Source organism: Polypterus senegalus, chromosome 9 (assembly GCF_016835505.1).
Source record: "Polypterus senegalus isolate Bchr_013 chromosome 9, ASM1683550v1, whole genome shotgun sequence".
Lineage (NCBI taxonomy): Eukaryota > Metazoa > Chordata > Cladistia > Polypteriformes > Polypteridae > Polypterus > Polypterus senegalus.
In genome coordinates this window covers 182961385-183033473 of record NC_053162.1, presented here as the reverse complement: position 1 = coordinate 183033473, position 72089 = coordinate 182961385, and the positions used below count along the sequence as shown (strand labels likewise).

The 72089-nt window shown below is 42.0% G+C and overlaps 1 protein-coding gene across 4 annotated transcripts; it reads right to left on the bottom strand.

The window, feature by feature from the left end:
* Positions 1-23465: 23465 nt before the first annotated feature.
* LOC120536100 lies at positions 23466-59124 on the bottom strand. Of its 4 annotated transcripts, XM_039764474.1 has the most exons (3): positions 41212-41223; positions 27851-27857; positions 23466-25280 (listed from the first exon to the last, which is right to left on the bottom strand). In XM_039764474.1, exon 3 carries the CDS (start codon positions 25266-25268, stop codon positions 23970-23972), a length of 1299 nt encoding a protein of 432 aa, XP_039620408.1. In that variant the 5' UTR covers positions 25269-25280; positions 27851-27857; positions 41212-41223; the 3' UTR covers positions 23466-23969. The 4 variants fall into 4 exon arrangements, with proteins under 4 accessions (XP_039620408.1, XP_039620406.1, XP_039620409.1 ...); XM_039764472.1 differs by lacking the exons at positions 27851-27857; positions 41212-41223 and adding an exon at positions 58593-59124 and having other exon boundaries at positions 23466-25278; XM_039764475.1 differs by lacking the exons at positions 27851-27857; positions 41212-41223 and adding an exon at positions 58674-59124 and having other exon boundaries at positions 23466-25278.
* Between the last annotated feature and the right edge of the window lie 12965 nt (positions 59125-72089).

Here is a 72089-nt window from a genome sequence, read left to right as displayed (position 1 = left end):
AGGATTGCAGCGGCGTTTGATGACGGCCTCATGCCTCGGCAAAATGGCCGCTGCTTTTTTCCTCTCTTCTCTATTGTCACCATTATCTGACATTACTGGTAAATCTGTTCACTATATATGTATGACAGTGATTGGCATGTTCTATATATGGTGACTCAGGGTGGAAACCAGGCAGGGATTGAAGTGCATTCAAAAGGCGATTGGGATTTAGGAAGGATAAGTTACATGAGTATGCCAGGTTTTATATACTGAATTTTTCCATGGCATGACAATTCTGCTTTTTACACATACTTTCACTCTCAAATCCAAAGGAAGTTTTATAAAGTATAAAGTTTTCTGTTCTTGAAAGCAGGATTAGTTGGAAATCCAGGGATAAAATAAATTGGGATTTATGGAAATCATGCTAATTCCATTTTAGAAAAACCTGGATTTAGCTAAAACTGCTTTTCTGGAACAGATTAAACCAGAATTATGTGATCCGTGAGGCCAAAGAAGCAAGTAATGTCTGGCCCCTTCCTAAATGAACAATCAACAGTGAAGCACAATCACAATCAGACAAGAAAGTGTTTGTGTGAATGATATTGTTAAACAACAGACACTTGAGGTTCTTATTTTTTTATTTTATATATATATATATATATATATATATATATATATATATATATATATTTATATACAGTGGTGTGAAAAACTATTTGCCCCCTTCCTGATTTCTTTTTCTTTTGCATGTTTGTCACACAAAATGTTTCTGATCATCAAACACATTTAACCATTAGTCAAATATAACACAAGTAAACACAAAATGCAGTTTTTAAATGATGGTTTTATTATTTAGGAGAAAAAATCCAAACCTACATGGCCCTGTGTGAAAAAGTAATTGCCCCCTTGTTCAACAATAACCTAACTGTGGTGTATCACACCTGAGTTCAATTTCCTGATTACTGCCACACCTGTTTCAATCAAGAAATCACTTCAATAGGAGCTGCCTGACACAGAGAAGTAGACCAAAAGCACCTCAAAAGCTAGACATCATCTCAAGATCCAAAGAAATTCAGGAACAAATGAGAACAGAAGTAATTGAGATCTATCAGTCTGGTAAAGGTTATAAAGCCATTTCTAAAGCTTTGGGACTCCAGCGAACCACAGTGAGAGCCATTATTCACAAATGGCAAAAACATGGAACAGTGGTGAACCTTCCCAGGAGTGGCCCCCGACCAAAATTACCCCAAGAGCGAGGAGACGACTCATCCCAGAGGTCACAAAAGACCCCAGGACAACGTCTAAAGAACTGCAGGCCTCACTTGCCTCAATTCAGGTCAGTGTTCACGACTCCACCATAAGAAAGAGACTGGGCAAAAACGGCCTGCATGGCAGATTTCAAGGCAAACCACCGTTAAGCAAAAGAACATTAGGGCTCGTCTCAATTTTGCTAAGAAACATCTCAATGATTGCCAGGACTTTTGGGAAAATACCTTGTGGACTGATGAGACAAAAGTTGAACTTTTGGAAGGCAAATGTCCCGTTACATCTGGCGTAAAAGGAACACAGCATTTCAGAAAAAGAACATCATACCAACAGTAAAATATGGTGGTGGTAGTGTGATGGTCTGGGGTTGTTTTGCTGCTTCAGGACCTGGAAGGCTTGCTGTGATAGATGGAACCATGAATTCTACTGTCTACCAAAAAATCCTGAAGGAGAATGTCCGGCCATCTGTTCGTCAACTCAAGCTGAAGTGATCTTGGGTGCTGCAACAGGACAATGACCCAAAACACACCAGCAAATCCACCTCTGAATGGCTGAAAAAACAAAATGAAGACTTTGGAGTGGCCTAGTTAAAGTCCTGACCTGAATCCAATTGAGATGCTATGGCATGACCTTAAAAAGGCGCTTCATGCTAGAAAACCCTCAAATAAAGCTGAATTACAACAATTCCGCAAAGATGAGTGGGCCAAAATTCCTCCAGAGCTGTAAAGACTCATTGCAAGTTATCGCAAACGCTTGATTGCAGTTATTGCTGCTAAGGGTGGCCCAACCAGTTATTAGGTTCAGGGGCAATTACTTTTCACACAGGGCCATGTAGGTTTGGATTTTTTTTCTCCCTAAATAACAAAAACCATCATTTAAAAACTGCATTTTGTGTTTACTTGTGTTATATTTGACTAATGGTTAAATGTGTTTGATGATCAGAAACATTGTGTGACAAACATGCAAAAGAATAAGAAATCAGGAAGGGGGCAAATAGTTTTTCACACCACTGTATATATATATATATATATATATAAATATATATATATATATATACAGTATATATATATATACATATATATATATATATATATACAGTATATATATATATATATATATATATATATATATATATATATATATATATATATATATATACCACGGTGGGCAGGCGCCCTGCCCAGGGTTTGTTTCCTGCCTTGTGCCCTGTGTTGGCTGGGATTGGCTCCAGCAGACCCCCGTGAACCTGTAGTTAGGATATAGTGGGTTAGATAATGGATGGATGGATACATATACCAATTTTTACAAAGAAAATCGCGAAAATCGTTTTGCCCCGTGTACGACGCGTGTTGTGATCGTGTAAGTGTTTAGAGAGAAAGGGAGTGAGAGAGAGAGCACGAGCATGCGAGCCCAAGCAGAAGTAGTAAACATTACAGAATTACATTTCCTTGTGTATGACTCAAACCTGATTTTCTAATGCTTATTTTCCGGAAAAAATGTGCCCGTGGTACACACATAAATACGGTATATATTTTCCTGCTAACAGCAGCATTCGCCACAACATTAGAGATGACTTTGGCAAAGGTCAGGTCAGGTTGAGGAACACGCACTGGTACAGCACGTTGCCGCACCCACCACGATGAAACACTGCTCATTACCCCAGTTGGCAACTCCCAGGCAAACACATTATCCTATCTCACACCCTTGCGCCCTGTGTTAGCTGGGATTGGCTCCGGCAGACCCCCGTGACCCTGTGGTTAGGATATTGCGGGTTGGATAATGGATGGATGGATGCTCATAATGACTTCTTTCCAAAGGTTGCACAAGCACAATAATTTCTCTTCTCCCTTTTTCTCCTCCACTCCTCCCAAGTAAGTTTTGTTCTCTTCCACCTGATTGGATGATGCAATGTGGTCTTACCATGAAAGTGCTTCCGGTAACAGGACAATGCCCGCAGATAGCACTTCTGGGTCAGGCAGAAGCAGCACCAAATAGTGATCCTGAATCCCTGCAGCACTCCTTTACAGCACCCATATAACCCAATATGGTTTCCATGCGGAACTACAATTCCCAGTGTGCCCCTGCCCTGTGTGTATGGGTACCATAGACCAGGGATGCTGCCAGCTAGCATTTCGGTGGGAGCAAATAGTCCAAACAAGTTATCTCTCCCTTGTCCCTCCATTATACTGACTTCCTGGCCGGTTAAGGATCTTCAGTCACTGGGACGCCAGCATATTCTCGCCTATGTTGGCATCTCCTGCTAATCTTGTGGCTGAGGCAGAGAGACATCTGCCTTTCCTCTTGCCTATGCATTAGTAAGACATCTTGAACTATCCTGGAAGGAATACCAGCCCATGCTTGTCATCCATTACAGTGGTTACTCAGCTAGATTTCACCTCTTGTAAGATAATTTGAATAAAATTAGAGTTTGATAGATAGATAGATAGATAGATAGATAGATAGATAGATAGATAGATAGATAGATAGATAGATAGATAGATAGATAGATAGATACTATTAATCCCAAGGGAAATTCACATAATCCAGCAGCAGTATACTGATACAAAGAAACAATATTAAATTAAATAGCAATAAAAATGAAAAAAATGAAAAAAATTAAAATAAAATTAATGTTAGCATTTACTCCCCCTGGTGGAATTGAAGAGTTGTATAGTGTGGGGGGGAACGATCTCCTCAGTCTGTCTCCTCAGTCTGTCATATATATATATATATATATATATATATATATATATATATATATATATATATATATATATATATATATATATATATAAATATATATATATTATCACGACTAATTGCACAATTAAAATTTTGATTCAAAATTAACTGCATATTACTCACAATATATTGTATTTCCTTCAAGTGTGTTAAGAATTTTCTATAAAGCAGGAATAACTGAGTGATTCATTTCTAATACAAAAGAGTTTTAAAAATGGCTTGCCTGTGCATTTTAACCTCCTTAATGTTAGACCCGAATTTCACTCAGACTGTAAAAAAAAGTGTTAAAAGCGTTAGTCCTGAGTTTCACTCGGCAACGGTACAGACCGGTGGTTCTCAACCTGTGGGACGCGCCCCCCAAGTAACAAAAAGGGGGCGCAAAGATGTCAAAAAAAGAAAAGAATCGAAAATATGAACTTAAACTACATTCTGATACTAGAAAAATAAGTATAGAGATAGATACATGTTGATAAAGTTAAGTAGGTATAATAAAACTTGTAGCGGTGTATCGGCAGCAAAAAATATAGGAATAAATTTTATTAGGGTTTCAAAAAAACGTTAGTGGGGGTCGAGATTAAAACTGTTATTTAAACTCGGGTCGCAAATACTTAATGGTTGAGAAACGCTGGTATAGACGTATCTCGTCTAAGACCCAAGGTTTAAGGTTGAAATGACATCAGCAGGTCCTTTTTTGGAAGGCCTGACATGCAGTGGAAATGTTTTTTTTTTTTTTCGGATTACGTCCATTTTCATGGCAAAGAGGGACTTTGCAATGAATTGCAATTCATCTGATCACTCGTCAGAACATTCTGGATGAGATGCAAATTGCTGTCATAAAAACTGAGGGTGTGGCACGGTGGCGCAGTGGGTAGCGCTGCTCCCTCACAGTTAGGAGACCCGTCTGTGGAGTTTGCATGTTCTCCCTGTGTCTGTGTGGGTTTCCTCCCACAGTCCAAAGACATGCAGGTTAGGTGCATTGGCGATCCTAAATTGTCCCTAGTGTGTGCTTGGTGTGTGTGTGTGCCCTGCAATGGGCTGGCACCCTGCCCGGGGTTTGTTTCCTGCCTTGAGCCCTATACTGGCTGGGATTGGCTCCAGCAGACCCCTGTGACCCTGTAGTTAGGATATAGTGGGTTGGATAATGGATGGATGGAAAAACTGGGGCAGCAAACTTTGTGAAAATTAATATGTGTGTCATTCTCAAAACATTTGGCCATGACTGTATAGCCGGAGGCACGGTCTGCAGAAGCCATTACTGATTAGAGCAGTGGGTCAGGTGGTTATTGCTCATATCTGGAAAGGTTCATAAAATCAACTTGAGTACATGAAATGAGGAAAAACTATTGAGAAGCAAGAAGCTGTCCACACCCTGCCGGACTGGACTTAAATTCATCAGCTTTCCCCACTGAGGAACTGGATGGTGACTGTACTGTTCCAATGGCTTCTTTTCGGCCTGGATATGTACAGTATGTACAAATAATTTTAGTACATTGTATGTTGGGAGTGGAAGCTACATTTAAAGGAAGTTAAATATACAGTATATCTCTTTTTGTTCCATATTTCTCTCATCTGATTATTTCTGCCATGGTTACAAAAGGGATGTATATTAAGCTCAAGTCTGTTCTGCTTTCAATGAAGAACACAATCCCAGGGAGCCAGCACCCCCTGCTGGAGACGATTAAACAAAGAATTTAAATTAAAGGGCAGAAACCTTCAATCCAAGTTCAGCTTTTGAACACGATCAAAAGTGTTAGAGCTCAGGTTGTGTTTGACTGTGTCAAGCCGATGCGTCATCTCCGCCATAACCTGGACAGGAGGAGCCATTCGGTGCATTGGCGTCTTTTAAATTTCAGTTTGATTAATAGGACTAGGTGTTATAATCCCTCACGCTCCAGCATAGCACTTGCCTTGAGTGGGACTGGAGATGACTTCTTTGTTGGGATGACAGTGATGATAACCCTTTAGTGTTGCTTCCCCCAGTACAACGTATCATCCTTTCTGTACCCCAGCCTCAAAAAGCTGATCAGACTTTGGTGTGTGTCACATGGTTACTAAGTGGTCATTTGGCATCCCATACTGTCTCATTTTCCTTCAGGCACAGTCAGTGGCAAGTTCCTTAATTGCCTTCCACTGGGCCTGCCCTGTGATGCCCACTTCCTTCAGCAACCTTGTAATGCAGTCCACCTCCACTGGACTCACCTTCACCATCATGCCATGTTCCTATGTCTCAGCTGAGAGATTGGCATACAAAAAATAACAGACTGAAAAATCTTCTAAATAGGTATCTGATAGGGTTATTGATTACAATGTTTTAAGTTGCACGTTGGCATAGAATGTACCATTTGTGAATGATAAAAAAGGCAAATTATCTTAAATTTTGTCCAAATGGATAGAAATATTAGCTTATTCAATTTGGACAGATCATTTCCCAGCTTTATTAGTTACTGCATAATATAGGCTAATGTAGGCTGAAGTGTTGCCTATAGTAGGTAACGTGAAATTAATTAACCAACACCAAACTACAATATAGCATGTCTGCTTTGGGAGAAGTCTGAGATAGATAGATAGATAGATAGATAGATAGATAGATAGATAGATAGATAGATAGATAGATAGATAGATTAACTTTATTAATCCCAATGGGAAATTCACATACTCCAGCAGCAGCATACTGATAAAGAACAATATTAAATTAAAGAGTGATAACAATGCAGGTATAACAGACAATAACTTTGTGTAATGTTAACGTTTACCCCCCGGGTGGAACTGAAGAGTCGCATAGTGTGGGGTCTCCTCAGTCTGTGAGTGGAGCAGGACGGTGACAGCAGTCTGTGGCTGAAGCTGATCCTCTGTCTGGAGATGATCCTGTTCAGTGGATTCTCCATGATTGACAGGAGTCTGCTCAGTGCCCGTCGCTCTGCCATGGATGTCAAACTGTCCAGCTCCGTGCCTACAATAGAGCCTGCCTTCCTCAACAGTTTGTCCAGGTGTGAGACGTCCCTCTTTTTTATGCTGCACACCACCGCGTAGAAGTGGGCCCTCACCACAACCATCTGATAGAACATCTGCAGCATCTCACTGCAGATGTTGAAGGACGCCAGCCTTCTAATGAAGTATAGTCGGCTCTGTCCTCTCTTGCACAGAGCATCAGTATTGGCAGTCCAGTCCAGTTTATCAAACAGCTGCACTCCCAGGTATTTATAGGTCTGTACCCTCTGCACAATCACCTCTGATGATCATGAGGTCCATGAGGGGCCTGGGCCTCCTAAAATCCACCACTAGCTCCTTGGTTTTGCTGGTGTTCAAGTGTAGGTGGTTTGAGTCGCACCATTTAACAAAGTCCTTGATTAGGTTCCTATACTCCTCCTCCTGCCCACTCCTGACACAGCCCACCATAGATAGCAGTGTCGTCAGTGAACTTTTGCACGTGGCAGGACTCCGAGTTGTATTGGAAGTCCAATGTATGTTGGCTGAACAGGACCAGAGAAAGTCCAGTCCCCTACGGCGCTCCTGTCCTGCTAACCACAATGTCAGACCTGCAGTTCCCGAGACGCACATACTGAGGTCGGTCTGTAAGATAGTCCATGATCCATGACACCAGGTGTGAATCTACTCCCATCTCTGTCAGCTTGTTCCTGAGGAGCAGAGGTTGGATGGTGTTGAAGGCGCTAGAGAAGTCCAGAAACATAATTCTTACAGCACCACTGCCTCTGGCCAGGTGGGAGAGGGATCGGTGTAGCATGTAGATGATGGCATCCTCCGCTCCCACCTTTTCTTGGTATGCGAACTGCAGAGGGTCGAGGGTGTGGCGGACCTGTGGCATCATGGTGAAGCAGCAGCCACTCCATTGTCTTCATCACATGTGACATCAGAGCAACAGGCTGGAAGTCATTCAGCTCACTAGGACGTGATACCTTTGGGACTGGTGTGATACAAGATGTTTTCCAAAGCCTTGGGACACTCCCCTGTTCCAGGCTCAGGTTGAAGATGCGCTGTAGTGGACTCCTCAGCTCCAACGCACAGGCCTTCAGCAGTCGTGGCGATACTCCACTCACGTGCTTTGTATTGGTTTGGAACTCCTCTGGGGACTCCAATACCATCTATATATACATTAGAATCAAACATTTCAAGGGTAGAACGACGTTTCGGGATTTACCTGGCTGACCTGACTCAGAAGGTGCAGAGGTAAGAGGTAGAAAGGCATAAGTAATTGGATTAGGGCAACGCCACTCCAGTCAGGGGAAGGATTGAGAGTAACATGTTCTTTTACACATCCACCATATATCGGCACGTGGGGAATTATGGGAGGAAAACCAGGAATGAGAAAGATTTTCATGAGTGCTTGAGCCGAGGGAGACATTATAGGTCTGATGACACCATTCAGGTGGTAGTTTACCAATGAAGTTCAAGGAATCAGGGTCGTTTCGCGAAAAACAAGTATAATTGGCCTTGTATGAACGGTACATTGGCGGGGTCATAGGGGGAAAAGGAGGGAATAGATGGTGTAGAGATGTACATAAGGGGTCCTTAGGGGAGTCGGGAGGAAAATAGCTGCAACACACAACAGAGACCTGCAGGGTGCAATAGGTCTGTTAAGGGAAAGGGGTAGTGGCCAGATGTGGTCGGGCCATAGCACAGGCATAACAATTTGATTGGTTCACCTGTTTAGCAGAGTAAATTACCCACTGAAGCCATCGGTTCTGGTCCCCATATCCAGTCTCAACTGCGAAAGTAGAGGACAAGGAGGTAATATTTAAATACTGCACAGGGTGCGATGGAGAGTCATCAGGAAGGACAGTGGTAGGGAAGGTTAAAGAGGTAGGGGTGACAGAATCGGTGTTGGTGCTGTGACTCGAATAACGAATTTTCCAAGAGGATCTTTTCCAGAGACATCTGCCCCTAATATGTAAATACCCCCATCATAAGGTGACGGATCTTTTAAAGTGATAATTAACGGATTACAATTATCATGTAAACATGTTCTGCTAGTATGTCCCTTAATGATAGAGAACCTTGTCTTGAGATCATGTTGCTGAGCCTTCCAGGGCTGATAACCCCAGTCATAGGTACCTGTATTGGCAAATACCCACTGCCATTTTCACAATTACTACCATAATGAGTGGAGTCAGTAGTCACACACACATATTTTTCAGCCTTAGTCCATTGTTCATGGCTGCCGGTTCCACAAGGAGCAACAGTACAAAAGTCAATCTGGAGTGAGGTAGTCTTCCCTACTTGGAAAGTTAGTGTGGGAAGGTCCCCATAAGTTCGCTGTCCCATGTTCAAGGGGACAAAAGAAGTTATTAATAATAGAACTAAGAATGCCATTCTTTGCAATGTGAGATGTGGATCCAGGCAGGAAGTCCTTCGACTTTAACAGCGTGAGGTGTAGATAATAGCACCTGGAATGGTCCCCTCCAGCGAGGTTGATGCCAATGTTTCCTTGGGTGTCTCTGACCAGTATCCAGGTTCCAAGGGGGATCTTGAACTCCGTTGGTGGGGGACCGGTCCGCCAAGCCTTGTTAACTTGTTCGTGGACTTCTTTCAGGGAGGCTCGGAGACCTGCAAGACTAGAAGAAGATCATTGTCCACAGTATGCAGAGTAACATTTCGATAACCATGCCAACAGGCATGGGGCGTCAGTTAAAATTTCAAATGGTGATAGTCCCAACTGCCGATGTGTTCTTCCTCTCAACCCCATCAAGGCCAAGGGTAGAGCATCTGGCCAGGTTAAGTTTGTCTGCTCACAGATTTTTGCCAATTTTGATTTTAGGGTACCATTGCATCTTTCTACAATACCTCCACTTTGGGGATGGTATTTGCAGTAATGATGCACATTTATCTGGAGCCAAGTAGTCAGCTCATTTATTACAGAATTCACAAAATGGGTTCCATTATCGGTCTGCAGTTTCTGTGGTATTCCCCATCTTGGAATAATTTCTTTTATTAGAGCTTTAGCCACAGTTTTGGCATCTGCATGTTTAGAAGGGAAAGCTTCCACCCATCGGAGAACACATCAACAATTACCAAGCAATAACGGTAGCCTTTAGACGGTGTTAACTCAATGAAATCCATTTGGAGGTGTTCAAAGGGACCCATTGGGTTAGAAGTGACGGGGGCTTACCTGAGTACCTTTACCTACATTAAACCTTTGGCATAGTGCACATCGTCGGCAGAATTGTTCAGCATATGTAGAAAACCCTGTGGTTTCCCAATGCCGCTCGACATCCTGAGTCATAGTGTCTTTCCTGCATGATCCAGGCCGTGTGCGATTTTGCCATTCCTGGAAAAGAAGCTTTTGGGAGGAAAGGTTTGTTAGTTTGCTTATGGATCCAGACCCCAGCAGAGAGAGATCCTTCTCGGGACCACTTTATTCTTTCTCGGTCAGTGGCAGCTCTGTAAAGAAATAATTTGATTATCAGGGTCTTTGTCATCTTCCTGTTGGAATAAAGAGACTGGTGTAATATTATAAGCGCCTGTTTAGCAAAATGGTCAGCCAATTCATTTCCTTGGCTGACTGGGTTTTGTTTCCCAGTATGGGCTTGGCATTTAACTATTGCTAGTTTTGATGGTTCTGTTATAGCTTCGAGAAGGGATTCCACTAATTTCTGGTGTTGTATGGGCTTACCAGTACTGGTTTTGAATCCCTTAATTTCCATAATGCCCCATGATCATGGCAAACTCCAAAGGCATATCTGGAATCTGTGTAAATGGTTATGACCTTCCCTTTGGACAACTGACAAGCTCGGGTGAGAGCTATTAACTCAGCTGCTTGTGCACTTAAGTTTGAAGAGATTCGATTTGCTTCAAGTAAGTGATCTCCTTTGACCACTGCATAACTGGTGGAGAGTGTCCCATCGTCCAATCTCAAGGAACAACCGTCCACATAAAGTACTTCTCCTGTTTCTAGTGGAGTTTCCTGGAGATCTGGCCTGGGTTTCAGGACCTTTGTGATTTCTTTATGGCAGTTGTGTGGTTCCCCCTCTCCCTCAGTGGGAAGTAGGGTAGCCGGATTCAGAGTTGAGCATCTTTCAATAGTAACATTTGACAGGGTACAGAGTACATTTTGATAATGGATTGCCCTTGCAGTAGTGAGGTGTGAGGTTTTGGCCTGGACTAAAATGGAGTGAACAGCGTGAGGCACTTTCACTGTCAGGGGACTCATGAGCACAATATCCGTGCTTGCCAGCACAGCCTCCGTTGTTGCTGCAACTGCTCTAAGACAAGTCGGAAGTCCTGTAGCCACTGGATCTAGTTTTTTTGAAAAATAAGCTACTGGCCTCTGTTTTTCTCCATGGAGCTGTGTTAATACTGCATTCATATATCCCCCCTTTTCGTCCACGAAGAGAGTGAATGGACGAGAATAGTCAGGGAGTCCTAAAGCAGGCGCAGAAAATAATGCACTTTTTAAATCACACAGAGCCTTCTCAGCCTGCTCATTCCACTGTACACGACCTGTAAGAGGAAGGTCGACAGTGTTAGCTAGAATTTGTAAGGGCTGTGCTCTTTCGGAAAAATTTAGGATCCAATGTCGACAATAACCAAGAATGCCCAATATAGACATTACCTGTTGCTTTGTGACCGGTCTGGGAAGATTTTGGATGGTAGTTATGCGGTCTTTCGACAGAGCTCTGGTACCACAAGTGATGTCATGCCCCAAGTACTTGACAGTGGTTTTAATTAGCTGCAGCTTTGCTTTAGAGACTTTGTGGCCATTTTCCGCAAGATATCTTAATAATAATTCCGTATCTTGCACGCATGCTTCCTCTGTTTCACTACAGAGCAATAAGTCGTCAACGTACTGTATTAATACACTTCCCCTGTTAGGCCAGAAGCCTTCCAGGTTTTGAGCAAGCGCCTGTCCGTATATACAAGGAGCTTCCGTATAACCTTGTGGCATAACGGTCCAGGTCCAGCGGCGATTTTGAAAAGTAAAAGCAAACCAGAATTGTGAATCAGCGTGTACAGGAATAGAAAAGAAAGCATTTGCAAGGTCAATAACGGAGAAATAACATGCAGAAGGAGGGATAGTAGACAGAATAGTGGAAGGATTAGGTACGATCGGTGCTCTAGGAAAGATAGCAGAATTGACTTGTCTAAGGTCTTGGACGAGCGCCAAGATCCATCCGCTTTCTTTATTGGCAGAATGGGAGAGTTAACAGGAGAATACTGAATAGGAATTATAGCTCCCCGTTCAACTAAGTCTTTGTGTACAGCAGCAATTCCAAGTTCAGCCTCGGGAGAAAGAGGATATTGTGCACGAGGCGGAAGGATGACTTTGGGAAGACCACTAAAGGTTCACAATTTGCGATTCTGCCAAAATCGTTTTTTCCCTGAGACCACAGAATGTCTGGAATTGTAGATAGCCAAGGAAAGAGTCTCTTTGCAAGGAATACAGAGAAGGAGACGGGTGACACAGGGAACGAACAACTGGCAGGTCGATTTGGATTATCACCTTAGTAACCAGGTGATCAAGGGTGACAAAATTCCTGGTGCAATGTATGTCCAATCAGTCCTATTTTGACATTGTTCAACCCAGTCCCCAATTTCTACCCAACGAGCAGTGTTAGATTTTGCCAGGGAAACATGGGGGACTGCACCTTCTAAATAGAAAGTGTTTTGTAAGTGTGTAAGGTGAACTGAAGCAGCAGCTTTAGTGGGAGAGATGAAAATACAAGGGATGTGAAGACTCTCTGGACAAGGGGCTGAGGAGAGAAAAGATTCAAACCAAGGGATATCAACTTCAGTGTGGAAATATTGGGCAGTACAGTGAAGAGTGTCAGGGACTTGGAGGTGGGGAAAATTACAGGACGGGAAAGCATGGAGGGCATTAAGAAGGAGTTTTGTGGGGAAATGTTTAGGGTCCAGGCAGCAAAAGAAGGTCGAGAGGTTGGAGAGTTTGGCACAGGAGCTTAGGAATGGAGCAATAGAATCCTTGTTCAGATAAGGAGATTGAAACAGACAGTTTAGTCATGAGATCTCTTCCCAATAAGTTAACTGGACACAGATGATTTAACAGGAATCGATGTGTCAAAATTGAACTATCAGTGGACAGTTGAACTTGAAGAGGCTTGGATACTGATAAAGTATGAGGTTGTCCTGAGGCAGTGAGGACCTTCACAGTGTCTTTCGAGGCAGGGACCTCCAACAATGATAAAGTTGAGCGGGTAGCTCCAGTGTCCACAAGGAAAACAGTTTCCTTACCATTTACTATCAAAGTTAGTAAAGGGTCTGCATCAGCATGATGAGTGAGCAAGGGAAACTGGAAAAATGGCTGGGGTCCCTGCTAATTCCTATGACCAGGGAATATCACTGGGTTCCTGGAGTGGAAGTGGTGGAGGTGAACGCTTGTTTGGGCAATTACGTCTGAAATGGCCAGCTTCACCGCAGTTGTAGCAGGTGTAAGGTGTGTGAAACTGTTCTGATGATTTAGGTATCTGGGTGAACTGGTCAGTAGGCATGGAGGGTTGGAGTCTTCTTCCCTTTCCACTTCCTCTCCATCTGAAGGAGTTGCCACGACCACGACCTTGAAATCCTCTGCCCCTACCCGTTCCCCGGTGTAATATTGAAGCTGTGCGCTATCAATTTAGTTTGCGTATCATATTCTTTTTGTTTGATTGTCTCTCAGCATGCTCAGCATGGCGTTTCACTTCCTCAAAAGTAGCACTTTCCCAGCCTATGCAAGACGTTCTGACTTTATTCTGTATGTCACTTCTTAAACCCGAAACAAAAGGGGAACGGTAGCGGTTTCGATCTTCGTTATCTCGCAAACCAGAATGATTAGCCATCAGGTCTTGAATCCTTTGGGCCCATTCATCAACCGTCTCATCTTTCCGCTGCTTGGCAGCTGATATAAGTGACCAATCTGTTCCTTTTTTGTATTTTCCTGCAATTGCAGTCTTTAATAATTCCCATTGTTCTAAAAATTGGGGCTCCTGATTATCACGATTCAAGGACTCATCCCATCTCCAAGCATTTCCATCCCTCTGGTTCCATGATTTACTGTTGCCCAGGTGGTGCCTAGCTTTGGCGCAGCACCTCGTCCACTCCGCAGCATTTGGTTTATACATGTCATCCAGCTGCTGAAGTGATTCAACAAATTTTAAGCCGCCGACTCCCTTTGGATCTGGCAGTTCTGACACCACATCTTTTAATTCTTGGATGTCCCAATTTCGATGTATCATAACAGTGGTGGGATTATTAGCTCCTCGGGTTGATTGGGGTTGTGCCTGGGATTTGGGACTTGTATTAAGGGACATGAAAATTGCTCCAGAATTCTGCGGCTTTAGGGAAGTAAAGCTGCATCCCAATTGGGGTTTTGGTGTGATTGTAATGTTCGGCTTCTTGTATGACTAGAAATAGGGATTGGAGTGAAGCATGTGGCTGGGATTTAGTATTATCTCCAAGCGGGCGTCGGTCTTCGTCATCCGGGTCTGAATGAGAAGACGAGTCATAGTGAAACTGTGAATCTGCTCCGGGTAAATCATCGGCTACAAGAGGAGCCGGTGGGGCATTTGGAGCAGGAGGAAGAGGTGGTAGGGGTTGATAAGGAGGTGGGGTGTGAATGATTGGGTAAAGAGGATTCTTTTATCCGATTTCTTTCGCCTATTTTCTGGCTCTGTCTCTGTCTTATTCTTTTGTAATGCTAGTAACATCTCCTCTTTTTCTTTTCGGGTCTTAATTTCCGCAGAAAGCGTCTCATTTTGCTTCCGCATCGCCTCAATTGCTCGATCTTTAATTACTAGTTCCCATCTATCAAACATATCCATCCTATAGGGACCCATTTTCCAGCAGCTTTGCATGTTTCTACAGAGGATTTTTCTAATTTCTTGTATTTCGAAAATATCCCCAGTTCCCTCAACTGGCCATCTACCACTGCTTTGTTTATTCCATTTCTTACACGCTTTTTTAAAGTCTAGCCCTGTTGTCTTTTCCACTAATTTTCTAGGTGATCCTCCCTTCGGACTCATACTGGGGTGTGGTAAGTCTTCCAAAAACAATCCTTCCAACAAAGACTTTTGAATTCCTAAAGGGATCTTGACTGGTTTACTATTTGTTTTTCCCATTATTGGATAGTGCTAATACTACAAAATATAAGGTTACAGCCCCTGCGGTTTTCTGCCTCCAGTCCCTTCCGTTTCCCGGATCACTATCTGCTGCTTCGTGGTTTTAGCGGACTAACAGTTTTATTGACCACTGAGTCTGGGGTTTTGACAGTTCAGTGCCAACCCCCTTTCCAGTCGTCTAACAACTAGTTAGCTTATGGTGTCCACAACAGATTAACCCGTTGGAGCAGGAATATGACCAGACTATAGAGGCAAAAGAGTCTCGCCCTCCGCACCAGTGCTTTGTTGTCCCGCCCGTGAGGTGTTTTCCCTTTTATCTATTCTTCCTACTCCCTGCCTTTTATTTATTTTTCCGAGCCGGTATAAGACTCCGTCCCGTTTCAGGAAGCGTACTAACTAAGCCTTCTCAACACCTCACTTATTCGGCCCAGATCAAAAGGTGCTCCTTTCTAGTTTTCTCTTCTTCCACCCCTCCTTTCCTTTAATAATTCTTTCAATTCCAAGGGGCGTACTCACTAACTATTCTGGCACTTTTTATTTCCGTCCGGAAGCGCCTTAATCCGCTAAGTCTATCTTTCCCAGTTAAGAAAACCCCAGGTACTCACCAAGAATTTTCCTCCCGTCTGGAAGTTCCCAGTTCACTCGACTTCAGCAAATCAGAGGAGGACAAGGGCTCTTCAAGCGGGACTCGGCAGAGGCAGGCCAGTCCTAACTTTTTGCGGATCTGGTCCTACCGACCCGGCCGAATCGGTCCTTCACTGGTCCTCTGGACGATCGCTCAAGGAGTCACTTGGCCGCTCTGCCCCACGCTGGCCAAAACTGTGAGCTGAAGTCGGAAACAACGGAAGAACTTAAACCCAATTAAAGTAAAAATAATTTCTTTATTCTTAATTCTTGGTGAGTAGAGAAATGTGAGACTGCCTCTTTCCAACTCAGTCGACTGATTTGGGTTTTAGCAGAATACCTAAAGTAAAAATGTTCTCTCTTTTATATCCTAGAAAAGAAAAAACCCTAGCAGTTCATTCTGAGGTTATACATAAATCTTAATTTATGTCATACTGGAATGTCCTAAAACATGAAATAAACAGTCATTTGCATTCCTAAGGAATACACCCCTGTATTTGCACCTACTTAGAATCAATTTAAACATTCTTATAGTCCATAAAGATCTTACATTCTTCAGGGGTCTTCTGATAGTAGCAGAGGTCAGCCCTTCTTCATAAAGGAATACAAATTAAGGGTTTAAGTTTTTTCTTTCTCACCCCCCACCCCTTGAACCCCCCGCCCTCCTGCTTGGTCACCTGCCCTGAACCATCTCGGTAGGGCAAGTCCAGACATGCCCAAGGGCTGCCTAGGACCCCGCCGGCCCCTCTTGAACCCATCACCACCCCAACCACTCCCCAGCCCCCCTCTTCCTAAGAAAAGTTCAGGCATGTTGCAGCCGGACCCTGTACAAGTTCAGGCATGTTCCTATCCATAGCCAGATCAGGCTTTGAAATTCCCGATTGAGAAACTCTTTACCGCTATCCGTCTGAAGTTTGACGGGTACTCTACCTTCCTCCAAAATTTCTCGAAAAGCCCTGGTTACTTCTTTGCCCGTTTTGTTTTTCAGAACCCTGACCCAAGCATATTTAGAAAGAATATCTATACAAGTCAGTAGATACTTGTAACCTTGGTTAAACTCGGACAAGTTTGTCATATCCACCAGATCGACCTGCCATTGCCCGTCAATATTGGAAACATACACCTTATTCCTTTTAAAATGGATTCTGGCAGGTTTATGTATTGTGTAGGTGTATGAATGGCCTGCCTAAGCTTCACCGATAGGCAGCACATGTCGTCTGGCCCCTCCACTTCCGAGGACATACACACACACATGCTCCGGTAGGACCGGTCTAACTTTTTGCCGTTCCAGTCAATATTATTTTAGGTAAGAATCCTGGTATCTATGTAACAATTATTTTTAAAATATCTATCTATCTAATCGATGCTATATCATTTGTAAACCCCTTGTATTTTATCTAAGCCCACTTACAGGACCAGCTTTTACCATCTCCGTGAAAATCCTTTCACAGAACAACAGCCGACATCCATCTCACAGACAGGCTCTGCGTTTAAAAGCCTTCAACAGCGCACACAGAAACGAGGTTACAGGACGTCTCTGCACAGCCTGGCTTTTAGCAGCCCCTGCGCGCGCCCGCGAGCTGGCCAGTGCCAAAGCTCTCTGCGGCCTCGAACAGACACGTAGCTGTAAACTGCAACCTGTATGTCCCTGCAGCGCTGACGAGGATTGATTCAGACCCTACTGAAGCCGTGAAGCGTGCGCGATTGTCTTAACACAGCTGCCAAAACCCCACCTCCCCTGCCCGCTCAGCACTGATTCAGTCCAGGAGTGCGCATGCTTTTCAACAGTTGAGCGTAATACTTCTTCCATTCCCAAGACGGATGACTCTTAAAAAGTTAAAGGCTTTCATGATAACGTGTAAAACACGAGATAAATAGCTCGATATAAGCCCTTTAAAAATCACACAGTTAAATAAGATGCAGCAGAACCCTTTTAAATCACGTTTGAGACGTCTAAATGCTATATGAATTAATATATTTATAATTTGTATTAAAATCGCTCTAAAACAAACCCCTATTCTATCCAATAACAACCATGTTAATCCTCCCCTCATTAAGAAATCCGTTTAGTTTTCCTCATTACCATTAGACCAGCCCCAGCCTGATTTTCTTCGTTTCCTCGAGTCATCGCTCCTGACAATTTCAAATCCTCTTTTCAAGAGAGGCAAAGCTCTTCTAAATAGCCCTCGAAATATCCCGATCCCAGAGGCGTACATCACTGGGGCCCCAGAAAATCCGTGGAGTCCGTTACCGGCTTGGGCTTCATAATAATGCACGTAAGGGCTAGGGTCCAGGAAAGATCTAATCTCTGTATTAGTCGTGTATACACCTCTTGGAGGGTCTGAAATGTAACTTGACTATTACCTTGCCAAACTGAAATGGAACCGCTTTGTTCTGATCCATCTTTATTTCAATGGTCAAAGTATCAAACTGATTCTTGCTGACCGGAACGTAGTGCGGCTTGTCGTAGGTGATTGTGGTAATCTTATTCATCTCATCCTCAATATGTACGCATCTCAAGAGAGGGACGTAGCTGTCGCCGACTCTTTGGTGAGGCACAATGTCGCTGTAGACAAGGAATAAAAACCCGCTCTGATATCCGCGGGGTAAGGAGCTTCATTCACCAGACCAATAGTTGTGTCCGAATGAGTCAATTGATATGCAGAGTTTCATCCGGCACAGTGTTTGAGAAATAGAATCTACGCTTTAGAGCACTATAGTGGAAGTACGTAGTGTCTGCTGAACGGGACTCCAAGAATTTTGAATCTTTCAACACCACTTCATTCATCTTGTCTGACACTTTCTCGAACGCTAGAGTAATAGCCCGCGGGAATAGTATAAAATTTAGCTATTAGCGTGTTCCACGTGTGCAGATACTGAATTTCAGCCAATCCAACTTCCCAGGGGCCCTGTAGGTCGATTGGGGCGGCTAATTTGACGGTAAATTCGGCAATGGTATTATTATGGAAAACATCCTGGGAAGAATTGCTGGGTAGTACAAAGTAAAAGCTTTTTCTCTCCATTGTGAACAGACCGTAAATGAAATACTATTTTTGATTCTCAGTATTTAACGTCTTGCGCGTAGCTTTCAGGGATCCAACTGTTAAACTTTTCGGGCCAACCGAACCATTTCACCAAAATATGCTTTTTTCTACGGATATTTTTTTCGCCAAAATCTTTTCAATCCTGAAGACGTCCGTACCTCGAATCTTTTGTAACTCGGCGTCGTAAAAGGAACCTATAATGTCTTCGTCATCATAATACTTGAGCTTGTAGACGGGCGGATCCCTGGGGACTAGTTCAGAAACGGTAAATACCTCGTCTGAAAAGGTTTGTTCGTAACCCTTGGTAAAAGGATTCCGGGATTTTGACACTCTGACCGTATCGCCGACTTTGAATTTATATTTTATATTTCTTTTGGTTTTAGTTAGACCGTATAAGTTTTTAAAGACTTTCCAAGAATTGGAACTATTCACCTCAGCAGGGGCCATTTTTATACCTCGGTGATAGCTGAGATTATAAGATTTCACCAAGTCCTGTAACCCCGGCAGATAGACCCGGGTGTTCCGGGAGCTGAAATAACGCCACATTTTGGTCTTCAGAGTTCGATTGAACCTTTCCACCACCGATGCCTTTAATTCACTAGCGGTGGTGAAATGTTTTATTCCGTGTTTGTTGATCAGGCTTTGAAATTCCCGATTGAGAAACTCTTTACCGCTATCCGTCTGAAGTTTGACGGGTACTCTACCTTCCTCCAAAATTTCTCGAAAAGCCCTGGTTACTTCTTTGCCCGTTTTGTTTTTCAGAACCCTGACCCAAGCATATTTAGAAAGAATATCTATACAAGTCAGTAGATACTTGTAACCTTGGTTAAACTCGGACAAGTTTGTCATATCCACCAGATCGACCTGCCATTGCCCGTCAATATTGGAAACATACACCTTATTCCTTTTAAAATGGATTCTGGCAGGTTTATGTATCGTGTAGGTGTATTGCCCGGATAACCAATCGGCCACTTCTTGGGACCCAATATGGTGACCCGCTTGCGAGAGAGCTCTTTTCAAGGAATCCTTACCCCCAAGGACCGGGATTCTCAAGTTATAATATGTTTTTTCCAAGACCTGCTCCATCGTCGGTGATAAAACAGACACTGACACCAGTTAAAAAATTAAAAAACATTTATTTAGGAGTCTGAATTTTTCAGACGGTTGTGGTTTCAGGCTCAGAAAGACCCATCAGCTCCCTCATATCATCAAATTCCAGGTCATATTTAGTCCACAGATTCATATGACCCTCATTATTAATATTACGCTTACAAAACTCATTTGCCACACGGCGGGTTACACAGTAGGAGTATTCATCCATTTCATAAAATGACTGCATTACAGTATCATAAATAGAGTTGGTACTTTCAAATTCATCCACAGTCTTTTCAATCACTACATATATTTTGGGAATCGGCAATAGAATATTAAAATACCCGAGAACTTTCACAGCTAGTCGTTTCAGCCAATATTTACGGAAAATCTTCAGAATCTTCTGAAAGCGACCTTGGCGGTAGGTGTTTTCAGGTTCAAAGAGGCAGGTATGTCTTACCTGAGCAGGGTGATTTATACCACAGCCTTGACATTCTTTTTTTCTGGTTGTAGTAGACAATAATGTCCAGCAGAGATGTCATCAGACCTTTAACAAGCTTCAGGGCCTTTTTCCAGGTTTCAGGCAGTACACCATCGGGGCAATCCATATATGTCTCAGAAAGTCCGATCAACATCGGTTCCTGTGGAACTTGTTTGTGCACCCAAAGCTGCCTGGAGCTAGGTGAGAGGTTTCTGTCTGATCGCCAATAACGGAGACGACAGTGTCCGGCTGATCACCATTGGGTGTGACGGGTGAGGCCCTACTCGACCAAGGAGACTGGAATCCTGTGTCTGTCTCAAGGTCTCTTGACCAGAGAGTGTAATCAGGCCGTATAGGAAAATAACGGGGGTCAGATTCTTGGCGGTCCTGAATGCAATCCATCCGGACAGAGTTATAGAACTGGTAAGATTCAGGTCTTGAAGCCGGAGTCTTAGGTGGAAATCCAGAGGATGTTACGCTGAACTCCGTCGTTTCAGAGTCCGAAGCTGATGATATGCAGAGAGCTTTTAAAAGTTTCAACGAATTCTGAAATGGTCTGATCCTTCGTCTGGATCCGTTGACAGACTGAGTATTTATGGTAGGAGGTCTGGGGCGTTGTGTAAATAAAGGGGGGTTTACAAGTCGTCATCGCTCGATTCGAACGAGGTTTCAGACCAGTTAGACCATTACCGGCCCGCCGCTTAAGCTTGCAGAATTCAGTCCTTGAATACTACAGGCAGATGACATTTTTCCTTATCGACCGCGCATGATTCTACCATTGTTTCGCACAACTTGACCTGATCCTCGTCGGTCGCTCCAGCTTGAAGGAACTCGGGAACCAAACATCTTTTAACCCTTTTCAAACGATCCTTAGAATAGAACCTACGGAACTGACGCTTCACTGGGGCATCGGTCATAGATTCCATTTTTCTTCACAGAGTGTTTAGAACTGATGAAAATGCATCACTTTTTATACACCAGTGACCCAGGAAGTGGAGGGGCCGGACATCATGTGCTGCCTATCGGTGAGGCTTAGGCAGGCCATTCATTCTGGGTATGGATAGGAACATGCCTGAACTTGTACAGGGTCCGGCTGCAACATGCCTGAACTTGTCTTATGAAGGGGGTGGGGGCTGGGAAGTGGTTGGGGTGGTGATGGGTTCAGGGGGGGGGGCCTAGGCAGCCCTTGGGCATGTCTGGACTTGCCCTACCGAGATGGTTCAGGGCAGGTGACCAAGCAGGGGGGTGGGGGGCTCAAGGGGTGGGGAGCATCCATCAAATCGCCCCTTGACAGTTTCCTGGGAAAACAGATGGCCGGGGCTAAAGGTCAACAAACAACAGATGGTTGGTGGGGGAGGGACTTCCGGTCTTTAATTAAAAAGGGGCGTGGTTTAATCTCATCAATCAAATTGGATTAAATTTTGACAGAACCCACCTGACATATTACTACTTTGTATATTACTAACCGAAGGTTGCATGCACGGATGCCAGAGGCCAGAAGCAAGCCGTGCCGAAAGCGCACAGCATCTTAGCTGCACAGATGCCAGACACCAGAAGCAATCCATGCCAAAGAACACATGCACAGCGTCTTAGAGCCCCAGAGTCAAACCCAGTGGCTTCCCAGAGTCAGTAGGTGGCGCCCAAACAACACAACACAGCCTGTAAACTAAACTTAAGGTAAAGTGTGAACGCCAAACACTTACCATGGTGATATATTTAAACTTGAAGTAGTGGCGACTACTGACAGTGCCATTAGTCAACTACTCCACAGTGCCAGCAGTCAGTGTTCTCCACTCCACAGTGCCAGCAGTCAGTGTGCTCTAATCCACTGTACCAGTAGTCAGTGTGGCTTATTTGAATCACATTAGGGTAATTCAGTGTTAAAAGCAAGTTCAATTATGATTCCTAACATGATTTTTTTATTTTCAATTTACTTCATTTAAACCTTTGCACTCTGATATATATATTTTTTTTACTTATGAGTGCAGCAACTCAAACACATTTTGACTTAAATGATATAACAATTAAATGTCAATTTTAGTTTTAATAAACTGGTTAATATTAGTACAAATATATTTATTTCATTAAATAAAAACATTCCCAGGATGCTCCCACCCTCCACGATTTCTCATCCCTCCAAAGTTAGGAGGGAACAGAAAGTGATTGCCATTCATGGATTTGCGATTTGGGGGGTTTACTGGTTTAATATGACCTATGCAAGGACATTCTACTCGGCGTCAGGCACTTGGTCATATGTGCACTTCATGGTACATTTAATGCGATAGTACAGTAACTCTGCAATGCCTTCCCAGCCTTCAGCTTCTGAAAAAGTCAACACTGTTGTCCATTGGCGTGTTGCCATTCATTTTGGCGCTTTTGGAAATAACACAAACAAAAACAACTGCAGTTTTTAATATATATATATATATATATATATATATATATATATATATATATATATATATATATATATATATATATATATATATATATATATATATATATATATAAAAACTCATAGATACACAGTTACAAAAATTTATAGAAAGACACCAGTGGAAGACACCGAGAAGAAGTAACTGTAGTACTGACCCTCTGTAATTTTAGGTTTTAATGCCAAGATTTCTACTCCTTTTTTTGCCTTGAATGAATCAAATTTAAATCGTCTTTATAAAGTTTCTGAATACTGCTGTAGGCGTTTTCATGTACTACTCCCCTACTGTTAATACGTTCATGATCTCTTCTGGTGTTCAAAGAACCATTTCTCTCTTTTTGGGGTTTCATATTACAAGGACCTTTTAAAATGTTTTCCTTTTCTCTGCCATCCATGATATACTCTATTGTTAACGCCGTAGTGCCTACATATTCAAAATTCACATTCCACTTTTTTTTATCATTTATTTGAGGATGAAAGGCCAGTGTGTTCAATTAGTATTTTTGCAATTCTTCACAAAATAACAGCAGTTTTTCAAGTGCAATGTTGCTGTTTTATTTTATTTCAGGCATAAGAGTCTCACACTCTGCTGCAAGGTTAGATGTTGGCCTTGTCTTTATATTAAATATTTTTCTTACTGCTTCTATGCCTAGAGTAGTATATGTCCAGGTTTAGCTCATCTTCACCGCCATAAAAAAAATGAATAAAGACACACCACTGCTCTTATATATTTCTGAATGGCTGGAACGAAGTGCCCTCTCTTACAAAGTAGAATGCTCAAAGTGCATGGGACCAGAGTAGTAGGCAGGATACATTGGAACAATGAGGATAAATTTTAAGGTACTTTCATTCTTAGGAAAGCTGCTGATGATCCTGAAGTAGAAAGTAATACTGACAAAAGCCAGATGATCGTCCTTTAGAGAGTCCTCAGTCTAGAAGTGGAGCGGAATCTTGAAACTGGTTCAGTTCTGAAGTGTCCCATATCTTACTGTTTCTACACAGATTAACACAGTGTTTAAATTCACATATTTTATAAATACATATTCACAAATGAAATACCTGTAACAACATCTCGTATAATGGGGGTAGCAAATACACACAATTCTATGCATGTCAGCCACTCCTTCATGGTTACTAACCACCAAGGACTAGATTTTTCACTTTGTGCAACTTCTGCATCTCAGGGTGAAAACCCATCAAAGAGATCTACTTCATATCTTGGCACAAACCTAGCAATGCCCTTAGTTCAAAATGCCACTTTCTCGAATGACTTGATTGACCCTCGGGACCAGCTCCTTGTGATATTCCCACAATTTGGTGTCCACAATCAGCTCCTCTTTGGACAGATGGCCCTGTAAAGGTACCCGCACGTGTACGATCCTGCAGACATCAAAAGGCACCCTGTATTGGTTTCCAAAGCTCTTCAGAACGGAGTGCACCGACGTCTGCTCCACTTTACGGGGGTTAATTATGATCTTGGTAGGATTTGCAATATTTTTACGGTCTGGCTCTCTGTGGATGTGCTCCATGATATTTATTCCTGGTACTTGCCTCCACAGTGATAGATTGAACCTTCCACTATCATCAAACACGTTAAATGGATAGATGTGGTTCTCTACTAGGAATACGCCCGTGTCAGGCTGTTCCTTCTCTAACTCATCCATCATCACTTTCAGATTTGTGTGCTGGTAAGGTGCAATGATCTCATCAATGTCATTAAGAAGCAGGAACCTGGACTTGTACATGTTGCGATAAATACAGTCATTGAGAGTCGTGAGCTGGCCGAAATAGTGAATGTCCCCACCGTGCTCTTCAAACTTCCAGCCAAATGAAGGATTGAGGAAATCCGAGATCGGCCAAGCGATCACCTCCAAGGTGCCCTCATTTACGTAGTACTGCAGGACCTTCTCCAGCATGTGGCTGCAGCTGGTGTTGTAGATCACTACTCTCCCGATCCCCAGTATCTTGTACACCTCCATGGTCTGGATGAACTGCAAGACATTATTGTAGTCACCAAAGAGATTGGAGATGCAGACCGTCAAGTCTCGCTCAAAGCCATCATTACGCTGTTGCAGATTTTGAATTGGTATCGCATTCAAGTTATTTAGTAAAAACTCTTGTGTTCGAAGACAGACATGTGTGGCCTTACATGCATGGGACATTGTACAAAAAATATCTGCAGTTACAAATGCGAAGCCAAAATTGTCACTGTGCTGTTCTATCACAGCCTGGCTGATAAGGAGGAGGCCACTTTTGCAGTTAAAAATACAAAGAAGATTATTTGGCCCTTTTCTGTAAAACATGGTGATGATCCGAACGACTTGGATTCCTTTCCTTTCATCCAAGTAGGCGGACACCTGAAGATGTCTGGCACTTTCAATCTGAGAAATTGTGTCTTTGACCAAAATAAATTTGTCATCTGGTGGCACAGGACTTAAATATTGAGAGAACTGCCTTAAATTACATGGACCCAAGATGATGAAGAACAGAACCATACAAACTAAAATCGCAAGTGCATTCCTAAGGTCTCTTCCAGGCATTGTGAACTACCTGCAAAACAAAGAGGGAAGGATATTTGTATTGAGAATCATGTCAAAAAATTATGAAAAGTTATTTAATGTGATAAATGAATTAGTTCAATAATTCAGAACAATTTCACATATATGAAGTTCTGCAATCATCATCCAAAGATATGTACGTGTACAGTGGATGCAGAAAGTCTTCTCCATCTGCACACTTTATTGAATTCCAAATGAATACAATGGCCATTTTTGCTCATCAATCTACACTCAATAACCCACATTGACAAATTGAGGACATGTTTTTCTCCTTCCTAAAACTATTCAGATCCTTCATTCAGTACTTTATAGAAGCCCCATTGGCAGCAATTCCAGTTTTGAGACTTTTTGGGAGACTCTTTATAAGCCTTTGACGTCTGGATTTACAGTAGGCAGTCTATTCCATTCTTCCAGGCACATTCTCTGAAGCTCCCTTAGGCTGGATGGGAATTGTCTTTAAACTGCCATCCTCAGACTGGTTTGGAGACAAAGTCAGAGAGGAGAGACTGCGTTGGTTTGGACATGTGCAGAGGAGAGATGCTGGGTATAATGAGAGTAGGGTGCTAAGGATAGACCTGCCAGGTAAGAGGAGGAAGAGGAAGGCCTAAGAGAAGGTTTATGGATGTGGTGAATGTGACAGAGCAAGATGACGAGGGCAAGAAGATATGGAAGAAGATGATCCACTGTGGCAACCCCTAACGGGAACAGCTGAAAGAAGGAGAAGGCAGTAAGTGGTATAAAATACTTTATTTCTTCTCACTCAAAGTCCCTTAAAGTATTTCAAATGTCACTTAGATCAGCAAAAATGATCTTGGAATCCATCAATTAGCACCACATACGCTACTCTCTAAAAGCTTTGAGGTTCTTTACATATATCCCAAGTATTATTTATTTTTATTTAACAAATTAAAGTACTGCATACATTTCCACTTTAGCTTTTAGGATAGTCAGGAATTGGAGGAAGTGTGCCTCTCAGAAGAGCTATAAACCCAGGAATATAACATGAGGAATTGGACATTAAAGCTAAATTACTTGGGTACATTTCAGCTTCAAATTCTAAATTAGAATGTTAGATTTGATGTTTTGTTATGCAATTATTTAGTAAGTAAATTGGGTCCAATACAAAAGTGCTACAAGTTAACAGTAAGGTGAAGAAAGCTTGAACAAAATTCTGTAAGAACAACTAAGGTGTTTGCATGTTCTCCCCGTGTCTGTGTGGGTTTCCTCTCACAGTCCAAAGACATGCCGGTTAGGTGGATTGGCGATTCTAAATTGGCCCTACTGTGTGCTTGGTGTGTGGGTGTGTTTGTGTGTGTCCTGTGGTGGGTTGGCACCCTGCCCAGGATTGGTTCCTGCCTTGTGCCCTGTGTTGGCTGGGATTGGCTCCAGCAGACCCCCCGTGACCCTGTGTTCGTTTTCAGAGGGTTGGAAAATGGATGGATGGATGGACAACTAAGGTTAGAGAAGTTTTAGGGCCTTTTGACAAACTGGTATCCTACATAAATAAAAGAGTTCAGCATTGTAATGTTTATTGCAGAGAATTTATGAAACTATGGAAACGTAACATCAATGTACAATGTAGTAGGTAATAGTTAATTTTTAGTTTTTGAATGGGAAAGTGACCACATTAGAGAAGGACACTAAGAAATTGAAGGAGGTATTTAATATTAAAACACCAAGTAATATAATAAACCAAAATATTTTTACTGCTCAAGTAGGGAACAGGAAAGTGTGTCTGCCTGTTGGGTTCAGCTTTCAGTGGTGATCTGTAGGACAGGAAGACAATTGATGCCCCATACAGGTTGTCCCAATTTATTCTAGCCAGAATTGGGGGCAATCGGACCTCTCTGCTGATTGAATAAATGGAGCATAGGAGATTACATCGGTTTATTCAATAGTACAGATGAAGGCCTCATTTGAAGAAGGGGTTCCTTCCCATGACCATTCATTTTGTCATCAGATGCAAAGTCACTACAAACACATTTCTGTTGTTTGTATAGCAACTCCTAACATTGTAGCTTAGATATATGGACTTATGTTTTGGGGTCTAGGGGTGGAGTGGATAGTTAAAATTGTTCAGGTGAAACATAGTAATGTGGCAAACACTAATTGGGAAATGACACATCACTCTAACTTGGAATAGGTATTTAAAAATTAAGCAATCCAGCTTCCATCTTGCATACAACATCTCAGTCACTTGAAAGGAAAAAAAAAAAAAAAGCGGCAGAAATAAACAGAACACAACAGGAGTTACTAGAATCAACTAGCCAAGGATTCACAATGCTTATGAAATGGCAAATTTTTTTGTATATCTGATGGGATCCTAGTATAAGAACTACATCTACTGATACACTTTTCTTTTTTTATTCTAATGTAGGAGCTGTGCAGTACTTCAAATGTCCTTGGTGAGCCAAATCTGCTTGAAGTGCCGAGTACTTGGGCAACTGGAAGGGTATGGGAACACACTACCAACCCAGATGTGGCCAAGAGTTTGAAGGACCCACAGTTCATCTTTAGTTTGACCAAAATAGGGGTGGAGTGTTGTGGGGTACAAAATCTGTACATTTTTTTCTGTATTTTCATTATATTTTGCTCAAGACAACAACAAATGAACTAAATTCAGAATACATCAAAGCATATCCTCTTCACAGTTGTACGTCACTTTTAAAACAGCTGTTCCAAAAAAGAAAGGGACACATGCTGGTGCCTAGAGCTATTGATTAGTTTATAACCTAGGCATATGGAGCAACAAGTAGCTAAATTGGTTTACAGCCTGGGAAAGGAAGACATGCCAGTAGGTATTAAGCAACATCAAAAACGTTTTAATATTTGGGAAAACGGACAGTGAATTCATTCATCATGTTGACAGCCTGCCAATCAGAATATCTAACAATCACATTTTACAAAACCTCCCGGTAGAATTTTATGATAAATATGCCTCGTCCGAAGAAGGGAGAAGAGAACAAAGCAACGTCAACGTGCGTCCATTTCCATCTGAACGTTAGAAAAGCATCTAATGAACTACAAGTGCTCAATCATAAGTCACTTGTGACATTCATCCTTGTCATGTTTAACTTCTCATAAGCATTTTCTAAAAAGACTATTCTATTATATAGACTTTACTATCAATTCTATTTTCTATTATTCTTTATTCCACTGGTATTATTTTTATTTATGTAATAAATACCATGCTGCTTTTAACTTTCTGTGCTTCGTCTTAATGACTAGAGTAATTGAAGTAATAAGCTAGATTCCCTTGAGCTCCTGGTACAGCCAGAGATTCACCATTACCTCAGTGCTGCAAGGTTTATTAAGGCTAAGAAAGTGAGCGCCACCCAAAAGTAGGGAGCAAGACATAAAGTAAGGCATTCTTGGTTGATAAATAGTCAATATTCAAGGATGATGAGCCTTTGTATGTTTAAATGTATTCTTGGAGACCAAGAGTAATATTTAGGTCAGAGATATCTTTAAAACATTGTATGTTGTTTGTGCCAATAATAAGTGTCTTGAAGAGCTGAGAGAGTGACAGATTATGTTATTCCTAAGGCACTTGTGTGGTTTAAAGTGCTAGAGGTTGACCAGCTGTGTGTGTTATTCATTAGAACTTTAGAACACTCTAGACGAGAACAGGCCATTCAGCCCAACAAAGCTCATCAGTCCTATCCACTTGTTTCCTCCAAGAAAACATCAAGTCGAGTTGTGAAAGTCCCTAATGTCTTACTGTCTATCGTTCTTTGTGTAAAGAAAAACTTCCTAATGTTTGTGCGAAATTTACCCTTAACAAGTTTCCAACTGTGTCCCTGTGTTCTTGATGAACACATTTTAAAATACAAGTCTCGATCCACTGTACTAATTCCCTTCATAATTTTAAACACTTCAATCATGTCACCTCTTAATCTTCTTATGCTTAAACTGTAAAGGCTCAGCTCTTTTAATCTTTCCTCATAATTCAACCCCTGTAGTCCTAGAATCAGCCTAGTCGCTCTTCTCTGGACCTTCTCTAGTGCTGCTATGTCCGTTTTGTAGCCTGGTGACCAAACTGCACACAGTACTCAAGATGAGGCCTCACCAGTGCATTATACAGGTTGAGCATAACCTCCTTGGACTTGTGCTCCACATATCGTGCTATATAACCTAACATTTTGTTAGCCTTCTTAATGGCTACTGAACACTGTTGAGAAGTTGATAGCTTAGAGTCCACTATGACTCCTAAATCATTTTCATAAAGGTGGACTCTCGATTTTCCGACCGCCCATTGTGTATTCAAACCGAATATTTTTACTTCCTATGTGTAATACTTTACATTTACGGACATTAAATTTCATCTGCCACAAATCTGCCCAAGCCTGTCCGCTATCCAAGTCCTTCTGTAATGATATAATGGATTCCAAATTATCTGCTAATCCACCTATCTTGGTATAATCTGCAAACTTAACCAGTTTATTACTTATATTCCTATCTAAATCATTTATCATCTATACTAATAAAAGGCAAAGCCCTCACTCACTGACTGACTCACTCACTGACTCATCACTAATTCTCCAACTTCCCATGTGGGTGGAAGGCTGAAATTTGGCAGGTTCATTCCTTACAGCTTCCTTACAAAAGTTGGGCAGGTTTTATATCGAAATTCTACGCGTAATGGTCATAACTGGAAGCTGTTTTTCTCCATTTACTGTAATGGAGATAAGCTTGAACGCCGTGGGGGCGGAGTTTCGTGTGACATCATCACGCCTCCCACGTAATCACGCAGTACATAGAAAACCAGGAAGACCTCAAAAAAGCGCTGAAGAAAACATGCATTATATAATTGAGAAGGCAGCGAAACAATAAGAAGCGAGCAAGTGACATATACAACCATATTCATGAGTTCTGCTACTTCGGAAACAAAGCACGATGTAAACCTACACTTTAAGTTCATAGACAGGCTGCCGCTGGCATTTGTAATTTAGTGCCTGCCCATATAAGGCCGTCCGTCAGTGGCAATCCAATAGCAAACTGCCACGGGTAAATATTCACGGGTGAAGGACTGTGCTTATGCAGAGGAAGATGAGATGGTCAGGGTGGTGTTTGACACAAACTCAGCGAAACTGCGAGAGAAAGTTTTAAGTGCCAGGACTAAGGTAACATTAAATACAGCCATGGACATAGCACGAGATGGCACCAGCACAGCTGGGAACCTTCGATGCATGTACACCGAGTGGCTCACGTGAACTGGCGCAGTGCACAGATAAAAGCAACAGTTCCAAAGAGCTGAACAAAACCGAATTACACAATTGAAAAGGCAGCAAAAATATGAAGCGTCTGATAAGCATATTCATAAATCCAGCTACTGCGGAAACAAAGCACACGGTGGAAAAGTCAATGTCCGCTAAAGGAAGACAGTGTAAAAAAGACCCGTGCATGCAGTGTGTCAGGTCTCAGATAAAGAAGAAGACGAGCTGTTTATTGATGCAGTAAGAAACGAATCGATGAATGAAACCTGTCATCTTTACAACGATTGACAAACACGGAATGTAACTTGAACACAACACATCCTACAAATACGAACCTGATTGAAAGAAATAATGATAATCAAATCCTTGATGACAGCAACACTCAGTAACACTCACAAAACAAATACTGTATATTGACAGTCATGTTACGTTATTTTAAAATGTTCCCTTTTCTTTTCTAGCTTTTTAACACACTACTTCTCCGCGATATATATATATATATATATATATATATCCCGATCTACATACTGAATAATGGATACTTTATTAGCCATCAATGATTGTTTTGGTAAAGCCATACTCAGTGTATTCATTAGATGAGCGGTAAAAAGTAAGAGCGAGGGAGGATGACTTATTGAGGCATGCAGGCTGTAGTACGCGTCAACTCTATCTGAATTGCGCGATCACATTTGAAAAAATATATCTTTTCAAGTTCTATTTAGTCCATATGTGTCAAACTCAAGGGCGCAGGCCACATCCGCCCGGCGTGTAATTATATCCGCCCGAGATCATTTTATATACTGTATTATTGTTATTAATGGCCGGGTATATGAAGCGCTGGTAACACAATAAACTACAGATCCCATAATGCAGCGCTTCAGCTGCCTTGCCGAACACTTAATGCGTTAATCAAGTCTAGCTTATGATGCTGCAAGTTATTGCGAAGCTAGCTCACACGATGCTGAAGAAAAGTTGATTCTGAAAATAGAGCCTTTAAAACCGATGGGAGGCTGAGTATATGTTTACTGAACCCGTGTGTCTCATTTGTGGAGCTAATGTGGCTGTAATTACAGAATTTAATCTAAGACGGCACTATGAGACAAAACATCAGGGTAACCTGAAAGATGCAATGCAGAAGATACAGAAAGCAGAATAATTAAATAAGAATCTGACACTTCAGCGGACGTTTTACCGTGCACAATCACAAAGTGATTTCAAGTGAAGCTGCTTTTATGGGAGACACAAATGCACCAGTGCAACTTGCCCCTCTTTCCCTGTTGCCAAGTAATGTTAAACCAAGTCGTCACTACGGTGTTCCCAAATCGCACTTTGCTGATAAACTGAGTTGCACTGAGTTTGCACCTGGCGCTTTGGTGACTTTGAAGAACAAAAAAAGTCCGTCTACATGCGGCTCGAACCTTGTGCATGTTTGGTAGCACATATCTGTGTGAGAAGCTCTTCTCAGTGATAAAGACTAACAAAACAGCACACAGGAGTCGCCTCACTGATGAGCACCTGCAATCCATCCTGAGAATCTCCACAACACAGAACCTCACAGCCAAACAGAAACGAACCTGTGGCCAAAAAGATGCCAGGCGTCCAGCTCTAAAATGACATATGAGCAAAGACAACTGAATGATTTGATTTGTTATTGCTGAAAGGAACACATTTTATTTATATTTCCAGGTTTTGTTATGCAGCATGTTCATATTTGAATTTGTATAATTTTGACAGGATATATTTTTATGGAGAGCAAAATCTTTTGGGATATTTAAAATCTAAGTTTATTTTTTATATAAAATTACATAAGAGTAAAGAAATTTGAATGTTTGTTCTTTTAACGTTTACTTTATTTCTAACTTGTATAATTTAGACAGGATATATTTTTATGGAGAGCAAAATATTATAGTTATATAGTTATTTAAGGTTTGAGTTGATTTATTCCGGAATAATATTCTGTCAACTAAATAAAAATTCCTTCTATTTAAAATTTAAATGGAACTTGAACATATACAATAGTTGTGTGTGTGTGTATTATATATACTGCTCAAAAGAATTAAAGGACCACTTTTTAATCAGAGTATAGCATAAAGTCAATGAAACTTCTGGGATAATAATCTGGTCAGTTAAGTAGCAGAGGGGGTTGTTAATCAGTTTCAGCTGCTGTGGTGTTAATGAAATTAACAACAGATGCACTAGAGGGGCAACAATGAGATGACCCCCAAAACAGGAATGGTTTAACAGGTGGAGGCCACTGACTTTTTTCCCTCCTCATCTTTTCTGACTGTTTCTTCACTAGTTTTGCATTTGGATACAGTCAGTGTCACTACTGGTAGCACGGCGATACCTGGACCCTACAGAGGTTGCACAGGTAGTCCAACTTCTCCAGGATGGCACATCAATACGTGTCATTGCCAGAAGGTTTGCTGTGTCTCCTGCACAGTCTCAAGGGCATGGAGGAGATTCTAGGAGACAAGCAGTTACTCTAGGAGAGCTGGAGAGGGCCATAGAAGGTCCATACCCCATCAGCAGGACCAGTATCTGCTCCTTTGGGCAAGGAGAAACAGGATGAGCACTGCCAGAGCCCTACAAAATGACCTCCAGCAGGCCACTGGTGTGAATGTCTCTGACCAAACAACTAGAAAGACTTCATGAGGGTGACCCAAGGGCCCCATGTCCTCTAATGGGCCCTGAGCTCACTGCCCAGCAGCATGCAGCTCGATTGGCATTCGCCATAGAATACCAGAATTGGCAGATGCACCACTGGTGCCTGTGCTTTACACATGAGAGCAGGTTCACCCTGAGCACGTGACAGAAGTGAAAGGGTCTGGAGAAGCCATGGAGAACATTATGCTGCCTGTAACATCATTCAGCATGAGCAGTTTGGTGGTGGGTTAATGATTGTGTGGTGAGGCATATCCATGGAGGGTCACACAGACCGCTACAGGCTTGACAAAGGCACCTTGGCTGCCATTAGGTATCAGGATGAAATCCTTGGACCCATTGTCAGACCCTACGCTGGTACAGTGGCTCCTGGTGCACGACAATTCCTGGCCTCATGTGGTGAGAGTATGCAGGCAGTTCCTGGAGGATGAAGGAATTGATACCATTGACTGGCCACCACACTTTCCTGACCTAAATCCAATAGAACACCTCTGGGACATTATGTTTTGGTCCATCCAATGCCACCAGGTTACACCTCAGACTGTCCAGGAGCTCAGTGATGCCCTGGTCCAGATCTGGGAGGAGATCCCCCACAACACCATCTGTCATCTCATTAGAAGCATGCACCGATGTTGTCAGGCATGTATACAAGAACACAGGGGCCATACAAAGTGCTGCGTACAATTTGGAGTTGCTGCAATTCAATTTGGGCAAAATGGAGTAGCCTGCCACGTAATTTTTCACTCTGATTTTTGGGCGTCTTTGAATTCAGGGCTCTGTAGGTTGATCATTTTCATTTCCATCAAGCGATGTGGCATCCTTTCGTTCCTAACACATTACCCAGTCTATATCAGTATAGATATCCAGGAGGATTTCTTTTTCCCCATTGAGATCTGATGTGTTTTCAAAGTGTTCCTTTAATTTTTTTGAGCAGTTTATATATATATATATATATATATATATATATATATATATATATATATATATATATATATATATATATATATATATATATATATATATTTATTATGTATGCCAGCAACCCTCATGACAATGACAAAACAATTACATTGTCAATCATGTTACATTAGTATTAAAATGTTTCCTTTTCCTTTTACTTCTCCGCTGCCAAGTGCAGATAGAGAGAGAGAGAGAGGTGTATTACAACAACACTCATATCAATGACAAAACAATTACATTAACAATCAAGTTATTTTTAGCATTTTTCCTTTTCTTTTTCATAACTTCTTTAACACGCTACTTCTCCGCTGCGAAGCGCAGGTATTCTGCTAGTCTATACTAATAAAAGGCAAAGCCCTCACTGACTCACTGACTGACTCATCACTAATTCTCCAACTTTGTGTGGGTGTGTTGTGATGTGGGATTTTACATATAACTTGATGAACGTTTTGTATGTCTTTATTTATAATTTAGGCAAACCAAGTGGTGAGAGGTATTCGTGTTTACACCCCCCCTTTTTATGACTGTCTCTTTGTAGTTTTATGACAGGCTTTGGGGGATGTGTCCTAAACCAGTTTGACGAGTATTTCTCTGCTAAAGTTTTTGTCTCATTCCCCATACAAAGCCAGGTTAGCTTAACATATGGTCTTGGGGTTGGGGATTGAGGTGTTAAATGTTCTATTTCTCTCATTGGTCTAAGATATGGCTGTTTGGAATTGGCTTGTCTCAGAGGCCTTTAAGTACCATGATGTCATATTGGTTCTAGGAATTGGAGAGAACATCTATAAATGTACTTGCTCAACCACATTCTCTCTCTCTAACCAACATATGATGAAGACAACACAATGAAGAGCACAGCTCAGTAGCCATATTGAACAGACATGTGGCTGAAAGCTGAGCACCAATGATGCCTTAACTAGAGACATTTTAAGTAACTGCAAGTCTGTGTGCCACCTGAATTACACACCACCATTTAATCAGGTTGTATGGTTGCCAATATTCAAATGTACTTTGCATTTTGTTATTATTTATGAATATTATCAGTAATACATTATTTTATGTGTAACTTAACTCCTGCTTGTCTTTTTACTACATCTAATTGCCTGAGGTTATAGATGTAGAAGGGAAGGTGGGGATAAGTTATATACAGTGGTAAGTCTGTGAGAATAGGCATTCTAAGGCTACATATTAATAATACAATAGGGAAAGTAGAGCAATATATATTACTCTACCAACATAAAACAGGGTGGAAGGCTGAAATTTGGCAGGCTCATTCCTTACAGCTTACTTACAAAAAGTTAAGCAGGTTTCATTTCGAAATTCTACACGCAACAGTCAACAACGTCCTCCATGTTGAACTTTCTTATTTATGGCCCCATCTTCACGAAATTTGGTAGGCAGCTTCCCTGCGCTAACCAAAACCAATGTACGTACTTATTTCAGTGGTATGACACCACTTTTTGCCACCATATTGAACTTTCCAACGTCACTTCCCATGTAGGTAGAAGGCTGAAATTTGGTACTTATTTCGGTGGTATGATGCCACTGTCGGCCGCCATATTGAACTTTTCAACAGTCTTTGTTACTTATGGGCCCATCTTCAAGAAATTTGATATGCGGGTTCTCAGCGCTAACTGAATCCTACTTACATACATATATACGTTCATAGCCTGCAGCTCGGTCACCGTGTGAGGCGGCGTTGGGTCCCTCATCCAAACGCCTCCCATGTTGTTGGCTGCCTGCCTATATAAGGCCGTCCGTCGCTACAGTCTCTACATTAAACTTGCCGCCACGGGATTCACATCTCCCTGCTGATAACTACAGCCTTTTTATTTAATCCACGGCTTCTCCGCTGTTTTATTGTTCATTTATTACGATTATAGTTATTGTATAGGTATTTTAGACTTACTTTAAATTGTTCATGTACCCATTTCCTTTATCATTCCAACCATACCCGCATTAACATGTCTATCGAGGTGATCACCATCGATCAAAGAACTGTCACTTACCAAGTGGTTTCCATGCCGGAGATGGCACCTGCCTTTTCCATTCTCCGTGTTACATATTGCACGGCCATATCAGGCTAACTCTTGATATCCGGAGGAACTTTGTGTCTTATGTATTGAATGACTGGGACAGGTTCAAGGTGTGGACTGATGACGTACAGGAGATAATTGGACTACACAGGAGCACTAGAAGAGTGAAATGCTTAAGCCCTTCACCTATGGTTCTGCTTGTGAGTTGATGGCTACTGCTGAATTGTTCGGTTGTCACTTTCAAGTGTACCGAAATGGCCAAATATTTTACACCTTTGGACAACCGCCAATGCCTCTTCACCATCTTAGATTCACAGGTGACAATTTCAGTAGTGGACACTTTGATGCTTATGAATGTTTAAACTCTCAAAAGCTGGATGTGAAGTTATCAATGAAACCGGTTGTATGCTTACAGCGCTTGACAGATGGTGAATGTCACTTCAACACGAGTCCTACAAATACTGTCGTAATTGAAACAAACCATGAAACTCAAACCAATTATGACAACAGCAATCCAAGCTGTGAGATTTGAAACAAGATTACTGTTCACATGGCCGACTGTACGTTACATGCTGAAGAGTAAGCTCAGCGCACAGCTTGGTCATATTACAACCAGAGGGCCGAACTGACAACATGGCATGAAAAGAGATCCTTAAATTATTGGGATATTTTCCCTCAGTTTAAAAAGGTTTAAATTTCTTCTTAATAAAACTTTTAAGGCAGTACTTTGCCGCTGCTAAGCGCGGGTATTTTGCTAGTATATATTAAAAATAGCAGCGGCCCTAGCACTGACCCCTGCTGGGCACCAGTCTTAACATCGGCCAGTTCTGATGAGGTTCCTCGCACCATCACCCTCTGCTTCCTGTGTCTGAGCCAATTCTGCACCCATCTAAAAACCATCACCCTGAACTCCCAATTCTTTTAACTTGATGCCCAACCTCTCATGATGCACCTTATCAAATACTTTCTGAACGTCAAGATAAATAATATCATAAGCTCCACTTTGATGTATCCTTTTGTTGCCTCCTCATAAAATTCCAACATGTTAGTAAAACACGACCTCCCTCTTCTGACCCCATGCTGACTGTTCCTCCTGTCCTTGCCATGTGTTGCTCAATCTTATCCTTAATTCCTTCCATTAATTTTCCTGTGATGCTTGTTAAGCTTACTGGCCTATAGTTGCTTGGATCTGCCCTGTCACCCTTTTTATATAATGGGATGATATTTGCCATTTTCCAGTCCTTTGGAATCTCTCCAGTGCACAGTGACTTCCTAAAATATGTGTCAAGGGTTTATATATGTACTCACTAGCCTCCTTAAGAACACGAGGATAAATATTATCTGGGCCTGGTGATTTGTTTGATTTCATCTTATTTAATCTGAGCAGCACTTCTCCTCTACAATTTCCAAATCCCTCAGTACCTCCTTAGTAGTCACTGTTACTGATCTGAGGTTATCCACTTGCTCACTTGTGAACACCTCAGAGAAATGTAAGTTTAGGGCATCTGCTATTTCATTGTCTGTATCTTTTAATTCCCTTTACTATTCCTGATGAACTTGACCTCCTCCTTAACTGTTCTTTTACTACTAAAATACTGAAAGAATCTCTTGGGGTCTTCTTTCATCTTATCTGCTATATTCCTCTCCAACTGTCTTTTAGCCTCTCTGATATCCTTCTTAATGGTTGCCCTCATGTTCTCATATGCTCTACGATTCTCTTTGCAGTCATTAGTCTTATATGCCTTATACAGCAGTTTTTTCCTTTGCAACTTCTTTTTTAAATCTTTATTAATCCATCGTGGAGTTTTTTAGTTTCCTATTAATTCCAAATTTAGGTATGTATCTGTCCTGCATTACATTTTTTAAACCTGTTCCACTGCTCCTCGACTGTCTCCACATTTAAAAGCTTATCCCAGTCTATCCTACTTAGACTTTGTCGCATCTGCTCAAAATTAGCCCTACTAAAGTTCAACTTAACAATTTTAGTCTTTGCATCTGTACTCTTACAAAATACTGAGAATTGTATTACATTATGGTCACTTGACCCTAGTGGTTCAATCACCTCTACACCCTCAATTCTATCCTGATTATTACAGAATACTAAATCCAGACAGGCTTCACCCCTGTTGGTGCTTTAACATGCTGTGTTAAAAAACAGTCACTGATTACTTCTAAAAACTCCTGCTCTTGTGCTCCTCCATCTGCAAGGTTATCCCAGTTAATATTTGGATAATTAAAGTCCCCATGACTATAATATCCCCTGTAAACTTGCCTTTTTGATATTACTAAAAGATGTGTGTTGAAATTACTGTCTGAATTGGGTGGTCTATAACACACTCCTAAAATAAGACCTCTTTCCCTAATATTTTCCAGGTGAAGCCACACGTCCTCACTAAGATGGGGCTCATCATCCAACTGAAGATGACTTACATTTAAATCCTGTTTGGCATAAACATCAACCCCACCTCCTTTTCTGTTCTGTCTATCCTTCCTAAAAATGTGTATCCCTCTATGTTACACTCATCCCCATCTTTGTTATTTAGCCAGGTTTCCGTTATTGCTATAATATCATAATTATGCTCTGCTACATACAACTCCAACTCACTTACCTTATTTTGATACTTCTAGCATTAAGGCAAGCTATTTTTAATGTGTTAATCCTTCTACATTTACGTGTTTGCTTAAAATTTACATTACTATGCATTTTTATTTCTACACCATTGTTTGTTCTTCCATGTATAGATCTAAATCTGGCGTGTCCTAAACTCCCTGCCCCCCATTCCCTAGTTTAAACAATCCTCGACTAGCCTACACATACGCCTCCCCAATACATTGGTGCCCCTCCGGTTCAGATGTAACCCGTCACGGGAACAGGTCCCATCTGTTCCAAAAGGAGTCCCAATGCCCCATAAACCTATACCCTTCTACCCTGCACCATGATCTGAGCCACGCATTAAGCCTTCTGATTTCCTCAATCTTACCTGGACTGGCGCGTGGCACAGGCAGGAGAAGACTACCTTGTCAGTTCTGTTCCTCAGCTTGGTACCCAACTCTTTGAATTTGGATCGCAGAACCGACAGGGCACTGTTGCTCAATCCCTGGCGTACGCAAGTTCTCCGCTCGGGTTTTGTAAACTGGTAACACCCAGCGTCAAAGCAGTGCTACTTTTCCTGTGTGGTTTCCCTTTAATTTTTTACTTTCACAACTTTGACGCAGCTTTATCAAATACACTGAAATTAACCACACATCATTTATTAGTTTAAGGCATTTGATTGTTATCAACTGGTATCCATGTAATGTGATGCACAGAATAGCCAAAGTATTCCAAATACTATACCTGCTTTAGCGTGGTCACTGTCTGTGCACCACTCAGAGTAACCCACTATATCCGAGTTTGGTATCACAGCTCTACAGCAGCGGTTCGGAAAGCTCTACTGCTGATTGTGTCAAGAGCAGGGAGAAATATCAGGGTATAGCTTCTAGCACACGCTGCCTCAGACATGCACACAGTCCACTTATTTTGGGCACTGTGCTAATTTCTGAACTTGAACTTTCAAGCTTCTCCGTCACTCGATCAACTTCCTTTCAGGGCTGTGGAGTAAATTTTGGGTACCTGGAGTCAGGGTCGGAGTCAGCAAAAATGCACCGACTCCGACTCCTAAAATTTAAATTGTAATGAAAGAAAAAAACAAAAAAACAAAAAAACAGCAAGCTCAAATATCCCAATTCACAAACAATAGTCAAAATTTAGTACTTTGCTGATGTAAGAATAAAGCCCAGTGCATAGTTGTGTTACTACTAGCGCGAAGTTCAACTGAGCTATTATACCATCGGACGTTCACATATTGTAATCTGGATTAAGTACATTACAAAAACTGTTTTCATTTTATTTCAGATATAATGTATTTAACAAGTTAATATGAGTGTAAACAACTGTAATGATGTAGGTGGAGGTGTGTGCCATGGCCTGATGTGTGTTCAGGGGTTCTTGTCTTTTGTTTAAACTGGCCAATATGGTAGAGATTCCGCTTCCTAGCCAGAAGTTCTGTGGTTAAATGATGTGTATGTTGCCAACCTTCAATCAACATGGAAAAGACATTAGCATATTAAATACAGAGGAGTCCGAGTCAGAGTCAGAAGTACTGGAAACTAAAGAGTCAGAGTCGAAGGATTTATCTACCGACTCCACAGCCCTGCTTCCTTTTGTTGTTTATATATTCGCTGAAGTTCTTCTTTTTCCCCCTGTGCTTTTGCCATTGTCTTTTCACAGAACACAAACGATAAGGTGCTATTTAAATTGATTTGAATATTCAAAGAAATATAATTCTGGGAGGAGTCTGGGTGGGGCAGCAGGCATGTGCACGCTGCCTGAAATTTATGGAGCAGAACAACGTGGAAGCTGGCGTTCACACAGATTTATGCATCTGGATTTTTTTTGTGCATATGGACATTTCTGCTTTTGTCCATACGCCATGTTTTAGTGTAAATTCGACGCACGGCGTCATGCTGCCATCTACCACATGGGGGATAAACATATTCCATAATAGAAGCCTTCCACCACTGCTCCATTGTTTTGTCCCCCTGTGCCATACCCATCCAGTCCATGGATGAATAGTGAAGTCAAACAGGGAAAGGGACAAAGCCTTTAAAATTAGGAAACACCTCAGCTGCCAGAGCGAACCTCAAGAAAGGCATCAAGTCTCCTAAACTAATATACAAACGATGGATTGAGGAGGACTTTGACAGCAACTTATACTCACAGCGGATGTGACAAGGCATCCGATTAATCACGGATTACAAAAAGAAAAATATGACGTACAAGACACACTGGCCAATAACAATGCCAACCTAGCCAAGGACAATAACCAGCCTCCAGTTGGCTTTGAGCTGACCGGAGACTCACAACCTTTGGTCATACACATACATGATGTGCGGCGGGAACTCGAAAACATCAGTACAAGGAAGGCAGCAGGTCCTGATAATGTGCAAGGACGTGTGTTCCAGGCCTGTGCTGACCAAGTAGCGGAGGTATTTACACACATATTCAACCTCTCTCTCTCTCCCCTCAGGTGTAGTCCTCGTGTGCCTGAAATCCACAACCATTGTACCTGTTCCCCAAAAAACCAAGGATAACCAGTCTTAATGACTATCGACCAGTCGCTCTCACCCCGTCATTGCAAAGTGCTTTGAACGACTGGTAATCACCCACATCAAAGCCTCCATCCCAGCTGATCTAGACCAACACCAGTTTGCCTATCGGTCAAACAGATCAAATGAGGAAGCCATCTGTGTGGCTCTACATGCTGCTCTCTCGCACCTGGAAAAGCCCAACACCTATGTTAGGATGCTCTTCATTGACTACAGCTCTGCATTTAATACCATCATACCTCACCAGCTGATCCAAAAACTCTATGCACTAGGACTTGCTCCGTCCATATGCAACTGGTTACTGGATTTTCTCACCAATCGCCCCCAGTCTGAGCACTGGTGTGCCGCAAAGATGTGTACTAAGTCCCCTTCTCTATGCATTCTTCACTCATGACTGTCAACTCATCCACCAAACAAACACTATTGTTAAATTTGTGGATGATACAACTGCCATTGGGCTTGTAACAGACAACAGTGAAGCTGCATATAGGGAAGAGGTTCAGAATCTGACAGAATGGTGCAACACCAACAAGCTGGTCTTAAATACCAAAAAGACCAAAAGAAGTTATTCTGGAATTTAGGACCACTAAAAAGACCAATCACAGTCCGATAATCGATGCAGATGCTGTGGAAAGAGTTTCCAGCTTTAAATTTCTAGAAGTCACCATCTCAGGAGGACCTGTCCTGGGCTGACAACAACTTGGCTATAACAGGCAAACCACAACGACGCCTCCGTTTTCTCAGGAAGCTAAAGACAGTTGACCTCCCCCAGAAGCTGCTGCTTAATTTCTATAGACGCACCATAGAGAGAGAACATCTTAACGAACTGCATGATGGCCTGCAGGTACAACAGCTGCACCAAGGCTGCTAAAGAAGCCCTGCAGCGGGTCGTAAAAAAACAGCAGAGGCCATTATTGGGACTGAACTGCCATCACTCGAACTCTCGTATAAAACTCGCCACGTGTGAGAAGGGCCAAAAATATTCTCAAGGACAAAACTCATCCTGGAAATTCTTTGTTTGAGCTCCTCCGGTCAGGAAGACGCTTTAGGTCAATCCGTGGACACACAGACAGACTAACAAAGAGCTTTTCCACCCCATTTGCCATAAACTTTCTGAACTCTGAATCTCCTCAGTCTGAGATGATTTTTAACTGAACATGTGCAATAAGCTATATTGGTAATAATGTGCAATATACTAATGTAATACAATATAGAATTTAGTGTTCATTAACAGGTGCAATAACAATGTATGCTGCTATACTTAATAATTTGCTCTGGTTACTTGATCACTTAACACTGTATACAACATATTTGGAATTATTTGACTTTTCTTTAAATGCACCTCGGGGCTGTCACAGAAAGTCATTTCATTGTGTTACACAATGACAATAAAGTGCTTGAATTTGAACTTGCTATACTTCCATTCCAGCAAGAGTCTCCCTATACTAGCGTGAAGGATAATGGATAATCCTGCCTGGCACTTACAACATTTTACACATACACATTTATACAGCTAAGTCCATAAGTATACAAAAAGTGACAATTTTCATAAATTTGACTGTGTGCCATCAAAATGGATTTGAAATGAAACAATCAAGATGTGACCGAAGTGTAGACTTGCACTTTTAATTTAAGGTGTTTAACAAACACACATTGTATGAACTTTTTAGAAAAGACATACACGGTCCTCATATATTATATAACATTAAGCCAATTACATTAACGGGCGCAAGACCAGTAGTGCATAAACATTAGTAGGAACAGTCAATATTAAATGGCAAGGGACCTTGTATGTGGCTGTAATATGTGTCACTGTATTGTGTGCCTTTAATGTTCTCTCTCAGTAATACTGGTTTGTATTTCTGTAAAATGCCTGTAATTTTGTCCGACAGTAATACAGTGGAACTTCGGTTCACGACCATAAAATTCGTTCCAAAACTCTGGTTGTAACCCGATTTGGTCGTGAACTGAAGTAATTTCCCCCCATAAGACTATATGTAAATACAATTAATCCGTTCCAGACCATATGAACTGTATGTAAATATATATTTTTTTTAAGTTTTTAAGCACAAATATAGTTAATTAAACCATAGAATGCACTGCGTTATAGTAAACTAAATGTAAAAACATTGAATAACACTAAGAAAACCTTGAACAACAGAGAAAACTAACACTGCAAGAATTTGCGCTATAGCCTTCGACCAGCCTCGCTAAAAACACTTTTTTTTTTAAATGAGTTTTAAGCACGGGGAAAAAAAATGAACATTTGAAAAATCCGTAATTTAATAAACAACCAAGAAAAAGTAACATTGCAACAATGTGTGTTTGTGTGCGTCTCTGTCGCGGGCCTGCGTGTGTGTCTGTCTCTCACGTGTGTGCCTCCGTGTCTGTGTCGGTATGTCTGTCGTGACCATGTGTGTGTGCGTGCGTGCGTGTGTCTCTTGCTCTCTATATGCACAGGAAGAGACTGAACACGTGCCGTGTGGCCCCACGCATGCACACTTCACCAGAAGACACACACACACACAACCTGATTACCCAGTGGCTTCGCTTACTGAGTGCAAGAGGGAGGGGAAAAAAAAAAAAATGTAGTATGTAAATTAATTATTAAAAACTGAAAAACATTAACATGTAAGAAGTAAAGATACTTTGAGCAGTACTGGAGTCCTTTCAGGTAAAGTACATTTTAAAGGCACAATAACACAACAGGTAAGTAACACTAACAGGAGCTTAAATGTATTTGGATCATCTCTCAGTAGCAGATCCCTTGTGAAAGGCGCTACACGACAGCTGTGGTATAGAAATTACATTTTCTATGCGATCCTGCAAATTTCTGCCAGACAACCTTGCACTACATGCATGTGATTTAAAAGAAAGATTATTCTGAGAAAATGTGGACGCTGCCCTTCCGTGCTTAGCGGGCAGAAGGTCCAAACAATTCCCAAGTCCAAAACTTAACATGAAGAGGTCGGTACGTCTTCTTAGATGTAAACACTCCATCGTCTTAAAAGAATTCATCACAAAAGTAACCTTGAATGTTGTGGGGTTTTAGTGACCTGAACTCACCTTAAGGGACAGTAAGTAGTTGTGAAGCGCAATTTACAAAGAGTTTTGCTTTGATGGCACCGATCACACTCATTCGCAAAGATTTACAGTCTCCCAGGAGCCGAGGGGGACTCGAAGTGTCAAACAGTGCGAGAAGAGAGGACGCTGCCCGAAACTGCGAAGCTCTCAACCCGGCGGAGCAGGCCGACATTCCGCGCATCCCATCGTCCACATTGTTCTCAGGACCCCTTGACGCGGAAGGCGGTGTCATCTTCACATTGTTTACAGTTCACCGTAGTTATAAAGTAGAAAGACGCAAAGCTGTTTTCCTCATCTCTTCTACTATCAAGTAAAAAAAAAAAAAAAGATATAATGTGGCAGTTTCCGCGACAGTCACGTGCGCGAATAAATAAAACTTCTGTCAGAACGCACCTGCCGACGGACGGCTCAGCGCTGGAGTCCAGAGAAGAGGGCTGGGAGAGGGTGATGCAGGGTGCACTTCTATAGGATACGATCAGCGTGCTTGTGTTTACTTCTTTTAAATATTAGTAAAATAACTCTCACACAAATTACAATTCGTAAAGATGACATAAAAATGGTGTCCATAAACGAAGCGATTAGTTCCTGCATTATATGGTCTGTGGTCATACGCAATTTCCGTTTTGCATGGTCTTACGTAATTTCCATTTCAAACACGAAAAGAACTTTTTACATATACAAGTGGTGTGAAAAACTATTTGCCCCCTTCCTGATTTCGATTTCTTATTCTTTCACATGTTTGTCACACAAAATGTTTCTGATCAACACACACATTTAACCATTAGTCAAATATAACACAAGTAAACACAAAATGCAAAAAGGTTTTTATTATTTAGGGAGAAAAAAAAATCCAAACCTACATGGCCCTGTGTGAAAAAGTAATTGCCCCCTTGTTCAAAAATAACCTAACTGTGGTTTATCACACCTGAGTTCAATTTCCTGATTACTGCCACACCTGTTTCAATCAAGAAATCACTTAAATAGGAGCTGCCTGACACAGAAGTAGACCAAAAGCACCTCAAAAGCTAGACATCATGCCAAGATCCAAAGAAATTCAGGAACAAATGAGAACAGAAGTAATTGAGATCTATCAGTCTGGTAAAGGTTATAAAGCCATCTCTAAAGCTTTGGGACTCCAGCGAACCACAGTGAGAGCCATTATCCACAAATGGCAAAAACATGGAACAGTGGTGAACCTTCCCAGGAGTGGCGGCCAACCAAAATTACCCCAAGAGCGCAGAGACGCGACTCATCCGAGAGGTCACAAAGACCCCAGGACAACGTCTAAAGAACTGCAGGCCTCACTTGCCTCAATTAAGGTCAGTGTTCACGACTCCACCATAAGAAAGAGACTGGGCAAAAACGGCCTGCATGGCAGATTTCCAAGACGCAAACCAAAAGAACATTAGGGCTCGTCTCAATTTTGCTAAGAAACATCTCAATGATTGCCAAGACTTTTGGGAAAATACCTTGTGGACTGATGAGACAAAAGTTGAACTTTTTGGAAGGCAAATGTCCCGTTACATCTGGCGTAAAAGGAACACAGCATTTCAGAAAAAGAACATCACACCAACAGTAAAATATGGTGGTGGTAGTGTGATGGTCTGGGGTTGTTTTGCTGCTTCAGGACCTGGAAGGCTTGCTGTGATAGATGGAACCATGAATTCTACTGTCTAGCAAAAAAATCCTGAAGGAGAATGTCCGGCCATCTGTTCGTCAACTCAAGCTGAAGCGATCTTGGGTGCTGCAACAGGACAATGACCCAAAACACACCAGCAAATCCACCTCTGAATGGCTGAAGAAAAACAAAATGAAGACTTTGGAGTGGCCTAGTCAAAGTCCTGACCTGAATCCAATTGAGATGCTATGGCATGACCTTAAAAGGCGGTTCATGCTAGAAAACCCTCAAATAAAGCTGAATTACAACAATTCTGCAAAGATGAGTGGGCCAAAATTCCTCCAGAGCGCTGTAAAAGACTCATTGCAAGTTATCGCAAGCGCTTGATTGCAGTTATTGCTGCTAAGGGTGGCACAACCAGTTATTAGGTTCAGGGGGCAATTACTTTTTCACACAGGGCCATGTAGGTTTGGATTTTTTCTCCCAAAATAATAAAACCATCATTTAAAAACTGCATTTTGTGTTTACTTGTGTTATATTTGACTAATGGTTAAATGTGTTTGATGATCAGAAACATTTTGTGTGACAAACATGCAAAAGAATAAGAAATCAGGAAGGGGGCAAAGAGTTTTTCACACCACTGTATATTATATGGCATTCGTAGTCTGAATCACAATCTGATTTTATAGGTGGTTACCTATCAAGTAACGCTTGTGGTTGGTCTGCAAGCCGGCAAACATCCACCATGGTGCCCTTTTTCAGTTGCGAGACGTTTGCTGGCTTGCAGACCAACCAGAAGCGTTACCTGTTAGGTAACCACCTATAAAATCAGATTGTGATTCAGACTACGAATGCCATGAATGTAACTACCCCAATCTACATACTGTCAAATAAACGAACCACACGCCATGACGCAACCCAAGAGGCTTCGCCTTTAGTGCCGAAGCCTGTGGTTCGATTTCCCGAGAGGGGGTGCAGTGAGTGTGTATGCCCGATGAGCCCAGAATTAGGGCAAAACATGTGTCGCATACTCTTTACATTATTTGACAGTAAAACTATTTCAACCATATTTTTATATTATATTATACAGGTCAAACGGTTTGCGAGCTACAGATGATTTAAAGTCCTGGACAGACAAATGGACAGCCACAGTAGCATATTGCATTAGAAGATATATTTCTAAACTCCAAGATCTAACCGCTTCAGGGAGCCTTACTGTTAGAAGGTTTAATTGATCAGGAGTCTGTTCCAGAAAGTAGAATTAGTGCGTAATACAGTAAAGCAGGTCGGGATTCACAGAAAAACAATCAGGCTTATTAATTCCCTTCAACAGAACCTGAATTTAGCCAAACCAGCATTTCTGGAACAGATTATTCCAGAATTATGTGACTGAGGAAGCCAATGATGAGCCTACCTCACAAATGCTACTTCTTGGAACGGGCTCCAGATTTGTCTGTTCTATAAAGAAAGATCTGATGAAATTCAGCAGAGATACGGGGGCAACCAATTCACTGAAACTAACATGCAAAAGAGTAACTTTAAACGTGCAGGTATGACTCTTTGCAACCTCAATAATAAAAGAAGCTGAGCATCCAAACATTAAATCAAGGTGTGTAAAAATCCCGTCAGAAATGCTGATCTCCGCTGCAGAATTCAATTAGCAGAAAGAAACCCACAAAGTGCTGAAAATGTCATGACCCTGACTTAATAAAATAAAAAAAATAAAAAAATCAACATGGAAGAACAACACTAAACCCGACAAGAAAAACACAATCAGACATCCTGGCATCCATAGAGAAGGATCTGCATGAAAGTTATACATCTGAGGCTTTCATGTTTCCGAGTAACCATTCAAGATGTTACACATCGTGGCTTTGAGCAGATATTGATGCAAATCAAACATTTCCTGTCGTTTTCTTCCCTTTTTGTTTGTGTAAAAGGTAGTTTCCTTCACAAAAATTGGAAAAGCCATACATATCATCAAAGCAACCACAAAAGCATACCTAACCTTGAAGCACAGTCTGCTCACACACACAGGCCGTCTTTCCAAGATGGAAGTAAATAACCGCCACCAAAGACGAACCCCATAGAGTTGCAGGCAAGACAATCAAGCATTTTTGAGCATGAATAACTGAGAATAGACCTGCCGATGGAACAAGCTGTCCATCTTCATCCCTTCTACAAAGTCCCTCCCTTTTTAAGACTCTCTTCTTCAGTGGATGCTTACGCACAATATCCTTATTAATAGATAGATAAATACTTTATTAATCCCAAGGGGAAATTCACATAATCCAGCAGCAGTATACTGATACAAAGAAACAATATTAAATTAAATAGTAATAAAAATGAAAAGAATTAAAATAAAATTAATGTTCGCATTTACTCCCCCGGGTGGAACTGAAGAGTGCATAGTGTGGGGTAGGAATGATTTCCTCAGTCTGTCAGTGGAGCAGGACGGTGACAAAAGTCTGTCACTGAAGCTACTCCTCTGCCTGGAGATGATCCTGTTAAGTGGATGCAATGGATTCTTCATGATTGACAGGAGTTTACTTAGTGCAAAGCTTAATACAGCTTTGATGAGAGGTTCTGTAATGGAATAAGACAACAATAGGACTTCTGCCTGGTGTTGTAGTTCATTTAGCTAATGGTGTTTATGACTGAGCCACAAGTCAGATACCAGTGTGTCCTCTTATCCATTCTTAACATAATGAGGTCATACACAGAACACTGTACAGATGCCGAGGGCCAAATATCTGGAGTTTCTGGTTTAAACAGGTTAACCTACCATTTCAAGAGTGATCCTGGGGAGTGTTCTGTTGCAATTTGGTACAGAACAGTCATTAACCTTTGCTTTCTTTTGTCAGTTAATTTACCGGGTAACAGGGTTCAGTGCAGGGAGGAGAATGTTCAGCATTTCTCACAGGAAAGACGAGAACAAGTCCCTGTGCTGAACACTTAAAGTTATTGCTCTTGGACTATTTCACTATCATTGATATCGCAAAACGGACTACAATACTTACTTGAGAGAATAACACACTTAAAAAGTCCAGGGGCACATGCAACACTTCATCACACAAGGTTTACACAGGTTTTTCTGATGAACTCTTTTACGTGTTCATTTCTTTCGGTAATATTCCTCCACACCATGTTACTCCTTGTTTAATCGGATGTGCCAATGATCTTCACATGCGCTCAACAGCACGTTGTTGCTTTTCTGGCGTGAATGTTGTTCCATCCTTTTATCAGACTTGTAATCCATGGTTGATCGGCCGTTCAGCGATAGAATCACAAGGACTTGTAACGTTTGCCATGAACAAGCGTTAATCAGGACTAACCTATCCATGAGTGTGTGAGCCGATTGAAATCCATTGTTCTGGAATCTGTGCGCTAAAACAAGCCAGGATTTGTTCCAAGATCCAGGATTATCTAATGTTACTTTCTGCAACAGACCCCTGGTTATTTAACTGTCTGCCTTTCTGAATGATGCCCCCTGTATGCTTAGATACAAAACACACCTTTTACTGACATGGGACAGGTTTTGTACTTCAGCACATGAAAGTGCCTTTTTGCACAAAAGTTCTACCAGGGCTGTGGAGTCAGTATATAAATCTTTCAACTCCGACTCCTCTGTATTTAATATGCTAAGGTATTTTCCATGTTGATTGAAGGAAGGCAACATACACGTCATTTAACCGCAGAACAACTAGCTAGGAAGCAGACTCTCTACCGTATTATCAAATTCTTCCATGTGAACCCTGAATACAATGAGGATTGACGGAGGTCATTTATGTTAGGTAGAATGCCTAGACAGGGCTGGGTGGTCTCGTGGCCTCAGACCCCCTGCAGATTTTATTTTTTTCTTCAGCCGTCTGGAGTTGGTTTTGTTTTTTCTGTCCTCCCTGGCCATTGGACCTTACTTTTATTCTATGTTAATTAGTGTTCCCTCATTTTAATCAGTTATTTTGTCTTTTTTCTCTTTCGTCATCATGTAAAGCACTTTGAGCTACATTGCGCTATAGAAATAAATGTTGTTGTATTGGCCAATTTAAACAAAAGACAAGAACCCCTGAACACACATCAAGCCATTGCACTCACCTCCACCATTACACTTGTTTACATTCATTCATTCATAGATAAATAAAGTGTCTGTCTGTCCATCTGTTAATCTCAGGGGAAATTCCCATACTCCAGCAGCAGCAGCATACTGATAAAGAACAATATTAAATTAAAGAGTGAGAACAATGCAGGTATAACAGACAATAACTTTGTATAATGTTAACATTTACCCCCCGAGTCGCATAGTGTGGGGTCTCCTCAGTCTGTCAGTGGAGCAGGATGGTGACAGCAGTCTGTCTCTGAAGCTGCTCCTCTGTCTGGAGATGATCCTGTTCAGTGGACTCTCCATGATTGGCAGGAGTCTGCTCAGCGCCCGTCGCTCTGCCACGGATGTCAAACTGTCCAGCTCTGTGCCTACAATAGAGCCTGCCTTCCTCACCAGTTTGTCCAGGCGGGAGGCGTCCTTCATCTTTATGCTGCCTCCCCAGCACACCACCGTGTAGAAGAGGGCGCTCACCACAACCGTCTGGTAGAACATCTGCAGCCTCTTATTGCAGATGTTCAAAGATGCCAGCCTTCTAAGGAGGTACAGTATATTAACTTGTTAAACACATATCCTAAATAAAATGAACACACTTTTTGTAATGTACTATAATTCAGATTACAATATGTGAATGTCAGGTTGTATAACAGCTCAGCTGAACTTCACACTAGTAGTAGTAACACAGCTATGCACTCAGATTTATTCTTAAATCAGAGAAGGACTTCATTAGGACGATTGTTTGTGAAATGGCACATTTGAACTTGCTGTATTTTTTTTTTTATCATTACAATTTAAAAATTTATTAGGAGTTTGGTTCATTTTTGCTGAAATTACCCAAAATTGTCTCCGACTCCACAGCCCTGGTTTCTACATGCAGGAAGTAATGCAGAACCACTCAGGCGGAGTTTTTAAAAGCATATTTGTGATATTCACCAAATAGGATTCAAGTATTTCCTCCTGCGGTTTAATGATTTGGCATTTTCACACCTCAACTAAGGATGGTGCTCAATTCTTCCACACAAACTTTACTAACTACTAAATACCATGCGGAGTTGGGGCAAACCTGGCACGGTCAGATGGCCCGTCAATCTCCGACTCCTCCAACCCATAATCAGTTAGACATGAGTGGGCTGAGCATTGACAGGTGGCTCTTCGCTCGGTATGCGAGTTATTTCTGGTAGACAGTTACATCCAGCATTTGCAGCTCTGGAAAATGGGGAAAATATGGAAGGTTACATCCATAGCAAGGTAATTCACATCTCTCTATTATAAAAAAAAAAAAAAAAAAAAAAAACACAACAACAATCCTGGAGAGAAACAGTAGGGCGACGAGACATGATCTTCACGTTGAGATCACAGAGGACACTTAAAAGACCCGCGAGACTAAAGACATTGGTCACGGAGTGCGAGGACCTTAAACCTCAGACTTTGTGCCAAGAGATTGACCCAGGACCGTCTCGTGGGATGTAGAACATGAGATTCTTGCAAAACACGCCTTACTTACAAATAAATAAGAGCACGGGCAGCAACGCACTCAGTCATGTTCTGGCTTTGAGCACACACAGATCCAGGGCTGTCAGCGCATACAAGGGCAATACGATATAAATGAAACCTAGACGACTAAGTGAAGAAGAAAGCAGCGCAGAAAAAAAAAAAAAAGACTCAAAAGCCTTGGAGAGAAAAAAAAAGAATAATCTAGGTGCAAATTCAGAAAATAAGGAAAGTAATACAGTGGGATGCAAAAGTTTGGGCAACCTTGTTAATAGTCATTAATTTCCTGTATAAATCGTTGGTTGTTACGATATAAAATGTCAGTTAAATATATCACATAGGAGACACACACAGTGATATTTGAGAAGTGAAATGAAGTTTATTGGATTTACAGAAAGCGTGCAATAATTGTTCAAACAAAATCAGGCAGGTGCATAAATTTGGGCACCACAAAAAAGAAATGAAATCAATATTTAGTAGATCCGCCTTTAGCAGAAATTCCAGCCTCTAAACGCTTCCTGTAGGTTCCAATGAGAGTCTGGATTGTGGTTGAAGGTATTTTGGACCATTCCTCTTAACAAAACATCTCGAGTTCATTCAGGTTTGATGGCTTCCGAGCATGGACAGCTCTCTTTAACTCACACCACAGATTTTCAATTCTATCCAGGTCTGGGGACTGAGATGGCCATTCCAGAACGTTGGACTTGTTCCTCTGCATGAATGCCTTAGTGGATTTTGAGCAGTGTTTCGGGTCGTTGTCTTGTTGAAAGATCCAGCCCCGGCGCAGCTTCAGCTTTGTCACTGATTCCTGGACATTGGTCTCCAGAATCTGCTGATACTGAGTGGAATCCATGCGTCCCTCAACTTTGACAAGATTCCCAGTCCCTGCACTGGCTACACAGCATGATGGACCACCACCATATTTTACTGGAGGTAGCAGGCGTTTTTCTTGGAATGCTGTGTTCTGTTTTCTCCATGTATAACACCCCTTGTTATGCCCAAAAAACTCCATTTTAGTTTCATCAGTCCACAGCACCTTATTCCAAAATGAAGCTGGCTTGTCCAAATGTTCTTGAGCAGACCTCAAGCAGCTCTGTTTGTGCTTCCTCTTCATCACTCTCGCATACAGCATCTCCTTGTATAAAGTGCGCCGAATGATTGAACGATGAACAGTGACTCCATCTGCTGCAAGATGATGTTGTAGGTCTTTGGTGCTGGTCTGTGGGTTGACTCTGACTGTTCTCACCATTCATCACTTCTGTCTATCCGAAATCTTTCTTGGTCTGCCACTTCGAGCCTTAACTTGAACTGAGCCTGTGGTCTTCCATTTCCTCAATATGTTCCTAACTGTGGACACAGACAGCTTCAATCTCTGGGACAGCTTTCTGTATCCTTCCCCTAAACCATGATGGTGAACAATCTTTGTCTTCAGGTCATTTGAGAGTTGTTTTGTGACCCCCATGTTGCTACTCTTCAGAGAAACTTACAATGGACCCCCATAAATACTCGGATTCACCTGTGTATGTAGGTCAGGGGTCACTGAGCTTACCAAACCAATTGGAGTTCCAATAATTAGTTCTAAAAGTTTGGGAATCAATAAAATGACAACGGTGCCCAAATTTATACACCTGCCTGATTTTGTTTGAACAATTATTACACACTTTCTGTAAATCCAATAAACTTCATTTCACTTCTCAAATATCACTGTGTGTGTCTCCTATATGATATATTTAACTGATATTTTTTATCGTAACAACCAACGATTTATACAGGAAAATAATGACTATTAACAAGGTTGCCCAAACTTTTGCATCCCACTGTATATATAAGTGGATTTGAAGAAGAAGAAAAAAAAGCATCCAATCCGGACATTGGCGCTATACACAAGCAGAGCAGGTTACAGATTATTAAAGCAGTGGAATTCAAAAGGCTCAAAAAAAAAAAAAAGGCATGATACACATGTGGAGAAAGTTAAAGAATATGAAAGTAGGAAAATTAGAAAGTATAAAGAAAAGAAAGTAAAGATCGCAGTGGTGCTGGGCGATATGACGATATATATCGTGGGGACGATAGAAAAGTGTCTATCGTCCTATTTCTCTTCTATCGTTTCTAACCTAATTTTATCAATTACTAAAGAAAATATTGCATTAAATAGGCTATGACAAATGAATGATAATGTCTTGTCGCTATGCAATGCATACTCTACCCTTTATATAAGTGATAATCAAGAATAAAAATGAACTTTTTCGCGAAGAAACTCCATCTTGTGGTTTTGTGACAGTTCAGTTAAATGTCACTTCAAAATAAAGTTGCAAAAAAAAAGTATGCAATGATATTTTTGTCAAACTTTTCAGAGAATAACTGGAAACACACTATATTGTGGGTGGTATATCATGATATATATCGTTATTGTGATATAAAATAATCCATATCGTGATATATGATTTTTCCATATCGCCCAGCACTAGATCGCAGTAGAGCAAACAAACAGAAATTATTACTTGAAAAAGGGAAAATAAATCACCACGGACCAGGTGTCACTGAAGAGAAAAAAAAAAAAAAAAAAAAAGCAGGATAAAGCAAGGACAGAAATAAAAGACAGAGTAGAAAACAAAGTATAACGTCATAAAGAGGTTAAAATAAAAGGTGGGCCAAATACATGCAGAGCAGGTTAGAGAAAATGAAAACTTGAATTCAAAAGACTCGCAGAAACACATGCAGAGCAAGAGACAGCATTTGAAAGCAGAAAAAAAAAAAAAACTAAAGTGCCAAAAAAAAAAGAAATGTAAAGCTTGCATTAACGCAAAGAAAGAGAAATTATTACTCGGAGAAATAATGAAAAGGTGAATAGAGATCGAATATATGGACACAGGTGATATGGCAGAAGTATGTAAATATTGTAAGGCTTTGAAGTTTAAGTCAAGAGAAGAGTTTACCTCACATGCATTTATTGGTTACTTTGCAAAAAAAAAGTTAACTGCTGCTGAAGATCGTTTTGTCTGTGCGGAAATTTCAAACAGAGACACCAATCTGAATTATGGTACAAAGTCTTTAAACACACGTCTCACGGACCTCATTAAAAAAAAAAAAGATTCAGCACGGTGAGACTTGAAGGACTCCAAAATTTTGTTTTTACAGAAGTTCTGATATAAAAGCGAAAATAATGAAATCGCAACAATTCAAAGAAAAAAAAAAATCTTAAAAGTGTGTATCCAAAAAAACAAACACAGGGGTTGGAGAATGAAGCCCCCAATTATTAAAAAGAAGAAAAAAAACAAAAAACTTATTTTCATATTTGTGCCACTCTGTATTACCCCACCAACTTGGATTTCCCTTTAAAATACGAGGGATTAAACGATGACCTGGCAAAAACGACAGTAATGACAAAGTAAGGGTGTCTGCTATTGTGTTCAAGAGAACGCCTTTAATTATTTTTTTTTTATTTATTTTTTTTTGTCTGCCGCCTCCTGACTCACCGGTACAAGAAAACCTTCCCATATGACACACACAATGACTCGTCTGGAGGTCTAGTTATGCCAGACGTCAAGCTTTTTAGGGTTTTCCCCCCTATTTTGGGACATCCAGACCTGACAAATATTAATTTTTACACAATTTTTAACCGTATTTTGTGCAGGAGATTACAGTCCTATGATAAAAAGTAAACCAGTTGGTGTCGTCAGGTAAAATGATCAGAAGGACTTGAAGTTGTACAAGTCACATCAACTGACCCTAATGGGATACAAGAGGTCAAAGTCACTCCAAATAAATAAATAAATAAAAACACAAAAAGTTTGTTAACTCTGAGGGCTGAATATTTTTTCAAAAGCACACAGAGCAATAGTTTCACATTTTAAATCAACATAAAATGTCTGTTGCTGTGTGCTGTGGCCACCAGTTTGCCATCTCTTGTGCCTCGAGTCACTCATGGGCAGCATGACGGCTGGCAGGGATGAGCGGCAGGCTGGCTGCCATGTTGTCTTTGCGTGGCGGGAGGCTTTTGGCGGCAGTGGTGGTCACAGTCGCAGTGCAATGCAATCTGGTTTGTACCTCTTGTCATTGTAAGTGACGGGTCCACCCGGGCGAAACATTGCCGTAGGTGCACTGGCTACACGAACGTGTTCAGCACCACGATCAGCTGATGCGAGAACTCATGAGAATTTCATCTCGATCTCCAGATCATCTTGCAACAGAATCGGAGTCTATCAAGTCAGAGTCCAGTTCAGTGGGAATATGCAAAATGTCGTCCACTGAATATTTTCACTTCGATCTCTCGCCAGATATCGATACCATTTTTGCGGTTGTTTGCTCTTCACTACTCACGTGAGCACAGGGAATCTCAGTCAGACCAACCAAGCTAAACTTTTCCTATAGCAAAGAGAGTCAAATTAAAATGTAATGGCGGGTTTTGTCTTCGTTTAAAAGGCGATTACCACCCTCAACCCCTCCTGTTGACAAAAGTCAACATCCGCCATAAAACAGTTAATAAAAGTATTGTCCGCTATTATGAGGCTGCTGATCAGAAACACGACGATATTTTAGATATATGATTCTTTACTGGTGGTCCCACCCCTCGAAGACTCAAAGGGGGTTGCAAATGACAAACTTCAAACATAAGCATGTAGGGTATCATTTCAGATTATGAATATGAAGTTATTTTTGATCCTTTATTAGCCCTCTATTAAGGGGAATGACAAACTTATATTACAATTAAGAACATCCATCCATTATCCAACCCGCTATATCCGAACTACAGGGTCATAGGGGTCTGCTGGAGCCAATCCCAGCCAACACAGGGTGCAAGGCAGGAAACAAACCCCAGGCAGGGTGCCAGCCCACAGCAGGGCACACACACACTGGGGACAATATAGGATCGCCAATGCACATAACCTGCATATCTTTGGACTGTGGGAGGAAACCCATATAGACAGGACCCAGGTCTCCTAACTTTGAGGCACCAACGCTACCCACTGCACCACCGTGCCACCCACAATGAACATTTAGACTTTAAACATTTAAACTAGCACACATTTGAATATTTTCAAATATTTTATGCAGCTATTCTTGTTTATTATGTACTTGCACATCATGAAGTAAATCATTACATTTCTTATGAAGACCCCAAATTAGGGGGCCTTACACTTAATCAGGCCATTATCAGTCTTATGAGGGAACAGGACACGCAATCATGTGTAGTTCATAATTTGGTCTGAAATGGGGCAATATTGAAAAACTATTCACACGCCAGGGCTTTCCATCATACCCCTGTGTTTTATTTTACTCCATACCAAACAAATACGCATTAAAATTAAAATTCAAGGTGCCAGAGGGGTTCTTCAGAGCGATGCCATAGGACAGAGGTGGGCAATGTCGGGCCCGGATAGCCGCAGTGGCTGCAGGTTTTTTTGTTCCATCCCAGTTTCTTCATGAAAAGTCAATAATTGCTAATGAAGCCCTTATTGTTTAAGTGACATTTTTATGCTTCATTTTAGTGGTCTCCCTTGTTAAGATTTCCCACCCTTAAATCACTTATTTCAGTCCTAAAGCGCTGCATTCACTGTTTCAGTGGCTTCTTATTAGTAAGATACAAAGGACAATGGATCTCATTTATAATTTGAAGCCTTGATCATTTTCAGTCTGTCACATTTTACTCTTAAGTGTTTTTATTAAACCAAATAGTGAACGATGAATCCACACAGTTGGATATGGAAACAAGCGAGATGGAGAACTGCTGGCTCCGTTGTTATTTGCATCCTAGTGCTAATAAGAAGCCATTAAAACAGTGAATGCAGCTGTTTAAGACTGCAACAAACAATTAAGGGTGGGGAACCATAACAAGCGAGACCACTAAAATGAAGCATCAAAATGTCACTTGAGGAATAAGGGCTTCATTAGCAATAATTGACTTCTCATTAAGAAACTGGGTTGGAACAAAAACCTGCAGCCCCTTTGGCTCTCCAGGATCGACTTTCCTACCTCTGCCATAAGGAACCCATTTTTGGTTCCCAAAAAACACAGCCGCATGCAGGTTTCCAGAAAGAATCTTATTTATTTAAATCCATAACAGGCACCATACAGTAGGTAATAAGCAAATAATACAATTATGTCAATTTTAAGTAAATAATGAATACATGGCAACAGAATTGTGAAATCTCAAAGGTTCTTGGTTTTGAAAGGGCTCTTGATACATACAATGACAGACTAATTTCAGGTTTTCTTAATCTGTTCGAGTCCTACTACGTAGTTAACCGTACACTAAAAGATTTCAGGTTTTTTTCTGCATATTAGGAATTTGACCAAACCAAATTCATATGCAAAGAAACCGTCACAGAATTAAACACATCTTCGTCAAGCAATGGCGGAACCACACAACCCAGTAAAGAAGCACGAAATGCGATTGCATTTTTTAAGAGTGCATATCGGTTTGTTATTCTACAGATGACTCGGCTCAAAACCAGTCACTCTGTGGGAAAGAAAAAAAAAAAAACAAACAAACAGGACAAGCTGATCTCGGGCCAACGTCAAATAGGACCCGGGTAGCACCCGCTTGAAGCCGCCGAGCCTGAACCCCGTGCAATTCGAATTCGGAGCGTGCTGCTCGATCATTCAACAAAAAGTTCCCAACATCAGACACAATTACCAGAACTGAAATCTCACCTGATCCTTCCGTCTGGATTGAAAGGAAATGCTCCGAAACCCTTCAGTAGACTGCGGCTTTAAAAGTTACGCTGCGCCCTCGTCCCACCGCGCACATTCAGAGTTTTTCAGTCGCTCTCGTTACGTCTTGATGGTATACTACTGTCACACTATATAGTTCTATACAACTGTTACCATTATCACAGGATACATCACTCTATTCATTGCGCGAATTACGCCCCGAAGTAACTCGCTCAGCTGCTCCTCATCGGAGGGATGAAGCTGTGAGTGCGAGAGGACTCGATCGATGAGAACAGCAGCAGAATATTTCTTTAAAAAAAAAAATCCAAACAATACCTTTTTTTTCTCTCTCTCTCTTCGAAGGTAGATTTTAATTACAGTTTCAGCCGTAGATGCCTGGCCACAGGTGTAACTCACCTCTGGTGCGGAGCTGTGCTCAGGGGACGCGCCTTTTTGTCAGTATGGAATCTGGAGGACCGGAATTAAATAGGACGTCCCTGCCCGTCTACTTCTCTTCTACAACTTAAACTTAGGAATTCGTCTTGTGCTTCCCTGACAGGATGCCACCGACTAGCTGCTACATAATTAGGTATCTATCCATTACATGGAAGGCTCCGTGACGCCGTTTTCTAAATTTCTTGTTTTATTCCGTAATTTTATGAGCTCGGCTCGCTAGCGCTGATGTGTTTTATTTCCTCATGCGCCAAGGGAGACGTCGCTCCGAAAATCAACTTTATCGCGGCATTTTTTTTTTTTTTGTTGGGCGGTGTTGCTAAAGTGAAAAACGAACCTGTTTGCAAATACTTATTTATACTAGGCTGACCCGCCTTTTAAGTTGACAACTTCTTAAGGCAATTCAATATGTAGATCAATTTGATATTTTAGACAAACTCATTAATTTGGTCATATTGCATTTGAGCGGTATTACTTTAATACTCGTAGTTTCTGTTATTTTTGTGATGAAATTTAAACTTTTTTTCTATGTTGAGGTCGCCCTTTTGAACCCCCCTGATATTAACTACGCGGTGAGGAATTTGTACTCCATCAACATTAATTATTTCCAGCTTTTATATAGAAGGATTCTGTACAACTATTTGCCCTGAGCGCTTACGTTAATGTACAACCAGAGAAATGTGTACGGAGTGTTTTTTTTTTTTTGCCATAAAATGCCAAGTGAGTAAGGATTTCACTTTATCTTGCTAGACTAGGAGGGACTGCTATCATATCTTAACATATTTAAGTCGGCCTGTCCTTTATGCCGTACCTTTATGAGACTGTGAAGGGTACAGAAAGATCTTGAACCAAATAAATCGGTACGTCAGTTTTACTTTGTACATCAACATTATGACGCGTTCCCGTGTGATTTCCGGTTCATTTTACAAAGCAGAATGTGATGTGCCATGTGTTGCATGAAATAAAGATCACAATTTACTGTACAGTACTTTGACCGGGTGCCATGTGGGCACAGTGACAGGCCCGCCGCCAGGGGGGACAAACGGGACTCTGGTCTGGGGCCCTAACGGAAAGGGGCCCCTTCACGCTTTATTCTTTTGTGCATTTGGGGACCCTGGGGAAGGCAGAGGGGCCCACACATACCCATGTACGTGATGTCTCAGTTTTTGTTTTTCTTACATTCTTTTTTTTTTTCTCTCCAGAAATCTGCCTGGATTTCAGCAACTACAGGGTGATAACGCTGCTCTCTGTGCCGGGTAAGGTCCTCACTAGGCTCGTCCTCAATAGGATCTGTGATCACTTGCTCACCTACCAGTGACCACAACAGTCTGGTTTACACTTAAGAAGTCTACCATCGACCGCATGCTGGTACTGAGGGTTCCCATGGAGCACAAACGCGAATATCGGCAGAGTTTCTTTGTAGCCTTTGTCGATTTTCGTAAAGTGTTTCGTAAAGACTCAGTTGATCGAGCTGCCCTGTGGGACATCCTGAGGGTTCCCGGGATCCACTCGAGGGTTGCTGGATATCATGGCCGGCCTGTCCACTGGGACTGTGAGTGCTGTTCAGAGTGGAGGCAGGACCTCTGTGTTTTTCCCAGTTGATTCTGGGGTTCCTCAGGTGTGTGTTCTGCTCTCAATGCTTGAATGGAGTGGGTGTTGGGCAGGGTCGAGGGGTCCAGCGGCTGTAGGGCATCAGTTGGTGAAGAAAGATACACGGATCTTGACTTTGCTGGCGATGCTGTGATCTTCATGGACTCAATGGAGGCTCTGATCAGGGCACTCGAGAGACTGAGTGAGGAGTATGAGTGTCTGGGCTTGTGAGGGTCTTGATAAAAACCAAGAGCCAGGCCTTTAATGACCTCTTGGGCACAGCCATCACCAGTGTGTCTGTCTGTGGAGAGAGTGTCGACCTTGTTATTGAGAGGTTTACTTACCTCGGCAGTGACATTCATGTGACTCTTCCTATGAAGTCAGTAGATGGATTTGGAGAGCATGGGGGGGGTCATGAGGTTGCTGGAAAGGGGTGTGTGGCGCTCCTGATATCTCAGCAAAGGAACGGAGGTCCAAGTCTTGAGTCCTGGCGCTTCCTGTCATGCTATATGGTTGCGAGACATGGATGCTATCCAGTGACCTGAGACAAAGACTGGACTCCTTTGATACTGTGAGTCTACGGAAAATCCTTGGGTACTGTTGGTTTGACTTTGTGTTGCTCATGGAGTCCAGAATGAGGCACATGACGTGCATTGTGAGGGAGCGTCAGTTATGGCACTACAGCCATGTGGCACATTTCCTCGAGGGTGATCCGGCTTGTAAGTCCTCATTGTTGGGGACCTGGGTGGCTGGACCAGGCCAAGGGGTTGCCCATGTAACACATGGCTGCAGCAGATAGAGGGTCATTTCCGGAGGGTGGGACTGAACCGCATGTCTGCCTGGGATTCTGGGATCACCGAGTTGTTTCATCATGTAGTGGGTGCGGCAACGCATTGTACCAGTGCATGCTCCCCAACTTGACTTGACTTGTACTCCTGTTGTTCTCCTACATTCTAAAGTGATGTGCCTTAGGTGAGTTAGCAATTGGCCCCTGGGGTGGATCGATGTCCTGTCCAGGACTTATTACTGTAGGACAAGGATGGGACATGGTGAAGCCCCCACGCCCAGAAAACAGCCAAAATGGGTGTTATTAAATGATCCAGATATGAAAGGACATGAGGACACAAAACAGACCTGTAGATTGATTTTGTAGCTTTCATCTGCCTCTGCAAACACATTTCTTCTTTCCCCTTTCATTCTCCATCCTTCCATTCCTTTTCTCTGGCCTCCTCTTCCTCTCTGCCAGGTGAGACATTAGCCATTGCTCAGATGAGTCTGTATTTGTCAGCCATCTCAGAGTTCAAAAACCAAAGAGTGATGCACAATTGGTCCTACTCTTAGTAGTAGGAGTAAAGGTCATGTCATTTTCTCACCCACCGGTGGGGGCTGGAGTCTACCTCAGCTAGCATAGGGGGCACGAGACAGGAACAAATCCTGTACATTATATTACACATGCCATGCTACCAGTCAAAGACAGCTAAACTGAATAATTGAAAAATATTTGGTATCTCTTGCCCTACATGTACCTCTTGTGCCTTTCCTCACTCTCAATGTGCTTCCTATGCTGCTACTACTCCTGGTGTGTCTCACACTCCCGCTTCCTCTTTCATTATTGTAACCTGGCTTTCTCATAACTTCATTTTAGTTTAATCCTGATGTTCTGCATATTCAATTAATTATCGTTACTATTCATGGTGGCTTCAATATCTGTATTAACCCCTACTCTCTCTTCTGTTCTTTTTCCGGTTTTCTGTGGTGTCAATCTGCACCACCACCACCTGATCAAAGCTTCGTGGTGTCCCTACATTGATGGATTAAAGGCCAGAAGTCCACATGACCATCATCATCAAGTCCTTCCATGAGAACAATGAATACCATGAGGGCTGATCATTAATGTGAGGTAGAATGCCTAGAGGGAGCTGGGTGGTCTCGTGGCCTCGGACCCCCTGCAGATTTTATTTTTCTTCAGCCGCATGGAGTTTTTTGCTTTTTGTTTTTTTTCTGTCCCCCCTGGCCATTGGACCTTACTTTTATTCTATGTTAACTAGTGTTCTCTGATTTTAATTCTTACTTTGTCTTTTTTTTCCTCTTTCTGCATCATGTAAAGCACTTTGAGCTCCATTATTTGTATGAAAATGTGTGACAGAAATAAAGGTAGTTGTTTGTGTCATCAAAGCCGCGCTGACCAATCAGATTGCTCTGTGGGACTGGACACACAGACCTTAGTGTTTTATTATATAGCAGATTTATAATCTCAAAGTTAGCCAGTTCCATGATTTTTCATGAATCCTCTCTATATATAATCTTCGTTTGGATCTTGATCTTTGTTTGTCTGCGAATGAATTAGAAGAAGAAGCACTAGTTGGCAGTAGAGAGACAGCTAAAACATAGGCATTGCGTTAAGAATCTCCTCCAGGCTTATACTACTGAAGACTGTAGTACGCCAGTCACACCTCAAAACACAGACATTCAAACTAAACAAATTGTTGTGCTTTAAATTAACTAAAGAGATCTTCATTTAGATCTTGATCTTTGTTTGTCCACGAATTCCACGCATGAGTAGACCACCTTCCAGTTTAGTACGTTGTTGTTACTCACGGATGTCAACAATGTGCCGTAATAATGAAAGGGGTGGTGGACAGTGTTACGCTGATTAGCTCCTGAGGCCTGGTTAGAGAATGAGATTGCCGAAGATAAAAGGTACGTGCCTACGTAACATATGAATGAAAGAAAGACAGTGGGGAAAATGAATGACAACGTAACAGTACGTTCTGGAAATTATTATTTTTACGTTGTAGCCGGCGAGTGCTGCGCGTCTCACAGTCACATGTCAGTGAAGTGATCCGTATTTATGCTTTAAAGAGCCTGGATACCTATGTGTCCCCCTTTTATAACCATTGCTCCGTGTATATTGCCTTACTCTTTGGATTGCCACAAAGCAACTTGCGAGATTGGAGAAAGGTTGAGAAGACATCGTGAGAGGAGATGACAGCGTTGTGAACACGAGACGGACTGTGAACGGACAGAAGCAGAAATGCTCCCACACCACCACATAATATACTATTCGGACAGTGATTCCGAGTAGGCCGTTCCTATCGAATCAATGTTCAAGGATTTTCTTTTGTAATTTTGTTTCCCTTATAAAAAATCATAATGCTGTGCGACAAATGGCCCAGTTCACGACTGGCAGCCGCGTTTAAACAGGGAGCCCTTCACAGACAACTTTAACACGCGCAACATAGTTGGGCGCACATGTCTAGTAAACAGAATGATTTTAAAAAATATTTGCTGCCTTTTGCCCTACATGTACCTTCTGTGCCTTTCCTCAGTAATTGCATATGTCCGAGCATCTCATTCCTGTAAATCCGGTTTCTCAGACTCTGTCATTATTCTTGAGGTGCCTTTCTCACTTTCTGTCCAGTTTTACACTTTTCTTATTTGAAGGTGACTCTCTCTCTCTCTGCTTCCTACATCTTTACGTCTGGTGCATCTCACACTTGCACTTCCTCTTTCTTTGCGTCGGCAAAGCTGGCAAAGCCCAGCTGAGGGACTGGACACCCAGCTGTTAGTTTTTTATTATATGGTAGACTTTATAATTCCAAGGTTAGCCAATTCTGTGATTTTTCGTGAATCATAAACAGAATAATTAAAAAATATTTTCTCTGTTGTCCCATACGTGTACCTTCAGTGCCTTTCCTTGGTATGTGTGTGTATCTAAACATCTCGTTCCTGTAAAGCTGGTTTCTCAAGTTCTGTTGTTATTCTTTATGATACATGGCATGATGAGAGAAGTTGCAAAATCAACCTGAAAAGCAGACAGACAGACGTTGGATTTTATATATACCAGTAATGGCGTACTGCACAATAACATGCAGTGAATACGCTTCACTTGAGCATTCCTAGTTTTCGTCCTCTTTCTCTGTCTTTGTTTAGCATTTGTTTGCTCAGAGGTTGATGTGCTTCCTGCTTCCAGAGCGGCACTTCTTTTCTCCACCCTAGCGGCCTGATGCTTCTCTTCTTTCATCTGCATCTTTTCGCGTTAAAACTGATTTAAGTTAGTTTTTGTGTTGGGATTACTTTTTATGTTTTCATAATTTTTCACTTAAGCTGGCACTTAAGTCTTCAATCTGCCTCAAGAATATGATATCATATGATAAAGATATGAAGAGGTAGGGGAAGTGACCGCGAAGGTGGTAGGGATTGAGAATGGCGCTCATACGCATGCACCGCACGGCCGCCCTGCTGCACACTGCTGAGAGCCGATTCTACAATAAAATAAAAAGATTAATAAAAATCATCACCATGAAAGTGGATAGTAGACGTCACATAGTATATGTGTACCAAATGTCCGGTCAATAAGTGAAATGGTTTGCGAGCTACAGGTGATTTAAAATGCTGGACAGACAAACGAACAGCCACGGTAGCGTATTATACAAGAAGATGTGTCTGTCTGTCTATCTATCTACAGTGGGATGCAAAAGTTTGGGCAACCTTGTTAATAGTCATTATTTTCCTGTATAAATTGTTGGTTGTTACGATATAAAATGTCAGCTAAATATATCATATAGGAGACACACACAGTGATATTTGAGAAGTGAAATTAAGTTTATTGGATTTACAGAAAGTGTGCAATAATTGTTCAAACAAAATCAGGCAGGTGCATAAATTTGGGCACCACAAAAAAGAAATGAAATCAATATTTAGTAGATCCGCCTTTTGCAGAAATTACAGCCTCTAAACGCTTCCTGTAGGTTCCAATGAGAGTCTGGATTGTGGTTGAAGGTATTTTGGACCATTCCTCTTTACAAAACATCTCTAGTTCATTCAGGTTTGATGGCTTCCGAGCATGGACAGCTCTCTTTAACTCACACCACAGATTTTCAATTATATTCAGGTCTGGGGACTGAGATGGCCATTCTAGAACGTTGTACTTGTTCCTCTGCATGAATGCCTTAGTGGATTTTGAGCAGTGTTTCGCGTCGTTGTCTTGTTGAAAGATCCAGCCCCGGCGCAGCTTCAGCTTTGTCACTGATTCCTGGACATTGGTCTCCAGAATCTGCTGATACTGAGTGGAATCCATGCGTCCCTCAACTTTGACAAGATTCCCAGTCCCTGCACTGGCCACACAGCCCACAGCATGATGGAACCACCACCATATTTTACTGTAGGTAGCAGGTGTTTTTCTTGGAATGCTGTGTTCTTTTCCTCCATGCATAACACCCCTTGTTATGCCCAAATAACTCCATTTTAGTTTCATCAGTCCACAGCACCTTATTCCAAAATGAAGCTGGCTTGTCCAAATGTGCTTGAGCAGACCTCAAGCGGCTCTGTTTGGGCTTCTTCTTCATAACTCTCGCATACAGCATCTCCTTGTGTAAAGTGCACTGAATGGTTGAACGATGCCCAGTGACTCCATCTGCTGCAAGATGATGTTGTAGGTCTTTGGTGCTGGTCTGTGGGTTGACTCTGACTGTTCTCACCATTCATCGCTTCTGTCGATCCGAAATCTTTCTTGGTCTGCCACTTCGAGCCTTAACTTGAACTGACCCGGTGGTCTTCCATTTCCTCAATATGTTCCTAACTGTGGAAACGGACAGCTTCAATCTCTGAGACAGCTTTCTGTATCCTTCCCCTAAACCATGATGGTGAACAATCTTTGTCTTCAGGTCATTTGAGAGTTGTTTTGTGACCCCCATGTTGCTACTCTTCAGAGAAAATTAAAGGAGGAGGGAAACTTACAATTGACCCCCTTAAATACTCGGATTCACCTGTGTATGTAGGTCAGGGGTCACTGAGCTTACCAAGCCAATTGGAGTTCCAATAATTAGTTCTAAAGTTTGGGAATCAATAAAATGACAACGGTGCCCAAATTTATACACCTGCCTGATTTTGTTTGAACAATTATTGCACACTTTCTGTAAATCCAATAAACTTCATTTCGCTTCTCAAATATCACTGGGTGTGTTTCCTATATGATATATTTAACTGACATTTTTTTATCGTAACAACCAATGATTTATACAGGAAAATAATGACTGTTAACAAGGTTGCCCATACTTTTGCATCCCACTGTACATAAATTGGTTAATAAATAAATATACACACACACTTTGGTCTGAACACACACTGGATTTATTATAAAGCAAAAAAAAATTCAGAAAAAGAAAAGATAAGTACTGACTTGGCTGTCACAGTGCCAGTGAGGCACTATACTATGCTGTTGGTATAAAAAAGCCCCTGTCGTGTTTCTTGACACGTCTGTGCTTTCACAATGCATTTGGGCCTACCAGGCCTGACCGGCATCCTCCCCCACCATCGAAGCCTACTCACCACCAGGTGATGATCAGTTGACAGCTCCGCCCCTCTCTTCACCCGAGTGTCCAAGACATGTGGCCGCAGGTCCTGCCCGACATGACCACAAAGTCGATCATCGAACTGAGGCCAAGGGTGTCCTGGTGCCAGGTGCACATACGAACACCCCTATGCTAGAACATGGTGTTCGTTATGGACAATCCGTGATGAGCACAGAAGTCCAATAACAAAACACCACTCGGGTTCAGATCAGGGGTTGCCATTCCTCCCAATCATGCCCTTCAAAGGTCTCACTGTCATTGCCCATGTAAGCATTGATGTCTCCCAGTAGAATGAAGGAGTCCCCACCTCCAGTGACTCCAAAAAGGGTGAGTATTCCAAACTGCCGTTCAGTGCATACGCACAAACAACAGTTAGGACCCGTCGCCCCACCTGAAGGCGAAGGAAGGCTACCCTCTTGTCCACCGGGGTAAACCCCAATGAACAGGTTCCAAGTCGGGGGGCAATAAGTATGCCCACACCCGCTCGGCGCCTCTCACCGGGGGCAACTCCAGCATGGTAGAGAGTCCAGCCCCTCTCAAGGAGATTGGTTCCAGAGTCCAAGCTGTGTGTCGAGGTGAGCCCGACTATATCAGGCCAGAACCCCTCAACCTCACGCACCAGCTCAGGCTCCTTCCCCTTCCGAAAGGTGACATTCTAATGTATATTCCAATTGGAATGGAATAAAAGATTCTCCATCTTAAAATGCTTTCTGCACTTCTATTGTGTCCTCAGTATTGGTGTGTCACAGAGAAGAATCACAGCATTGCTCATAATGACACTCACTTTGGTTTTAATTCTCTCCTCCTCCATGATCACCAGGAGGTCCAGAGTGCATCCCATAACTGAGCGTACCCTTTTTAATTAGCCTGTTGATTCGATGGGCCTCTCTTCCAGTGGTGTTACCAGACCAGCATACCACAGCATAGAATATCACGCTGGCCATCACTGAGTTACTGAAGATGTGAAGGATGTAACTTCACACATTAAAGGAATGCAGTCTCCTAAGGAAGAAAGGTCTGCTCTGCCTTTCTTCTCTAGTTCCTCTGTGTTATGAGGTCTGTCCATCCTCTCATTGTTGTTTTACCCCCAAGGATTTGTAGGAGTGGACCACCTCTACATCTACTTGTCATATATGTGTGCATAGGAAGCAACTAGAAGGACCAAAAGAAAGTAATTCCACATCAGGCCAAGAGGTGGCAAGGTGCAGTAAACCTTTCTCTTTTATCCCTGCAGACCAGACATGGGAGATTCTGGCAGGTCCAAATAACATCACTTCCGTTTTTCCGGGCCCGATGATGTCACTTTCCATTTTCCACCCCGATGACCTCACATCAGGTTCTGGCCCCAAGGACGTCACTTCAAGCTCCAGCCCCGAGGATGTCACTTCCAATTCTGGGCCTCCCAATAACCTCACTTACGCCAACCTGCCTTAAAAGCAAGACAACTTCCCACTTTGAATTCAGTTTTGTTTTGGACTCAACCTGTACACTTCTGTGTTATCAAACCACAATATCGCAGCCTTATTCAAGTATACGGGTGGCCGCCCCAAACCTCTTTTTGTGTCAAGGTCTTTCATTTTACACCTTCCGTGAATAGCGACAGTTCCCTGTTGTTGCAGACTATGTTCTTTGCACCAAGAAACAAACTTTTCCACCTGACTCCTCTCCTCTGTCTGCATCGTCCTTATCAATACACCCGATTAGTACAGAATCATCTGAGAATTTCTGCGAGTGGCATGACCTGCTGTATTTCTAGTCCGATATGTAAAGACTAAAGAGAAAAGTAGACAGGCCTGTTCCTTGTGGTGCTCCAGTGTTGCTTACCTTCTTATCAAGAAGCACAGTCCTTGAGCCTCACAAACTGCAGTCTGCCAGACAGATAGTCCATTATCCAGGACACCACAGGCTCATCCACCTACATATCTTTGAGTTTACCCTTTACAGACCGACCTCAGTATGTGCGTCTTGGGAACTGCAGGTCTGACATTGTGGTCAGCAGCACAGGAGCACCGCAGGGGACTGGACTTTCTCCGGTCCTGTTCAGCCAACATACATTGGACTTCCAATACAACTCGGAGTCCTGCTACGTGCAAAAGTTCACTGACAACACTGCTATCATGGGCTACATCAGGAGTGTGCAGGAGGAGGAGTATAGGAACCTAATCAAGGACTTTGTTAAATGGTGCGACTCAAACCACCTACACCTGAAAAACAGCAAAACCAAGGAGCTGGTGGTGGATTTTAGGAGGACCAGACCCCTCATGGTCCCCGTGATCATCAGAGGTGACTGTGCAGAGGGTGCAGACCTATAAATACCTGGGAGTGCAGCTGGATGATAAACTGGACTGGACTGCCAATACTGATGCTCTGTGCAAGAGAGGACAGAGCCGACTATACTTCATTAGAAGGCTGGCGTCCTTCAACATCTGCAATAAGATGCTGCAGATGTTCTATCAGACGGTTGTGGCGAGTGTCCTCTTCTACGCGGTGGTGTGCTGGGGAGGCAGCATAAAGAAGAAAGACCCCTCACGCCTGGACAAACTGGTGAGGAAGGCAGGCTCTATTGTAGGCACGGAGCTGGACAGTTTGACATCTGTGGAAGAGCGACGGGCGCTCAGCAGACTCCTGTCAATCATGGAGAATCCACTGAACAGGATCATCTCCAGACAGAGGAGCAGCTTCAGCGACAGACTGCTGTCACCATCCTGCTCCACTGACAGACTGAGGAGACCCCACACTATGCGACTCTTCAATTCCACCGGGGGGTAAACGTTAACATTATAGATAGATAGATAGATACTTTATTAATCCCAAGGGGAAATTCACATAATCCAGCAGCAGTATACTGATACAAAGAAACAATATTAAATTAAATAGTAATAAAAATGAAAAAAATTAAAATAAAATTAATGTTTGCATTTACTCCCCCGGGTGGAATTGAAGAGTCGCATAGTGTGGGGGAGGAACGATCTCCTCAGTCTGTCACTGAAGCTACTCCTCTGTCTGGAGATGATCCTGTTAAGTGGATGCAGTGGATTATTCATGATTAACAGGAGTTTGCTTAATGCCCGTCGCTCTGCCACAGATGTTAAACTGTCCAACTTTAATCCTACAATGGAGCCTGCCTTCTTAACAAGTTTGTCCAGGCGTGAGGCATCTTTCATCTTTATGCAGCCACCCCAGCACACCACCGCGTAGAAGAGGGCACTCGCCACAACCGTCTGGTAGAACATCTGCAGCATCTTACTGCAGATGTTGAAGGATGCCAACCTTCTCAGAAAGTATAGTCTGCTTTGACCTTTCTTACATAGAGCATCAGTATTGGCAGTCCAGTCCAATTTGTCATCCAGCTGCACTCCCAGATATTTAAAGGTCTGCACCCTCTGCACAGTCACCTCTGATGATCACGGGGTTCATGAGGGGCCTAGGCCTCCTAAAATCCACCACCAGCTCCTTGGTCTTGCTGGTGTTAAGGTGTAAGTGGTTTGAGTCGCACCATTTAACAAAGTCTTTGATTAACTTTCTGTACTCCTCCTCCTGCCCACTCCTGATGCAGCCCACAATAGCAGTGTCATCAGCGAACTTTTGCACATGGCAGGACTCCGAGTCATATTGGAAGTCTGATGTATATAGATTGAACAGGACCGGAGAAAGTCCAGTCCCCTGCGGCGCCCCTGTATTGCTGAACACAATGTCAGACCTGCAGTTCCCAAGACGCACATATTGAGGTCTGTCTGTAAGATAGTCCCATTGAGGTCTGTCTGTAAGATAGTCCACAATCCATGCCACAAGGTGTGAATCTACTCCCATCTCAGTCAGCTTGTCTCTAAGGAGCAGAGGTTGGATGGTGTTGAAGGCGCTAGAGAAGTCCAAAAACATAATTCTTACAGCACCACTGCCTCTGTCCAGGTGGGAGAGGGATCGATGAAGCATACAGATGATGACATCCTCCGCTCCCACCTTCTCCTGGTATGCGAACTGCAGAGGGTCGAGGGCGTGGCGGACCTGTGGCCTCAGGTGGTGAAGCAGCAGCCGCTCCATGGTCTTCATCAGATGTGACGTCAGAGCAACAGGCCGGAAGTCATTCAGCTCACTAGGACGTGATACCTTATACAAATTATACCTTATATAAATTTGTATATTATACAAAGTTATTGTCTGTTATACCTGCATTGTTATCACTCTTTAATTTAATATTGTTCTTTATCAGTATGCTGCTGCTGGAGTATGGGAATTTCCCCTTGAGATTAATAAAATATCTAGCTATCTACCTAGCTAGCTAGCATGGCTGAATGGTATTGAAGGCACTGGAGAAACCAAAAACCATAGTCCTCACAGTACTGCTAACCCAGTGTTTCTCAAATAGTGGCTCCGTCAATGGGGGGCGCGTTTGACCTCGGGGAACATGCTTTTTTATTTGTCTTTTAATTTTTTTTTAATTTAGAATGCACTTTAAATCTTTTCTGTTACATTTAATAAAGCTATTCTTTGTTGTAAATTGGTCCTTATTTCTTTCTTTTTTATTCTCTTATACGTTAATAAAGATACAGTGTTATGCAGAGGTATACTTATAACAATTTTATAGACAAATTATACTATTTATAGTTGCGCGGGGGGCGCGAGATGTTTTCTTCTTCTTCTTCTTCTTCTTCTTCTTCTTCTTCTTCCTAGGGGGGGCATGACAGAAAATAATTGAGAAGCACTGTGCTAACCTTTCTCCATGTAGAGCAGAAGCCTTCTGGGCCAGATTGATAATAACATCCTCCACTCCACTCTTTGTTCGATTGGCATACTCAAACTGCTGCGGGTCCAAGTGGTCTGCCACATGAGGACACATACAGTGGTGTGAAAAACTATTTGCCCCCTTCCTGATTTCTTATTCTTTTGCATGTTTGTCACACAAAATGTTTCTGATCATCAAACACATTTAACCATTAGTCAAATATAACACAAGTAAACACAAAATGCAGTTTTTAAATGATGGTTTTATTATTTAGGGAGAAAAAAAATCCAAACCTACATGGCCCTGTGTGAAAAAGTAATTGCCCCCTTGTTACAAAATAACCTAACTGTGGTGTATCACACCTGAGTTCAATTTCCTGATTACTGCCACACCTGTTTCAATCAAGAAATCACTTAAATAGTTTTTCACACCACTGTATAGTCCAGGACTAGTCTCTCATAGGCCTTCATGACGTGAGACATAAGTGCAACTGGTCACTGTAGTCATTTGGTGAAGAGGAATGGCAGACACTGAGGAGGCAGCAGAAAGAATTTAAAATGACCTGAAGAACCTTCAGAACTGGGCGAACACTTGGAAAATGAAGTTTAATGTAGAAAAGTGTGGCCAAAAGGAACATCAGTTATAAACATAAGAGTGGAGACACTGAGGGTACAGGAAGTAGCCATTGAAAATGATTTAAGTGTATAGGTTGAT

Bases quoted from the DNA above. Each gene is read 5' to 3' on its own strand.
- LOC120536100 (XM_039764472.1), bottom strand. From the start codon at position 25,268: ATGCCTGGAAGAGACCTTAGGAATGCACTTGCGATTTTAGTTTGTATG.